We start from the raw sequence: 72089 nt of genomic DNA on the forward strand, positions 1-72089 counted from the left end.
ACTGGTTTTATCCCCAGTGGTGCTACAGTCCCTTTACTCCCAGAATTGGGCTCCAAGTTCCTCCCAGTCACATCCAGAGATTGTAAACATGGTGGCAGGACGGAGCTTGACCCCCCACTTTCTAAACCTATGCTTGCTCCACTGAGCTATCTAGCCAGCATGAAAATACTTCTTTTGAATGTAAGAATCTTACCAGCTTACTCGTATTCAATGATCCCTTTCCCAAATCAAACTTTGGCAGTGCCACATCCTATAGCTTGGTGTGGAGTTCTGAGATGAAACACAACCCACAAGGTAAGAATTAGTTGAATGCAAAGTAGCTGAATAGGCAGAGCAGGTGGAATATCTATTTACACGATCACCATGAGGTTCTTGGAAATCACACACTAGCTTTCCTGGCTTTTGTTTTTATTTTTCTAATTTTATTATTTTTTTTGCTTTTTGGGTCACACCCCGAGTTGCACAGGGGTTACTGCTGCATCATGTCTTCAGAAATTACTCCTGCTTTTGCTCGAGGGACCATATGGGATGCTGGGAATCGAACCCGGGTCAGCCGCGTGCAAGGAAAATGCCCTACCTGCTGTGCTATCGCTCCAGCCACGGCCTTTATTTTTAGACCAGACCCAGGAATGCTAGGGAACCATATGGGATGCTCGTTATTGAAACCAGGTCACTGAGCGTAAGACAAGTGCCCTCCCCACTGTCCAAAAGACCTAACCCAGTCTGACTTTCTTATGGTGTCGTTGATTCACAATTTGAACATAAAAGCAAAAAACTTTTCTTAGTGGGATGGAGAGGAAAAATCAGGTCTGACATTTGCCTTCTGTGAGGCTGATCCCTGTGCACTGTCAAAAGTAACCCGAGGGTTACTGGAGCGATATTACCGTGGGTAGGGCATTTGCCTTGCACACGGCTCACCCTGGTTTGATCTGAAACATCCCATATGGTGTCCTGAACACCACTAAGTGTAACTCCTGACTGCAGAATATCAATAAAACAAAGGGAAAAAAAGTAACCTGAGATTCACCAGGAAAAGCTCTGAGTATCACTAAACCCCCACAAAAAAAACAAGGAATTCTGCCGCAGCTGCACAAGCGTGAATCCAGACCCAGAAAAACCTCTTTCGGCATGAGCAACTCCTCGCAGAATGTCTCCAGCCTGAGAACTAAGCCTCGGCCCCGTGCCCGCCCAGGAGGGGAAAGGTATTTCTCTCTCTCACCTCTTTCTCTCCGGGGATGAAGGGCGCGGTGGCCACCATATTAAGACGACCACAGATTGGGTTTTCAAGCCTGCAATTATCTAATATCTGGAAGAAATCTCCCTGGACTTCTTTTTAAAGTACAGAAATTCAAAACCATGCGGCTTCTACTGCGGCCGCTCGACCTTATTTGTCTTCACAGTAGGTCTGAATCTAGTGGGGTACTCCTAACAACAATAGTGAGGTTTGTGTTGAAATATTGAATGTAACCAAAGTAAACAGAATGTAAAATGAAACTTATCAGTTACAAGGTAGGGGGTGGAGGTGCGGGATGGGAGGTGTACTGTGTGGGTTTTTTTTTTTTTTGGTGGTATATGGGCACTGGTGAAGGGATGGTTGTTTCAGCATTGTATAACTGAGACCTAAGCCCGAAAGCATTGTAATCTTCCACACGGTGATTTAATAAAATAAATTTAAAAAAAAAAGTTTATGAACCAAGGAAAAAAAAACAAGGAATTCAGGAATTCTTACTGTATCTGACGACTAGTGTACTGATCTGAGGCCAAGGATATGTAGGACAGGGAAGACAAAGGGTCACCCAGCTCATCGTGGAAAGGGCACCCGAGGCTGTACATTGGAGGCTGTCCAGCCAGGCTGGTGAGGCACAGACGGGGATCAAAAGGGCTTTGAATCCCCTGGACATCTCTACATGCATGAAAGATGAAGGAAAACAATAAAGACAGAAATCAAAGCACTTGGTCATTCTGTGAATGATAGCCCAAGAGCAGCGTGAGCACAACATAGATGCCTGGATGCAGGAGCCCAAACTGCCAGACAGAGCCACATGTCTGACACATGCTCAGGACACCCACACACTGCCAAGCAGCTAGCCAGGGAGGATCCTTGATACCCACCTGCACACACACCTCTCCTCCCTCGCCTCAGGGCTCTTCCTTCCAGCCAGGAAATCACCACAGGCTTCACCTCAGAATGTCCTGCTCCCACAGACACTGATCAGTCACAAGAAAAAGGCGACAGGTTAGTCCTATGTGTCCGTACAAAATTGGGCAAATTCCTCAAAAGGCATAAAACAGTATCTCCATTTTCGATATGCTGCAGATGGCTGGTTATCAGTGACACAGAATCCAGGTTCCCATTAAAGAGTGAAATAGGAGAGACCAGAAAAATACCACAAACAGTATAGCTCTGGTATCATGCATAGTTTACATGCCTTTGACCCCAGCACTATATTTAATTTTGTCATAGTTATACCAGAGATGATCAGGGGTCACTCCTGACTCTATACTCAGCAGTCACCCAGGAAGTGCTTGGTGACCATATGGGATGCCCTCCCCTCTGTAGATATCTCTCTGTCCTGGCTCCATACTGAGCTTCCTGAGTCCCTCTAAAAGTGGTTACTGAGTGCAGTCAACCCAAGAGCAAAAGAAACCCCAAAACAGACAGATAATGGCATGACCCTAAATTTTTTTAAAAAAATGTTTAAAAATCAACAAGTATGAACAGGGCCCAGAAGGTGGATATTTGCTTCGGTCAAGGTCAGTATCAGTTGGATAATTAACATCCTATATGGTCCCCTGAGGCAGCCAGGAGTGATCGCTTAGTGCAGAGTCCAGGAGCAACCCTGAGTCATGCTGAAATATAATTATCCCAAGAAATACTACAAGTGACCCCAAACACTGAAATAGATCAGGATCTGATGGCTGAATCCCGAAGAAATAAATAAAGTTGTGCTGGGGAAGATATTACAGCGGGTAGGACACCTGTGCTGTGAACAAATATGGGTTTGATCCCCTTTAGCCCACATGCTCCCAGAGCACAGCAAGGAGTAATCCATCAGTGTTCTCAGTGAAACCCCCAAACCAAATCAACACAAAACAAAATTCTTGAACTTGACGGCATGGTGCGATTGTACTGGACGTAATTTTCCGACCATTGGAACTGATAACCGGGTAAAATCGTCAGCAGCCCCCAGGTCCCTGAGCACCCCAAGAAATTATCATTTATACAGCCAGGTAGAATGTGTACTTGGCCAGAAAAGAAAACCAAAACCACACCAAACACACTGAAGTTGTCTGTAATAAAAGAAGCAAATTATTTAGGACTGGAAAGAACTACTCAGATCACAGACCCTGTTGAACACACAGAACTGAACACACCCTAGGAGTGCAAGGAGGTCTGTGCCCCAGGGTGCACCCCACACGGGTCTTACCGACGGCCTGCAGGTGCTGGTAGGTCTCCAGCATCACGTCCCTGTACAGCTTTCACTGAGAGGCATCCAGACATGTCCACTCTTCTGGGGTGAAGTTCACAGACACATCGGAGAAGGTCACTGTGTCCTGAACAGACACACACAGGGGTGGGGAGTCAGGGCCTGTCCCCACCCTGTTTTCTGGGCCCTGAGGACGGCTCTATCGGGGCTCAGGACATCTTCCCTGTTCCCTTGGGAGGAACCAGCCTCCATGCACATTCCTAACTTACTGGCACAAGAAATCAAAATAAGACAGCCACGTCTGCAGCAATGTCAAGGTGCTATACTTGAAGGTTCATGGGGGCACTGGCCTTACACAGACACCCCATGGCGAAGCCCAGCACCACTGGTCCTTTGAGTGCTGCAGAGAGTAAGAGCTGAGCACACCCCCAGAAGGACCAAATAGAAACAACACTAGGTTGGACCAATTCGCTAGACACACCCTCCCCCATGATACATCTCATATTCCTGCTCTAGGGATGAGAAGGGATACTCAATGTCCATTCAGAAAGTCAAAGCTCTGGGTGGACACAAGGGCTGGTTGGACTCTGGAATCACGGTTTAGGGCTAGGCCAAATCTCTCTAGGAGATAAAAGTTACTTGGCACCCAATCACTCAGGCGGTCCCAGAGATCTTCTGACCTGTCTCCATGGGAACAGCACATAGTCAGAGAGACACACAGCATCTTTTGCACCCGAGACTGTGGCGGAGCAGCTGAGGCTCTCCAGAGTGAAAAGAATAAAATAAGGGAATCACAATTTATGGGGTCTGAGTCATTAGAGGGGCCAGCACAACCTGGGGTCTCTGATGCCCATCAGGTGGGAATGCCAAGCTCTCCCTCATAGAAGCCCTGAGCACCACCACTGTGGGAAGATGAGAGATAAGAAAGGAAACAAAGCAGAACGCTGGACTAACAGTATAGTGAGAAAGGGAACAGCGGGTAGGTCTGTTGATAACCTGTCCCCAAGCACTGCAGGCGCAATGCCAGAGTGGGTCACTGCAAGAGTCACAAGGTGTGGACCCGCCCTCTAACCACTCACATCCCTAACAAAAAGAGCTAAACCCCCAAGAAGTCAGCCTTGTCTGTCGTCTGTAAACCCTGGAGACCTGTCTTGTTTGACAACTGACCACTAAACTGGGAGCCCTCCTTGAGAGCCACTGGGTGTCACCCCAAAGCCAAACATACAAAAAGAACGTGGACAAAAGTGGCCTCAGACAGCAGAATCAGGAACTCCCACCAGAGACACATCCCACATCTCCTTTCTGAAGTGACTCCCAGACAGTCCACACTGGACACCTGTGTGCTCCTGTCCCTATAGAGCCTCCTTGCGTCACTCTCCTCCTACCTGGGGACAGCGTGTCACACGGCGCAACACCATCTTCTCCAGCCTGTTATTCTTTTTTTTTAAATTTTATTGAATCACCATATGGAGGGTTACATAGTTCTCAGGATTATGTCAGTTATACAATACAAAAACACCCTTCACTTCACCAGTGCCCATATTCCATCACCAACCCCCCCAGTATACCTGCCGCCCCCTCCCACCTCCCCAGTCCCCACCCTTGTAAGTGATAAGTTTCACTTCGTTTACGCCTTATCTCGATTACATTCCATGTTTCAACACACAACTCACTACCGTTGTTGGGGTTTCCCCCAAAAAAGAAAAAGACAGTCCTATTGCCAAGGAGGCATTTGATAGTTCTCCACTGCTAAGAATATAGAGATATTAAGTCCCGCTGTTTGTTACATAACTTTTCTTTTTCCCCCTTGCCCCGCGCCACCGAGTTCACGCCTGTTTAGTAATCGCCATGCTGCCTGACAAGGGAAAAAAACCCGAAAAGGATGGTTATTTCCCGTCATCAGCAGGCGTGGGGCACGGGCTTAATTGATAGACTAGTAGAGTGTCTGCAAGCAGTTTCTGGAACCAAAGGTCTTGCGCTGGTATCGGCTCCGACTCGAGATTTCACCAGCGTCCCACTGTTCCATGTGCATAATTTTCCCCCTTATATCCCATTCCCACGCCACCAGGTCTGTTTGCTTAATGGACATCACACTATAGTTGACGCCACGCCGCGTTTCTTCCCGAGAAAGAAGAAAATTTCTTCTCAGCCGGCGTGAGGATATAGCTTAGTTCAGTCTAGAGAGATGGCTACCACTTTGATTGCCTTCAATATTTCAGCAACAGACTTACTATTCTTGTTAGGATCTCCCACAAAAGTCCGACCCATTAAAAAGGAACCATTACATATTGCTGATGCTAAGATGACATTAGGTTTTGGGTTTCTGTATAAAGTCCAGGGAAAGTACAACCAGAAATAACATCACTACAAACTTTTACCCTTTTATGGTGCTCATAAGATGGAGAAACCTAGAGAGAGGCTCGGTGTCTCCATTTTGCGCTCAGAAAGCCGCGGACCCTGCGCTGTGCTCGGGAGGAAGGAGTTGAGAGAGAGAGGTTAAAAGAAAATTGGGGGATGCCCGGTTCCCACTGTTTCAGCCCGCCTGGGTTCTCCGATCCCGTGCCGGAATTAGTTCAGTGGGCTGCTTGGAGTCCAAGGGCGCTTCCTTGGGCTCTTCCATCATGCTTGCTCCACAGCAGGGTCCAAAGGTCCAGCCTGTTATTCTTGAGGTCCCCACCGAGGCTTTGACAGAGACCTGGAAAAGTCAGAGTCATGAGCACCAGAGAGGAGCACAATCTGTATGATCCTGACTCTAAGTCCTTCATTGGATTCGTAAAGGTCTGACTGGGAGGGAGCACCCTTGGGCAGCAGCTCACAGAAACACTCAGGGAGAGTCTACCAGATGCTCCTTCCTCTTTAGGGGATGCAGAAGCGGGTTGGAATCTGGGCTGCCCATTGCTCTCAGGGAAGGCAAGGCAAAAGAGGACCTGTGGTGCTGTCTCTCAGAACCCTTGGGTCCACTCTAACAGAAAATGTTATAACATCTAAACAGAAATCTAGTGAAACAGATAAAAATTAGGTTCTGGGGCTTGAGTGAAAGCACATCAGACATGGCACTTGCTTTGCATACACCTGACTCTGGTTTGATCCCCTCATCCCATAGGCCCCCCCAAGTCTACAAGCCCCCAAGTAATTCCTCAGCACACAGTGAGAAGTAAGCTAGGAACACTGCTGGCTGAGATCAAAAAAGAAATCTAATTTTAAAATGTTCTGTTACTATGTACTAACAATGCAAAATAAATTTTAAAATAAAGTTTTATCTTAGGAGAAACAAGGACATCTAATTTCACAACTTTCTGGACATTAACCAGTGTAAAAGGTTTTTAATGATACCCACAGACACAGAACAGAGCAGGGGGTGCTAGCTTGGGACATGCCTGACCTAGTTTCAATTGCCACCACCCCACAGGGTCTTCAAGCAGTGCATAGAAGGATGAATGAGCACAGGGCTTGGAGTGACTGTCTGGGAGTCACTTCAGGAAGGAGATGTGGGATGTGTCTCCGGTGGGAGTTCCTGATTCTGCTGTCTGAGGCCACTTCACCAGGCATGGCTTCTAGCCAAAAATTAGTCACTAAATTAAAAGGCTGGACCTATTGTCTGCTAGCGTATTTGCCTTGCAATGGCTGACCAGGGTTCTGTCCTTGGCACCTCACTATATACCGGAAGGAGCAACTACAAGGTATGACTCAAAACCAACAGAAAAAGAATAACTCACACGTCAATTCCTCCGAGTCATTTTTACAGGACACAGGTTTGGGTTTTGGAGCCACAATTGGCAGAACTTTGGGTCTATTCCTGGCAGTCCATGAAGACACTGTGTTATGCTGAAGACTGTACTGTAACAGGCTGCTTGCAAGGCGAGGGGCTGCACTCCTGCACTATCTCTGACCCCAGGAATTCTAATTCTATATAAATCCTGTGAACCTTGTGAGAAGGACACAGACAGGCATGAAGGGGGTGAGGGGCAGGGATGAGGATCAGCTGGTAGAGGTCAGAGCAGGGCTGCTGACACCTAGAAACCCCCGATGTGACCCTGAGCTGCATGCACAGTGGTTAAAAGGTCTGAATTGCCAGCAGAGGTCAGAAAGAGAGACCAGTGCAATTACTATGCATGCAACAGACTCATTTACACACCCTGAATCCCCAAGGAGTGATCCCTGAGCACTGCTGGTGTGGCAGGCCCAGTTAAAGCAAAGAGGAAGTAAAAATAAATAAAAATATAAAAATAAAAAAAGAAGGGGCTGGAACGATAGCACAGTGTGTAGGGCGTTTGCCTTGCACGTGGCCGACTGGGTTCAATTCCTAGCATCCCATAAGGTCACCTGAGCACCGCCAGGAGTAAATCCTGAGTACATGAGCAATGAGTGACCCCTGTGCATCACGAGGTGTAACCCAGAAAAAGAAAAAAAGAAAAAAGAGAAAAAAAAGAAAAAAAAGAAAAAAATGAAAAGGGGAAGTTACCTTCCAACAGATGAAGTATGAAATTCACTGATATATTATCAAGGTTGAGTTCAGAGGGTTTTTTTAATATCGTAAGAGTATTGCTATTTGATCCAGTTCAGATATTTGATTTTGCTTTGAGGGCAAACCCAGCAGAGCTCTGAGCTTACAAGCCAAATTTTCACAGATTATACAATTTTACTCAGTTTTCGGTAAGTGACTTTGCATAAGAAAAAGGAGAGGAAAATTACACTTGATCTAAAACCTTCATGGTGATAGCACAGAATTTTGCTTAGAGACTACACCTCCTTCTTTTCCTCCAGACAGATTCTGGTTGATTATACTCCAGATTGTTTACATTACCAACTTCCAAGGAAGGCAGGAATGAAAGAGTACACCACGATGGATCAGATGCTAGCCAGCTGGAAGCCCTGGGACATTCCCTGGTATGCATTGTTCACTGGTAGCTCAAACACAAAGCAGCAAGCTGGCCCCCAAGCACTGTCAGGTGTGGCCCAAACCCCAGCCCATCTGCTCCCTGAGTATTGAGATAGACTCAGGGAGAGGAACCCAGTAGGCAGAGACACTGTTTTACCATTGGGGGTACAACGTGGCTGCCTTGCATCCAGAGACACGTGGACAGAGGGGCAGAGTAACTGACCATCTCAAGTCTGTAGCAAAAAGGGCAAAACCACCACCACCAACAACAAAAATAGTCGTGATAACCCCAACCCCCCAAAAAGAAGTCCAAAGAATGCTCAAGTGTCAAGACAAATCTAGAATCCGGGAGTGAGACCTTTTCATTGAGGAGCTCTGTGGTTTGGGCCACACGTGCGCAGAGCAAACTATAAAATGCGGGTCAACAAAATACAATACCATACAAATACAAAATAAAAAAATACAAAATACCATACATCCACTCCAAATACTCCAGCTCCTTATAATTTTTGGATAAGCTTTTTTATTTCTGTTCCGCTTCTGGCAAGGTTCAGAGGACCCTATGGGGTGCAGGGATTGAACCCAGTTCTGCCAAATGGAAATCAAATGTCCTAACTGTTGTACTATGACTCCAGCCTTTTATTTATTTTCAGTTTTCTTATTTGAGGGACACAGATGGAGAGGACAAGTCAGGGGACCCTATGCGCTGGCGGGATTGAACCCTGGTCAGCCTTGAACAAGACAAAGGGCCTCCTGGCTGTACCACTGCACAGACCCGTGGAGTGAGACTGTCAAAACCTTTGGCAGTTGGTGCCTGGAAACCCCCTTTCTGCAAGTACTCACCAGAATACCAGGGGGCGCCCAGGTCTGGGAGAGATGGACAGTGGGGATAGGATGGTGCTCAAAGAGTTGGCAGGTGAAGCAGCAATTTTTTTTCTGGGACAAAATAAAATGATAGAGGATTAGCAGGGATAGGATAGTTGATACGGTGCTTTTTATTTAATCAGCTAAGTTGGATTCAATTTTTAAAAGCCCAAAGGCTTCCCCTGCACTTCCAGGAATGATGCCTGAGCTTGGATCCAAGAGTGAGCCCTAAGAACTGTGTGCTGTGGCCCCCAAATTGCTATTGAAATAACTCAAATTTCCTGCAAAAAGGGGCTGGAATACACTAAGTGGTGAGGTGCTTCTCTTGCAAGGTCTGACTCACGTTTCATTACCGGCATCCCAAAAGATTCCTGTGCACTGCGAGGAGTGATGCCTGAGTGCAGAGGCAAAGGAATGAACCCACCCTTATGCGTTCCCCACCTCCACTCTGTGCTGTGCATCTCCCTGGGACCCCCACAATGTACTGAATGTGTTAAACCATGTAAAAATCAAAACGCACCCTCATATTCTTTTGAGCCCCAAGGACGTGAAGTCCGGCCCCTTCCGCACCATCTGAGGGTGGAGGCCAGTACACCGAGTGCAGATTCCAGGGTGACCCCAGAACAGTACTGCATGTGGCGCAGAAATAAAAGATTTCTTTTTAAAAAAGGAAATACGTGCCCCCAGCTGCCCTTGATGAGAATAACTGACCAGATTCTTGAGTGGGCTCAGGAATGGTGGGGGGAAGGTTGGCGGGGAGGGTGCCGGCCCCAAAGCCCGACACCCCCGAGGGGCCCGAACTCTGGCTGTTCCCTTTTCCCCTAAGTTCAGAAATGCAATCCTCCGTTCAAACTCCGTCTCCCAGAGACCAGGCGCCCCCTGGGTCCAGCCGGTCCCCTAAGGGGTGGGGTGGGGAAGGGCTCGGTGCGCACCCTGACGGCCACCCGGGAAGGCGCCCGCCCCGCCAGACCCCGCCCACGCAACTTTCCAAGAGTCTCTGCGGGAAACCCCAGTTCCCTAAACATCAATTCATAACCAAGACCCACCGCTCGGCAGGACGCCTGGAAAACCTGGGTGGGTGCTGCCCCTGGCCACATCACGGAGTGACCCGCCAGCACCACCTTCCCACTCCGACTGAGCTCCTTGCACTCCAACAATGGCGGCCGACCGGAAATGCCGCCCACACGAGACCCCACAAAAAGACCGGGACTCCGTGACGTCACCTGAACTTCCGGCCAGAGTTGTAAAGGGCCAGGCTCCAAATGTTCCTATCCAGGTACTTTCTGGTCTGCGTTTAAAACATGAATTAATCTTGTCAGGGGAAAGGGGCTTGGGCCACACGAGGATTTGCTAAAGGGTCACTCCTGTCAGGGCTCTGGAAGTCATAGAGACTGGGATTGAACCAGGCTTTGTCACATGTAAGGAAAGTCCCTTACCCTCCGTGTTCTCACGCCCCCTTCTCTCCCCAATAAAATACTACTTATTTACTATTTAATAGCCCTTTAACCAGATCACTGCTATCACTGTGATCCATTTGCTCATCCATTTGCTCGAGTGGGCACCAGTAACATCTCCATTGTGAGACTCATTGTTACTGTTTATGGCATATCAAATACACCACGGATAAGACCTAGGCTGCAAGATGGAGTGTGGAGAGACTAGAATGGGGGGCAGGAGGAGATGGAAGTGAGGGCCAGGGTGAGACTGGAATGGGGAGCTTCTTGACACTGGAACAGGCGAGTGGGGAGAATGGAATGAAGGGCAACTGATCACCAACCCGCCTTGTGACCATTTTCCTTCATTCATGTGTCTGTTGGCGGCGGCTGTAGGCCAGGGTTTGGGAGGCAGCTCATGGCCACCGAAAGCATGTGGTGGGTGAGAGTCCACGATATTGCCACCCCAGCTCACCCTTTTATTTTGTGAACTTACACAATTCACCAGCACACACGCCTTTGTTCCCTGCCGTTAGGGCTCCTCCTTCCAGCCTGAACAGTGCAGCTTTCACTCTGGAATGCCCTAATCCCCACAAACACATCTGGATGGGCCTGAATCCAGCAATCACTCCTGTTGTGCAGGAATATATTTGAAAACCACACAAACATTTTGTGGGTAAGAAAAATATCCCAATATCCAGGTGTTTACTATATACCAGGATGTGAACTGTGTCTCACAGCTGGAGCATCTAGAGTGAGTCTTCTTTTTAAAGATGAATATTATACTTGGGTACAAGGTGGTGATACAGTAGAGAAGGTGCTTGACTTGCTCTTGGCTAACAGAGGTTTAATACCGAAGCCCCCGATATTGGCTCCTGACCCTTGGGAGAAATGATCCCTGCGCTTAGAGCCAGGAGTTAGCTATGAACACTGCAGGGTATGGCTCCCAAATACTGCATCAGAAAAGGTAACGAACAAAGAAAAGAAACCCAAAAATAAATTCATGTGCAAAGACAATTTCTACAGTAAAACACTTAAAGAACTGAACAGTGGATCCTTAAAACCACTGTGCTTGGACTTATATTATGCTGCAGAAGCCCATGTTTTATCCTGAAACTACCTGGATATCGGGGACAAGTGAAAAACAAGCGTGAAAGCACCCTCCAAGCTGGTACAGCCCTGCCACTCACAGTGTAGAGATTGGGAGGCACAGGCTCTCATTGAGGTCTTATGTCCTGCCACAAAATTGGCCTTCACAGTCAGTTTTTCAGGAAGAGACCCTACTTTGTCCTTTATCCACGTGAACAATAATTGCTGGACACTGTGTCGAGGATACCAGCAACTGGATGGTCCTGAGTTCACTCAGATGTAGAGTCAGGAGTAAACACAAGCACCCAAGCAAGGACAAAGACGGCAAAGCCCGAAAAATATATTAAACTACAAACAAAGGGGAAGATGGGAGGTTAGGGAGATTGTACAGCAGGTGGGGCAATGGTCTTGCCTATGTCAGTCCAGGTTTGTTCCCAGACAACCTCACACTGTCCTCCACCAGCCAGGTGCGATTCCTCAGAGGAGAGCCCAGGAGCAAACTCCGAGTCCTGCTGGTTTGGCCCAAAACAAATTTTAAAACTCTGTAAAAGAGTCCAATGGAGGCAGGGCGACAATGCATAGGATTTGGGAACATGCTTCGCACGTGGGAACCTTGGGTTGATGCCAGGCGTCACATGCTCTCCCAAAATCAGTTGAAGTGACCCCAAGCACTGAGCAAAGCAGTGGCTAAGGGGGTGAGACTATAAGACATTAATCATCTTAGAGGTTGGAATGACAGCATAGTGGGCAGGCCATTTGCCTTGCACACAAAACACTGGGGTCCAAATTCAAGCATTCCTTATGGTCTCTGAGCACTGGCAGGAGAAATTCCCAAGAGCAGGGACAGGAGTAATCCCTGAACACCACAGAGTGTGACCCAAAAGTCAAAATTAAATGAATGGAATTTAAAAATTACAAATAAAACGAAAATGCTGAGTGTGTCCCCAAAACAATACCAAGAGCAGAAGCAAAGCACTCAAGTGAAGTGTGGAAGGAGAAGTAAATGTATTTGGTTCGTTTTGTATCACACACAGAAATGTATAGGGCTTATTCATGTTTATGGGCTGAAGAAATACTCCTGGCTGTACCTGGGGACCATATTGGATGCCGGAGATCGAACCAGCTATGATTCCTGAGTGTATGTCTAGGAGTCACCCATGTGCATTGCCAGCTGGGCACAAAATGAAACACACAAAGCAAAAAAAAATAAGTTGGACTCAGAATACATAAAGCCAGGGACTGGGGAGATACTCCAGCAGGTTGGGGCTCGCCTATATCCTGCACACACTTAGTGTTCTGACCCCTGTTCATTCCTCCGGGGTCAAACTCACAGCCATATCGGGGAAGGTCACCGTGTCCTGAACTGACAGACACAGGGGAACGGAGTGATGACATCCCACCCCATACTATGGGGCGTGAGGATCAGACACCCCAGTGCCCTAGAGGAGCTCAGGTCCTCTCTCCCTTACCCACTCCAATCGGGAAGAACCAGGCTCTACCCACATTTCGGGCTGAAGAGCCCAGGAATCCCTCACAAGAAGCCAGATCTACTACAATGACACTAGACCAGAAGGTTCCTGCAGTATCTGGACTTGCCTGCAGCCACCCAAGGGATAAATCTTATGAGCAATGCAGAGGGTAATACATGAGCACAGACCCAGCAGGACCAAAAATAGCAATACTGGGTTGGACCAAATCACTAGATATCATGCCCCACCAATGCCATATCCCACAGTCCCTGTTCTATGTTCAAGGGATGAGAAGGGACACACAATGTACAGCAAGTGACTCAAAGCTATGTGAGAACACACGTGACTATAGGACTCAGAACTCCTGTTTCAGGGCGACCCCAAATCCTTCCTGAGGCATGTAAAAGTGACTTGACCCCAATACCTTGCCGGCCCCAGAGATCCTTTGCTCCCTGGGACAGGCACATCCTCAGAATTGAGCACACTGCAGCAAGTGAACGAGAAACTGTGTGACTGAGCAGGCGACACTCTCCAGAGTGCAAAGGAAAAAACGGGGGAAACATATGTCCTGGAGCAAGTGTCACTGCAGTAGCCGGGTTGCATACAGGGCCCGCACAGCCTGGATTCTGATGACACTCAGAGGTGAATCTGGAGCACAGAGCAAAGATTAAAAGATAGCATACCCATTTTGGCACAAAAAATATGAAAGAAAACAAAGCATCAGGATGGAGAAACAGGACAGTGGGTCCAGGAAACACGGGCAGGCTGGCGATCCCTACTGTCCACATGATCCCAAGAACCCTAAGGTGCAATGCTGGAGTGCAGAGCCAGGAATAATCCCAGGAGTCACTGGGTATGTCCCCCCATCACCTCCTAAAATAAAACAAAATACCCCAAGAAGTTAATATTGAAGAAGAGTGGTGAGAGTGGGCATCCTTGTCTTGTGCCTGATCTCAGAGGAAAGGCCCTTAGTTTTTCCCCGTTGAGGATAATGCTTGCCGTAGGCTTATGATAGATGGCTTCGACTATCTTGAGGAAAGTTCCTCCAAACCCCATTTTGGAAGTACTTGCGATAGCTATTAGACAAGAAAAAGAGATTAAGGGCATCCAGATAGGAAAGGAAGAAATCAAACTCTCATTATTTGCAGACAATATGATACTATATCTAGAGAAGCCTAAAGCCTCTACTAAGAAACTCTTAGAAACAATAGACTTATACAGTAAAGTTGCAGGCTACAAAAACAATACCAAAAAATCCATGGCCTTCATATATGAAACAATGAGGCAGAGGAAAGGGACATAAAAAAAGCAATCCCATTCACAATCGTGCCCCAGAAAATCAAGTACCTCGGAATCAGCTTAACCAAGGAAGTAAAAGACCTCTACAAAGAAAACTACAAAACGCTACTCCATGAAATCAAAGAGGACATGAGGAAATGGAAACATATACCCTGCTCGTGGATAGGGAGAATCAATGTTGTTAAAATGGCAATACTCCCCAAAGCATTATACAGATTCAACGCGATCCCTATAAGGATACCCATGACATTCTTCAAAGAAATGGATCAAGCAATCTTAAAATTCATATGGAACAACAAACGTCCAAGGATAGCTAAAACAATTCTTGGGAAAAAGATGATGGGAGACATCACCCTCCCCAACCTCAAACTTTACTACAAAGCAGTAACAATTAAAACAGTATGGTACTGGAACAAAGGCAGAGCCGTAGACCAATGGAACAGGGTGGAATATCCTTACACACAACCCCAAATGTATGATCATCTAATCTTTGATAAGGGAGCAAGAGATGTGAAGTGGAGCAAGGAAAGCCTCTTTAACAAATGGTGCTGGCACAACTGGACAACCACATGCAAAAAAATGGGCTTAAACCTTGACCTGACACCATGCACAAAAGTCAGATCAAAATGGATTAAAGACCTCAACATTAGACCAAAAACCATAAGGTACATTGAAGACAAGGTAGGCAAAACCCTCCACGATATTGAAGATAAAGGTATCTTCAAAGGTGACACAGAACTAAGCAATCTAGTAAAAACAGAGATCAACAAATGGGACTACATTAAACTAAAAAGCTTCTGCACCGCAAAAGATACAGTGACCAGAATCCAAAGACTATCCACAGAATGGGAAAGGATATTTACACAATACCCATCAGATAAGGGGTTGATATCAATGGTATATAAAGCACTGGTTGAACTCTACAAGAAGAAAACATCCAACCCCATCAAAAAATGGGGTGAAGAAATGAACAGAAACTTTACCAAGGAAGAAATACGAATGGCCAAAAGGCACATGAAAAAATGCTCTACATCACTAATCATCAGAGAGATGCAGATCAAAACAACCACAAGATACCACCTCACACCACAGAGACTAGCGCACATCCAAAAGAACAAAAGCAACTGCTGTTGGAGAGGATGTGGGGAGAAAGGGACCCTTCTACACTGCTGGTGGGTATGCCAACTGGTTCGGCCCTTCTGGAAAACAATATGGACGATTCTAAAAAAATTAGAAATTGAGCTCCCATTTGACCCAGCAATACCACTGCTGGGAATATATCCCAAAGAGGCGAAAAAGTATAATCGAAATGGCATCTGCACATGTATGTTCATCGCAGCACTGTTTACAATAGCCAGAATCTTGAAAAAACCCGAATGCCCTAGAACGGATGACTGGTTGAGGAAACATTGGTACATCTATACAATGGAATACTATGCAGCTGTTAGAAAAAAGGAGGTCATGAATTTTTTATTTAAGTGGATCGGCATGAAAAGTTTCATGCGATTTTGGGGCCGGAGCGATAGCACAGCGGGTAGGGCGTTTGCCTTGCATGCGGCCGACCTGGGTTCGATCCCCGGCATCCCATATGGTCCCCCAAGCACTGCCAGGAGCAATTCCTGAGTGCAAAGCCAGGAGTAACCCCTGAGCATCGCTGGGTGTGACCCAAAAAGCAAAAAAAAAAAAAAAAAAAAAAAAAAAGAAAAGTTTCATGCGATTTTAAGCACAGAGCCATGCGGGGACGCTCCTTTCCGGCCCTGCGCGAGATCGACCCCGGAGGCAACTGAACCACTTTGGACACGAGTGGCGCCCCCAAAATGCCTCCAAACTGTGTGCTCGGAGATTCTGGCCCAGGCGCTGCCAGCGAGTGATGCAATTACCAAAAGAATTTTCCCTGGACTTCATATAGAAATCCAAAACCGCGCGGCTGCGATCGCAGCCACGCGAGCTAATATCTTTTGATTGTTTGATTGTCAGCAACGTGTAAATGTTCCTTTTTGGCAGGGCTTACCGTGGGGGGAAACTCCAAACAACAGTAGTGAGTTTTTTGTTGAAGGGTAAAATATTGTAACGATAGAATTTTAGGCAGAATTTTCCCTGGACTTTATATAGTGTTGGATATCATTGGTTCGTCCTTTCTCCCCTTGCCACTAGGAGCTTAGGTATGGCCACGCCCATCAAAGTTATGTTCATACAGACAAAAGAGTAGAAATAAGCCTGGTATGGCAATTTAAAGATAATCAGCGTATGGATGCAATAGATTTTTTTCTTACTGCATCACTTTAATTTGGATTTTTAACCTGATGTATTTTAATGGAAATTTAACTCTTTCTGTTTTAGCTTGTGCACCCTTTTGATTTCCTGTAGATTAGAATTATGTTTTATTTTGTATAACACTTATGCTGTAAAATTTGACTGAATTTTTATGGGATAATGTTAAGTAAGAATCAGTTGTTAGCGTATAATATATATATATATATATATATATATATATATATGAGCAGTTAGAATAATGGATTTGTAAATTCATAGTACCTGTAATAACTATCCTTCTGGTATTGGGTTTTCAGTTATATGGCAAAGTATTTTTGATGAGTTAAATCTATGATTTTATATGTATGAGTGATATATTGTCTTTCTCCTCTCTTCCTGTCTTTTGAATAGTTTAGTTTATAGCCATTTCTTTTTGTATGGACAGAGGAAGACATTTAATATTATACCTTTGCAATTGGGATTTAATTGGCTTTGAATATTATTGATTCCCGGGCATCTGCTTTCTTGACTGTAGCCTTGGTTGCCCTCAGTTCCTAGCCCTCTAAAAGGCAAGGTCCCAACGTGGGACAAAGAAGGACCCAGGGCAAGCGGTAAGTTGTGTGCTACCCTGGCATCGAGATGGGCCTGGCCAAAGCGCCTAATGCTTAACTATATGTTAAGAGCTTGGTCATGGGGTGTCATGTCATGATGCAAAAGCAACGACGAGACAGGGCCCTGCTAGGGCTAGGAAAGACTAATCTGGCCTGAGCGCTGTAGTCTGAGATCGAGGTGACTCCCGGAGAGCAATTCTAAAAGTTTAATGCATCTCTTGCTATGCCCATACAAAATAATTAATATTGTGAATGCTTATATATTTACTGGACAAGGAGAGGAGAAACACAACCATGGGATTTCATCCTTGGATGGGTCCTGCTGAAAGCGTATCTGTCCTAGAGAATAGGTGTTCTGCTAGTGTTATTGAACTTTTTGTGCCTAGCATTTTATTTTATGGTTAAAATCTGTTCTAAACAAAAAGCGGGGAGATGTTGGAATATTTCCCCTTTTCCAGCTGCCTTCTGGAATTTTGTCACAGAAACCTAGCTGATCTTTGACCCACAGATCTAAGGTGCTAGCCAGGCATGATTTGACTTTGTAGATTCCAGGCTCTGGCCCAGCCTAGTCTTTGGGATGTAAATTTCAGGTGCTATCTAGTTTGTAATTGACATGTAGATTTCTTGCTGCAGCCCAGCCTGGTCTTTGGGATGTAAATCCGAGTGCTTTCAGCCCAAAGAAGGCTTTGGTTTTGTTTTTGTATCTTCTTTCTGGGGGCCTAGATTAAGGGCCTGCAGATTCAAGAGAATTATGTTGCCTCAATGTTCTTCCAGTAAGATCTTTTGGTGGTTTTGGTGACGTCAATGTATTGCGCCCTTTGGAAGGGCCATGATCAATAAAAGGGGTTCGGAGAGAAGGTGAGGGGGGTGGAAAGTGTAAAGAGGGGTGGAAAGTGTAAAGAGGGGCGGAAAGGTGTAGAGAGGACGGAGAGTGTATAGAGGGAAGACTGGAATAAACTGCAAGTGAGACCAACCATCATGGCTCCATTCCTTCCTTCGCCTGCCACATCTTCGCCATCAACCTCCCCGGGGTGGGGGAAGCAGCCGGAGGCTACCGAGCTCGGGTGGCGGGAGAGACAGCTGCTGCCCTAGGCCCTGTGCCTGGCTCGGTGTGGTGAGGCATCCCTTCCCTCGCCCGCGCCTTTTCTTTTTATTTTTATACAATATAGAAACCCAAAACCGCGCGGCCTCAGCAGCCTAATGTCATCTAATCATCAGCAATATGAAATGGCTCCTTTGTAATGGGTTGGACTTTGGGGGGACCATAATAGGGTTAAAGTTTGTAGCGACGTGTAATTTCTGGCTGTACTTTCCCTGGACTTTATACAGAAATTCAAAGCCGCTAGGCCGCTGCCATGGCCGCACAACCTATTGTCATTTAATCATCACCAATATGAAATGGTTCCTTCTTAACGGGTCGGACTTTGGTGGGAAATCCTAACAAGAATAGTAAGTCTTTTGCTGAAATACTGAAGGCTACCAAAGTGGTAGCCATCTCTATAGACTGAACTAAGCCATATCCCCATGCCGTCTGAGAAGAAATACCCTTCTTTCTCGGGAAGAAACGCAGCGTGGCGTTAACCATAGTATGATGTCCATTAAGCTGACACGGACCTGGTGGCGTGGGAATGGGATACAAGGGAATAAATTATTATGTACTTGGAACAGCGGGACGCTGGTGGAATCTCGAGCCGGGGCCGATACCAGCATATTACCTTTGATTCCAGAAACTGCTTGCAGACATTCTACCAGGCTATCAACTAAGCCAGAGCCCCACGCCGGCTGATGACGGGAAATAACCATCTTTTTTGGTTTGTTTTCCCTTTGTCAGGCAGCGTGGTGATTACTAAACAGGCGTGATCTCGGTGGCGCGGGACGAGGGGGGAAAAAAATAGAAAACTTATGTAACAAACAGCGGGACTTAATATCTCTACATTCTCAGCAATGGAGAGCCATCAAATGCTTCCTTGACAGTGGGACTGTCTTTTCTTTTTTGGGGGAAACCCTAGCAACAATAGTGAGTTATGTGTTGAAACATGGACTGTAACCAAGATAAAGCGTAAACGAAGTGAAACTTATCTCTTACAAGGGCGGGGACTGGGGGGGCGGGAGGGGGCGGGAGGTTTAATGGGGTGGTTGGTGATGGAATATGGGCACGGGTGAAGGGAAGGATGTTTGAGTATTGTATAACTGACATAATCCTGAGAACTATGTAACCCTCCACATGGTGATTCAATAAAATTTAAATTAAAAAAATAATAATAAAAAAAATAAAAAAAGAGCAGCATCAGGAAAAAAAAAAAGAAAAGTTTCATGCTAAGTGAAATGAGTCAGAAAGAGAGAGACAGGGGAGGGGAGGTGTTCCCGGCGCGCCTTCCGCCCAGAGATGAACCAAGAGCTGCGGCACGAGAAGCAGAGCCTCCCGCCTACTGACTGTGATCCTGAGGTCTCCTAACCCATTTTGGCACCAGAGCAGACTCTTGCAGCCATGCATTTTGACTGCGAACTGAACTACAACCTCGTGCAGCCCGGGAAGGGATTTATTTTCCCTCTCCACCCCATTTTTCTGAGCGAAAATGGCGGCAGCGGCAGCAGCCACGCGGTGAGAGCCACCCTCTAAGACCCCTCCACCAGGAGGTAGGACTTTCTTTAGTGACGTAGCCTGTAGGTGATCCTGGGAGGGGAGGTGTTCCCGGCGCGCCTTCCGCCCAGAGATGAACCAAGAGCCGCGGCACGAGAAGCAGAGCCTCCCGCCTACTGACTGTGATCCTGAGGTCTCCTAACCCATTTTGGCACCAGAGCAGACTCTTGCAGCCATGCATTTTGACTGCGAACTGAACTACAACCTCGTGCAGCCCGGGAAGGGATTTTTTTCCCTCTCCACCCCATTTTTCTGAGCGAAAATGGCGGCAGCGGCAGCAGCCACGCGGTGAGAGCCACCCTCTAAGACCCCTCCACCAGGAGGTAGGACTTTCTTTAGTGACGTAGCCTGTAGGTGATCCTGGGAGGGGAGGTGTTCCCGGCGCGCCTTCCGCCCAGAGATGAACCAAGAGCTGCGGCACGAGAAGCAGAGCCTCCCGCCTACTGACTGTGATCCTGAGGTCTCCTAACCCATTTTGGCACCAGAGCAGACTCTTGCAGCCATGCATTTTGACTGCGAACTGAACTACAACCTCGTGCAGCCCGGGAAGGGATTTTTTTTCCCTCTCCACCCCATTTTTCTGAGCGAAAATGGCGGCAGCGGCAGCAGCCACGCGGTGAGAGCCACCCTCTAAGACCCCTCCACCAGGAGGTAGGACTTTCTTTAGTGACGTAGCCTGTAGGTGATCCTGGGAGGGGAGGTGTTCCCGGCGCGCCTTCCGCCCAGAGATGAACCAAGAGCCGCGGCACGAGAAGCAGAGCCTCCCGCCTACTGACTGTGATCCTGAGGTCTCCTAACCCATTTTGGCACCAGAGCAGACTCTTGCAGCCATGCATTTTGACTGCGAACTGAACTACAACCTCGTGCAGCCCGGGAAGGGATTTATTTTCCCTCTCCACCCCATTTTTCTGAGCGAAAATGGCGGCAGCGGCAGCAGCCACGCGGTGAGAGCCACCCTCTAAGACCCCTCCACCAGGAGGTAGGACTTTCTTTAGTGACGTAGCCTGTAGGTGATCCTGGGAGGGGAGGTGTTCCCGGCGCGCCTTCCGCCCAGAGATGAACCAAGAGCCGCGGCACGAGAAGCAGAGCCTCCCGCCTACTGACTGTGATCCTGAGGTCTCCTAACCCATTTTGGCACCAGAGCAGACTCTTGCAGCCATCCATTTTGACTGTGAACTGAGCTAAAATATTAGAAACCCAAAACCGCGCGGCCGCTATCGCTGCCGCGCGGACTCAAAGTCTTCACCTTTGCCAAGGAAGAGAAATTATTAGTTGATGCTTATTCAGCAGGCCTGATTGTTGGGGAAAATTTCCAATCAACAATAGTGAGTTCTGTATGGAAATATGAAATGTACTCAATATATAGAGAGAATAATGGGAATATCATCAGCTACTTAGATGGGGGGAGGGGTGGGAGGGGGGTGTATTGGGGTTCTTGGTGGTGGAACGGGTGCACTGGTGAAGGGATGGTGGTTTAATCAGTATTTGACTGTGACTTAAACCTGAAAGCCTTGTATTTTTTTTGTTTTCACGGTGGTTCAATAAAATATTTCTTTAAAAAAAAAAATAAAAAAATAAAAAAAAAAAAAAAAAAAAAAAAAAAAAAAAAAAAAAGAAAGAGAGAGACAGACATAGAAAGATTGCACTCATCTATGGCATATAGAATAACAGAGTGGGAGACTAACACCCAAGAATTGTAGAAACAAGTACCAGGATGTTGACTCCATGGCTTGGAGGCTGGCCTCACATTCTGGGGAAAGGGCATCTCAGAGAAGGGATCACCAACTATAATGTAGTCGAAGGCCATGCAGGAGAAGGGAGTTGCGGGCTGAATGAGGGCTAGAGACTGAGCACAGTGGCCACTCAACACCTTTATTGCAAACCACAACAGCTAATTAGAGGGAGAGAACAGAAGGGAATGCCCTGCCACAGTGACAGGGTGGGGTGGGGGGAGATGGGATTGGGGAGGATGGGAGGGATGCTGGGTTTACTGGTGGTGGAGTATGGGCACTGGTGAAGGGATGGGTTCCCGAACTTTGTATGGGGGAAGCAGAAGCACAGATGTGTATAAATCCGTAACTGTACCCTCATGGTGATTCATAAATTAAAAATAAATAAATTAAAAAAAAGAAGTTAATATTGGAACACTAGCACACTATATGATCACTGATTATGGACAGGAGTGAATCTTGAGCACTGCGTTGGCAGTACTTCTTAAGCGGATCAAAATTAAATAGAACAGGAAGAATAGGGACAAAAGTGGCCTCAGACAGCAGTCAGTCACACCTGCCAGGAGCCCAGGTGCTTAAGTGCATCAGCACCCCGTGAACCCCCCTCCAAGGCTGACTCTCTGAGTAAAGCTCCCCATCTACACAAAACACTATCTTCCTTCAAAAATTGCCTTCTCTTGTGGCACTGTTCTGAATTGGGAATAGTTATTAGGGATCAATTCATGCAATGTGCTTCTTAGGATGTCTAAAAGGCTTGCGAGGTATGCAAAGGCCTCCCCACATTGAAAAATAAGATTTCTCTCCAGTATACAATTTCATACGGTTAGAAAGGGTCACAGGTTGAATGAAGGCCTTGCACATTCCTTACATAGATAAGACTTCTCTCCACTATGACTTTTCAAATGCATAGTAAGACTGGAAAGCACAGTAAAGGTCTTCCCACATGTCAATCATTTATGAGATTTCTAACCAGTATGATTTTATTTTCTGTGCTTAATAAGACACCAAGTCTTGGTGAAGGCCTTCCCACAGTCCTTACATATGTAGAGTCTGTCTCCAAGATCAATTGTCCTGTGATTCTAAGGCTTGAGGGCATAATGTAGACCTTCTCACATTGTGTGAATATGCAAGTTTTCGTTCAGTTATGAATATTACTATGAATAATAAGTAGGAGATTGTGAACATAATCCCACTGTCCTTACAAACATAAGGGCTGCCCCTTATTCATCTCAAAGCAGGTAAAATGACTTGACCCTGAAGTTCTTTGCTCCAACTCCCTGGGACAGGCACATTCCCAGAACTGCACACACAGCACATGTGAATGTGAGATTGTGTGACCGAGTAGGTGAGGCTCTCAGAGCGGGAAGGACAAAATAGGGCAAATGCAAGTTCAGGGGCCGGAGACATTTGTAGCCATCAGAATATACACATAACTTGCACACCTGGGTCCCCGGATTCCTGTCAGTAGTGAATCCGGAGCACAGAGCCAGAAACCCTGAGCATCGCCAAAAATAAACATGAAAGTAAACAAATCAGCAGGTGGAGTAACAGGACAGTGGGTTTGTGGGCAGCAGGTAGGGTGGAGATCCACCATCCTATACGGTCCTTTAGCACTGCCAGATGGAAAATCTGCGTATAGAGTCAAAAGTAACCTCCAAGAATCGCTGGCTATGGCCCCACCCCTTCAGCACCTTCCAAAAAGCAAACAAACAAACAAACAAAGTCTAATCAGCATTAGGCCCATGGCCCCACAAGATGTCCCCAGTCCTGACAAGAGTGATCATTGAGCACCAGTACTGTGGCCCATACAGATCAACAAAATAAAAAAGGGGCGCAAACAGAGAAATGGTCACTCAGCCAGCGGCCACATCCCACATTTCCTTCCTGAAACCACCTGAGACTGTCAGCCCAGGAAGCCTATGTGACCTGTCAGTGCACTGTGTCATCTTGTCACTCTCCTGCCTGAGGATGATGTGGCAGAGATGCGTCACCATCTCCTGCCTCTTTTTCCTTCGGATCAGCAGGTGATTCCATGCAAAAACTTGAGCCGTGAGCACCAGGGGGGAGCACAGCCAGCCCCTCCCCACCTAATCAGAAATCCGTGAATTAGAGCCAGAAATGTAGAGACTTGCCGGACACTTGGACACTGGCCCACAGAGCGATCTGTAAAGACACTGCCAGATGCTCCTTCTCTCCAGGGGACAGAGAAGTGGGTTGTGACCCGTTTGTCTGTCAGGACAGGAGGGCTTGTCTCAGCCTACAGGGGAGGAAACCACAGCCCTGCTCAAGCCCCAGAAATCCACTCTGGTCCCCCCAGGAAGGTCCCTAAGGCCAGGGACTAACTCTGAGGCCAAAAGCTCCCACGCAGAGGCAGCCCCTGTGGGCCCCATTGACCACAGCCCCACTAGTGGCTCTGTCGTGGGGGCAGCCACAGGGACTCAGGGTGGACAAACCTTCAGCTGCCCTCTTGCAGAGTGGACGGGGACATAGGCCTGGGGGATCTCTTCCAGGGACCAAGGTCACATCTAGGCACAGGTGAGCCCCAGGCAGTCCCATCTCTGACCTGCTGGACCTGGACCCATCCTGGTCGTGATTTCCTGTAATCCCGAATCAGCAGGAAGAGCTCGGAAAACCATGTAAAGATTGTGTTGGATCACAAAATTATCCAAATATCCAGGGTGTTTACTATCAACCATGATGTTTCGTGTGTCTGACAACTGGAATTTCAGGAGTGAGTCTACTTTTAAACCATGAATATTGTATCTTGGGGATTAGGGTGGTAATACAGCAGGTTAAGACATTCACCTTGCACTTGGCTAACCCAGGTTCAATACCTGAGCACAGATATTGGCCCCTAACCCCTGCCAGACTGATCTCTGCGCTCAGAGGCAGGAATAAGCCACGGACAATGTAGGACGTTTACCAAAAATACTGTAACTTCAAAAGGTAACTCTAATGAAACAAAGCAACAACAATATCAACAAAAAATACTTAAGTGTGAATTCTGAGGCCGCCTCCCCGAGTTGACAGTTGTGAAGATATGTGAGGAAGTTAGGTCCCATGGTAGGAATGTTTGATGTTCTGTCTCGCCAGAGAAACAAAACAAAGACAGGAGGACAAAAGCAACTGATGGCCAATGGGCAGTGCATAGTGAGCCTTAATTCCGAGCCAAATAGCATACATATAGAACATCTGAGGGGTCTTGAGGTATAGGCATGAATGTATTGTGATTTACCATTTACAATGGTCAAGCGTTTCAACAGAGGCAACTCTTTTGGAGGAATTAACTCAAGGAAACGTTCTGTCTGAGACTAGACTGAGAAATTCGCTTAGTGGCTACAAGCATCTGTGTTACCTACTTGTACATATTTAACAATTAAGTTTACTTCTTATTAATATTTATATTTATCTGGATATACACAGTAAGAAACATTCCAAAACTTACTTCTCTGGGATCCAGGACTTAAGGTTAAAAGCTGGCTGTGCATTTACCATAAATTCTACATGGAGTACTCAGGCTAGTATAGCTTCCCCTACCCAATAGGGTCTGTCTTTTAAGTCATGACAGCTTGGAAACAAAACCATGCTTTATGATTTCTAGACTGTCCCATATGGAAGCCAAAATAGCTTTGCTGCTTGCCCCAGGTCCATCCAGAGATTCTGGGTGGGATCCAGTTCTCTGGGGTTAGGAACTATGGCTGATGGATTCCCAGGTTAAATCTATTCTAAAGTCAAATAACCCTCAAAGTTGCTTAACATTAAAAAGTGCTTATCATTAACTTTTTTCTTTTAAAACAAATAATATTGCTCTATATTAATATATTATAGATAATATCAGTTATAGGAGAAAGAGAAATACAAATAAATGACTATAGATGCAAAGTCTGGAGTCACCACAATGTTTGAATTTACCAGTTAAAGATAAACTCAGAGGATTAGGAGAGCCATAAGAGCACCTTCTATGGGGGAAGAAAATTGGCAATTCATGGATAAAGCCTAAAGCCCCTAGGGTTAATATCCAACACTCATGTGTAAAGAGAAATTCTGGAGTTACATATTTAAAGTGGGTCCTTAAGCCCTCTTTTCTCTTTTTTTCTACACTACAGAAATCCATATTTTATCTTGAATTCTACTACTCTCTTTCATTGCTCTCACATCCTCTGTGTATGTATGTGTGTGTGCATGTGTTTTGATTTTGGAGGGCAACAGGCAGTGCTCAGGGGTTATTGCAGCTCTGGAAACAGGGCTCAGCCCTAGTGCAGCTCAAGGACTATATGGAATACCAGAAGTAAATTGAACCTGGGTTGGCCAATTGCAAGGCAAGCACTCTACTTGCTATACTTGCTCTGGAAATTTCTAAGTGATTTATTTCCATCATATCAGGAGTGACCCTGAGCAAAGCTTCCCCAACACCAACAACAACCCTGGAGATCAACTATTTCTCTTTGAAGAAACCCCAAAACTTTAGCTCCATTACTCACCACAACAGCTGAGGGCAGTCTGGTCAGGGAAGGAATACACGTGTGGGGCGCTTTGCAACTAAACCTTAGAAAGCAGAAATTCTTGACCTAAGGGAAAAAAACACAAAAATTGGGAGGAGAGACTGAAAAGCGGGTAGGGAATTTGCCTTGCATGCAGTCAGCCGAGAGCAATCCCCAGCATCCCATGTAGACCCCGAGTGCCATCAGCAGAATTCCCGAGTGCAGAGCCGAATGTAAACCCTGAGCATCTCCTGATATGGTACACAAGCCCAACAAAAACAATAATAAAAGTTTCACTTGAAAACTCCACCCCGTTCAGGGACCAAGACAGAGGTGGCCCCGCACCACCACAGCAGTCAATCAAAGGACAGAGAACAACTGGGTCTCCTGCTGCAGACAGCCCTGACCGTGGAAGTGAGTCTGAAGATTCTACTCTTGCTGGCAGGTTCGGGAGGGCTAAACCCGCCCTCTGCAGGCCCCACTGCCCCGCACCCACCCGCCTCGGACCTATTCCAGAGCTGGAGCCGATCCTGGCCAAGGGGAGCCCCAATTCGCTCACACCAGTGACCCCTGCACCCCGGCACAGCCCCCACTACACCGCCAAAAAACTCTGGATCCCCGAAAGCCTTTGCCATTCCTCAGAAACCACCTAGATATCCTGAACCAGTGAAAAACAAGCTCAACTGCGCCCCCCCAAGCCGGCGGGGCCCCGCCGCTCACAGTGCAGAGATGGAGAGGTGCTGGCACTCGCGGGAGGCAGCTCCAGTCCTGCCACAGAATCTGCCTTCACAGCTGCCCTGCCGCCAGGGGCCAATTCCTCATCCACCCACGAGACCAATGGCGGGCCTGAGCCAGGCAACCACAGCTAGACTAGAAAGGATTCCTGAAGGGCCCTCTGTGACGTCACTTCCCCTTCTACCAGGGGCCTTAAAGGGCCATGGCTCAGATTTAGAGAACCCAGCTTCATGAACTGGTGGTGCAACGGGAACAAACTAAATAAAGGAGTGGAGAGGGTGCTGATGGGACGGTGGGCCACAGAATGGGGAGCTGGGGGGTTAGGAGAAGACCCCTGATCCTGTACTAGTCAGTCGAACATTGAACCAATGCTATCACAGTCCCTCAGGAAAAACGCGGGTAGGGTTGACTGAAGGTACAACAGGCAGGTAGGTACAAGGCACCTAACACTGGGGAATTAATCAAGATGGGGTGAGAGCAGTGACTCCGAAGCCAGCCCTGGAGATGCAGAGAGGAACTCGCCTAGCAGCAGTGTTTTAAGGTCAGATGATCAAATGAAGGCCTTTCTATATGCCTTACATTTCTAGGGTTACTTGACAGTGTGCATTCTGTTAAATCTAGTCAGGTCTGAGTATATGAGAAAGGTCTACCCACGCTCCTGACATACAAAAGGCTTCTCTCCCAAATGAGTTCTCCTATGTACAGTGAGCACTGAGGATGAGCTAAAGGTCTTCCCACATTCCTGACATTAATAAGGCATCTCTGCAGTATGACTTCTCATATGCTGAGTAAAGACAGACTACTGAGGGGGCTGGAGCGATGACATGGCGGGTAGGGTGTTTGCCTTAAAAGCGGCCAACCCAGGTTTGATTCCCAGCATCCCATATGGTCCCCTGAGTACTGCTGGGGTAATTCCTGAGTGCAGAGCCAGGAGTAACCCCTGTTCATCGCCAGGTGTGACCCAAAAAGAAAAAAAAAAGACAGACTGCTGAGTGAAGGCCCTTCCACAAATTTTACAATTATGAGGCTTCTCTCCAGTGTAAATTCTCCTATGTACTGTAAGATACGAGGACATGCTGAAGGCCTTCCCACACTCCTGGCATACATAAGGCTGGGATTTCTACTATGTACAGTAAGATACGTGGATCTCCTAAAGGTGTTCCCACACTCCTGACATACAAAGGGCTTCTCTCCAGTATGAGTATTCATATACCTATTACGGGCTGATAAATCAGTGAAGGCCTTTCCGCATGCCTTACATTTATAAGGTTTCTCCCAGTGTGAATTCTCCTATGTACAGTAAGCACTGCGGATCTGCTAAAATTCTTCCGCCACTCCTGACATATATAAGCCTTCTCTCCAGTATGAGTATCCATGTGCCCTTTAAGGACTGCCCATCAAGTGAAGGCCTTTCCACATGTCTTAGAGTCACTGTTTCTCTCCAGTGTGATTATCCTTGTGCACAGAAAGGCTTGAGTGATAAGCAAAGACCTTACCACAGTCCTGACATGAATATGGTTTCTCTACAGAATGACTCTTTTTGTGATGAAAAAGATCAGAGGAACAAGTTTAGACCTTCTCAGTTCTGACATGAGTAAGTTTTCATTCCTGTATGAATTTCCCTGAAGACACCAAGTTGTGAAGACAAGGTAATGGCCTCTCCACATTGCTCACATGCATGAGGTTTCTCTGCAGTGTGAACTCTCTGATGTATAATACGTTTTGAGGGGGAAGCAAAAGCTTTCCCACAGTCCATATACATAAACGGTTTCTCTCCAGTTTGGAATCTTTGCACTGACACCCTGCGATGATACCTGACTCAAAGTTTATTCTCCCTGGTAACAATCCTGGGTATATTGTCTACTGGGAGTTTCAAAGGGAACATTATTCTTGGACGGGGTCAGTCCATGGTGACTTTCCTTATGCGAATGTCAGCAGGTGGGACTCACTATAAACAGTGCTCCTCTCCCATAGTCCTGGGGCTGCTGCCTTGAAGGGTCTGTGTCCAGAAACTGAGGAAAACAGACTATGATGAGCTTTTCCCAGAGGAAGCTTCTTCACAGTAAAGCCGCTCTCTCCACTCTGATCACCTTCAGAAGACATTAGGCCTGTCTCAGCATCCCCATGGGGTGGGGGCGGGATTGCTGACTCTGAGACATTGTCACAGAGTGCAGGATCAGAGACATTTCACTGGGGCTGTCTGCTTCCCTGTACAAAGCAGAGGAGGATTCCAATGACCGCTCCATTCCTGCATAGTCTCCCTGTCAAATGAAACTGAGTCCAACATTTCCACCACTAGAAATGCAATTTCTGACAGGTGGATGGATATTCTATGGGATGACCCAATGTTTCGATGTAGTGACTGCACTTAATTGAAGGCTGCACCATCATTAATTTGTTTGAAATTTTTCAACTCAATAAACATAGACATAAAATGGACACAAGACTGTCTGCAGAATGCCAAAAAGTAGTTTCCAACAAAATTAAATACACCCGAGTCTGGGTTTGTTTGTAGCACAGTGTCTTGCCCCTGATCCATGTGCTAAGGCAAGGCTGCACCCCTACACAGCAAGATGGATCATGGGAGCCACTGAAAACATTGCACCAAAAACAAATACTCTCCAGGATCAATAAGGTTTTTGTTCTTTTTTGGTTTGTAGTTTGTATTTATTTCGAGGTGGACCACACCAAGCGGTGCCACGGATCACAGATGGTGGGTCCCAGGGAATAGTGCAGTGCTGGGGATAGAACCCAGGTTTCTATCCTGTGGAACGCAAGTCCGCCCCAATACTCTCACTTGTGGCAACAAACCAATTCTTTTAAACAATTAACTCTCGTGCCTACTTTCATCCAGTGAAAAATCACAATATTTCTTCAAAATTAAAAGTAGTAGGAATTGGGGTAAAAATGCTATAACAGTGGGGAGGGCATTTCCACTGCATATGGTGGACTTGGTTTGAATTCTGCCATCCCAGATGATGCCGTAAGCACTTTCCAGCATTATTCCTCAGTACTGAGCCTGAAGTAAATAATCAACATCACCGTGAGTGAATAAAAAAGCAAGAAATAATAATAATAATAATAATAATAATAATGATAATAATAATAATAACAGCAACAATAGTAATATCCTTAGATTTTAAAAGGACTGATTTTAGCACCCAGTAAGAATACGGACCCTCTACTCACAGCATTAGGCTACAAAGTTCCACCCTGAAGTGGCCAGACCTCCACTTTCAAGTCACATTCTTGTTCCAAGGAACTATCCTGCCAACATAATATTTATATTCAACATGCAAATCTTACCAACTAACTCGTTTTTGGTGACTTAATTCCCAAATCAAATTAATGCAGTGAAAAGATCTGAAGCTGCAATTTCCTTTCTGAAATCAAACATTAAACACAATGGAAGAGTTAGTAATGTTGGGGCTGGAGTGATAGCACTGTGGTTAGGGCATTTGCCTTGACAAGACCGACTCAGGTTCGATTCTCATAATCCCATATAGTTCCCCAAGCACTGCCAGCGGTAATTCCTGAAAGAATGATCCAGGAGTAAACCTTGAACATTGCTTGGTGTTACCCAACAAGAATTAAAAAAAATAATCAGTAATGGAAAGTATTTGAATGACATCCATTGTGGGGAATGCTGGGAGCAGCTTGTGAATCCACGAAGGAGCGCTTTGGGTTTGTTTTTTTAACCAGACCTGGTGATACCTCAGAACATATAAGATGTCAGGGTTTCAACCTATGACTGTCATGTACAAGACAACTACCCTTCCTGCTGTATCAGCTCTACATCTTAAATTAGCATTTTTTCATGCATTCACTATGTAAACAGAAAAGCAAAAGATACTTCTTTTTTACTTCTTTTTTTTTTGCTTTTTGGTTCAAATCTGGCGACTCACAGGAGTTACTCCAGACTCTGCACTTAGTGATTGGTCCTGGCAGTGTTCAGGGGACCATATGGGATGCTTGGAATTGAACCCGGCTTTCCCGAGTGCAAGGCAAGTGCCCTACCTGCTGTATTATCACTCCAACCCCACAAAAGATATTTCTTAGTGGATTAGATAGAATAGCAGGGAGGGCATTTCCCTCACATGAAGCTGACAGGGACAGATCCCTGAGTACCACCAAAAGTAACGTCTGAAAACTGCCATGAATAAACACTGAAAATACCAAGGCCCAAAGCCAAAAATAAATTTAATATACTGACAAAGTATGCTAATAATCTGAGGGCCAAAATAAGCATGAAAGAAAGAGTAGAGTGTTAACTAGATTCCCCTGAAAGGGCACACTATCAGTGCAGGCTGTACAACAGACCGGAGAAGCACAGACAGACGGCCAATGGCTGTGAATCCCATGAATATTCTAAATATTTGACAGATAAGGAAAAATGACAACAAAGCCAAGAAAGAAAGAACAGGATCTATCTATGACAAGCAGTTCGTGAAATTAAGGGCATTGTGAGCGTGGCACAGACACCCATATCCAGGAGCCTGAGGCCTCGAGGGTGAGCAGCGTGATTCACATAAAGTCAGTTATTCACACACTTCCCAGGGCCCGAGCCACGGAGGGTCCTCAGACACTTACCTGCAAACATGCCTCATCTCCCCAGCCTCAGGGCTCCTCCTTAAAGCCAGGAGATCACCGCAGGCTTCATCCCAGAATCCCCTGTCCCGATAGAGAAATACTGGTTACAAGCCAACCCCATGTGTCCTGAACAAAATCAAACTAATTCCAAAAAGAGCTTGAACAGAAACTCCACTTCCGATATACCCCACATTGGTATTTATCAGTCACAGAAGTCCCAAGTTTTAATTTCAGTCCGAAATTGTTATGTTGAAGCAGCCCAAAAAGCACAGGAATTGACTCCAAGCACTGAAATACAACAGCAACTGATGATGTGAGCCCCTAAAAACAAAATGAACTCATGCTCAGAGCAATAGTCCAGCAGGGCGGGCACCTGATGACACACAGAGAGAGGTTTGATCCCTAGCAACCATATGGGCCAGGAGCACTGCCACGAGAAATTCCTGAATATACAGCCAGTGTGATCCCTGAGCACTGCTGGGTGTAGGCCCCTAACATAATCAAAACTGAAAACAAATAATAACAAATGATGTTGCAGGCCAGGTACAATAAAACACCTGCCATATAGGTGCTGACCAGGTTTTGTCCACAGCACCCCCATGGGCCCCTGTGGTCGTACAAGAAGTAGATTATTTAGCAATGGAAGGAACTATTCACAGGAAGCTTATCGATAGTACAGCACGTGGAGGGCTTTCCCATGCTCTGGACTGGCTTGGGTAGATCCCCTGGATCCCTGCAGCAAGCCTGAAAATTGCCAAGTGTGGCCAAATAACAAAAACAGAAAAAGAGAAATGAACATGTGAAAGTTATCAGCATTGCTGTCAATAATCCTGGCCCATCAGAACCACTGTCCCTGGGGAACACAAAGCCAGCCCTGCTCCCAGGCTGGTCTCACCGAAGGCCTGCAAATGCTGGTAGGTCTTCAGTGGCCCTGAGCACATACACTGTGGGATAATAACAAATACAATAGAAAACAAAGTGGCAGATGGAGTTACACTACAGCGGGTCCAGAAACAGTGGGCAGGACTTTCAATCCCCACTGTCCCATCTGGTCCGGCAAGTTACAATATTGAGTGCAGAGCCAGAAGTAACCCAGGAGAATCACTTGTTGTGACCCTCCCATCACCTCACAAAACGAAAGGGAATACCATGCCACAGAGGCGGGGTGGGGTGTTGGAGTATGGAGTGGGGGGTTGGAGGGATACTGGGATCATCGGTGGTGGAGAATGGGTACTGGCAGAGGGATGGGTACTCGTGCATTGTATGACTGAAACACAAGCATAAAAATATGTAAATCTGTTAACTGTATCCTCACGGTGATTCACTAACTGAAAAAAAATTTTAAAAAAGAAAACTGTTACATAGATCAAAGTACAGTTACTTTGCAAAGACAAGTACTATAATTGAAACAGATATAAAGCACACAATCATTCCTGACTTAAAATATAATGATCACTAAATGTTGTTGAAAAGATGTTGAGAAGAAAAAAAAACTGAAGAGCCTTTTTTTTCTTTTTTGTGTCACACCCAGCAATGCTCAGGGGTCACTCCTGGCTTTGTAGGAATTACTCCTGGCAGTACTCCAGGGACCAAATGGGATGCTAGGAATCGAACACGGGTTGGACATGTGCAAGGCAAATGCCCTAACTGCTGTGCTATCTATCCAGCCCCAAAGACAGACTTGAATCCACACCACCCGATAGGGTCCCTGAGATCTGGTAGGAATAATTGAGCACTGAGTTAGAAGTACTCACTGAGCACTGCTGGTTGTGGCTAAATCCAAATAAAAGGAAACCAACAGACAAGGACAAAGTAGCCTCAAGTAGCAGAGAGTCAGAGCACTCAGGCCAGGAATTACATCCCAGAACTCCTTCCTGAAACACAAGAGACAGAGACCCTAGAAACCAGTACATGCGTGTTACTGCATCATGTCACCACATTGTTCTCCTCCCAGATGCGAACAGTGTATCAGATGTCGTGTCACCATTGCCTGCAGCTTCTGTAATTCCCAAGGATCAGCAGGTGGCTCCGTGGAATCACCTGAAAGAGAAGGCAGACCCATGAGCTCCCGAACGGAGCACAATAAATGGCCCTGACCGGAATTCCCCTTACTGCATCCAGAAAGGCCCTGACCAGCATCACCCTCAGGCACAGCTCAAAGACCCAACCAGAAAGACATTGCCAGATGTCCCTTCCTCTTCAGGGGACATGGAAGTGTGTTGTAATCCACGATGCCCTTCGCTCTCAGGGAAGGAAAAGCAAGCAGCTGACCTGCTGTTTTGTTCTTAGGGCTGTTAGGTCTACCCTAACTGAAAATTCTAAAATTTCTGAACAAACATATCTAGCTGAATAGGTAAAAATCAGGTCCCGGAGTCAGATCAATAAAACACAGGGAAAGGTGGGCACTGGCCTTGCACACAGCTCGCTGGGTTTGACCTCCCTCATCCCTACAGTCCACAAAGCCCACCAGGAGGTGATTCCTGAGTGCAGAGTCAGAAGGAAGCCCAGACTCTGATGGATGTGCTCCCAAAGCAAAAACACACACTCAAGAAATGTTGAGTTGTGTACTTAGTAGGAAAAAGTACACTTACTATCACAACTTCCTGGAATTTAACCAGAGTAAAAACATTTTTATGATGGCCTCAGTGATAGCACAGAGCATAGGGTGCCTGCCTGGTGTGCATTTCAATCAAGTTTCAATCTCTATCAGATGGAAAGTGTTCCTACATATTGCAGGGGTTGTTCAATGAGCAGAGCCAGAAGTGACGCATTAGCATTGCAGGCATGAACAACTGAAAATGAATCCATTATACTGTGGCAGGGTGCTTCCAAGGCCAGGGCATGCACTCCTGGCCTATCTTTTACCCCAGAATTCAAATTCTATATAAATCCTGTGAACCCTCTGATAAGAACAGACTGGCATGCCAGTGGAGCTAGGACAAGGCCCAACTGGTAGAGTGCATGGCAGAGCTGCGGACACCTGGCAGCTCCTGGTGTGACCCTGAGCTAAAAACAGGCTGTGATTTCCAAGATTTGCATCCCTCTGACTCAACTTTACACCCTGAAATCCTGAATACTGCTGGATTTGTGATCGCCACTCCCCTCTGAAAAAGGCACAGAGAAACTCATCTGCCAAGAGCGATGTGTGAAATCCAGCAATCAATCTCAAGGTTCAATTCTTTGGTTTGTTAATTCTTGGGCCACACCCTGGGATGCTCAGAACTTACAGGTAGAGTTTTCACAGATTATGCCATTTTACTCATTCAGTTATGTGATTCTGTGTAAGAAAAGTAGGCGGAACATGCATTTGGCCCAAAAGAAATCTAAATGATGAAAGTCTACAAATTTGCTTAGAGACTCCAACCCCTTCGTTTCCTTCTGACAGTCTCTTCTTGGAAGTTTTCCAGCATGTTCACATCTAAGAACTTCCAATGAAGGTATGAACAGAGGGGCAGGAGAGAGCACACCAGGCTGGAGAACATACTGGCCACATGGAAGTTTGGGGACCTTCTCCGGTACCCACTGGCACTGCTATTGTAACAGAGCAGGGCGCAGCCCTCAAGCACGGCCAGATGTGTCCTCAAATCCCAGCCCGTCTGCTCCCGGAGTAGTGAGATAGACCCAGGGAGAGGAGCTCCAAGGCTGAATACCTGCTTTACTGGTGGGGGACATGGCATGGTTCCCCTACATCCAGAGACACATGGACAGAGGGGAACAGTTCCTAATCAACTACAAGTTTGTAGCGAAAAGGGAGAAACTAAAAGAAAAGGTTGGATAGAAGCCCACAGCAGCCAAAAAGAAATTTGGGAGACGCCCGGCAGTGCTCAGGGAACCCTATGGAATACTAGGAAACAAACCCCTCAGCCACAAGACAGGCAAGTGCACTGTCTGCTCTACTATTGCTCGGCTTTTCTTTCTTTCTTTTTGCTTTTTGGGTCACACCTGGCGATGTACAGGGGATTTTCCTGGCTCTTCACTCAGGAATTAATCCTGGTGGTGCTCAGGGGACCATATGGGATGCAGGAGTTAAGTGCAGTTCAGCCGCATGCAAGGCAAATGCCCTACCAGCTGTGCTATCACTGCAGCCCCATCGGCTTTTCTTTCTTTTTGGTCTTTTAGGCCATATCTCTTGATGCTCAGACACTCCTATGGGGAATGAAAGGATTGAACCCAGGTCTGTCCTGAGCAAGACCAACACAGTCCTGGCTATACTAAGGCTCCTGCCCCTAGAGTGAAACATTTAAAACCTTGTGCAACAGGTCCCTGCAAAGCCCATTTCTTCGAGTACTCACCGGAACAGAAGGGGCAGCCTCTGGTCTGGGAGAAATACCTCCGTCAATGAGAGATTGATCTGAAACCTGACAGGTGAAGCAGAAATTATTTTTCTGGGGAAAATAAAATCAGAGTGTTAGCAGAGATAGTAAATGGATAGGATGCTTTTTGTTCAAGCAGCTGAGCCCAGGTTACTATGCAAGAGGAAATAGGTCTCTCCACCCCAGCACTGCCAGGAGATACACCAGAGCTAAGATAAAAGAGTGAGCCCTGAGAACTTGTCAGCTGTGGACCAAGAACTACAATTAATAATAATAAAAATATAGTGGGTGGGGTTCTTGTCTTGTACGTGTCTACCCAGGTTTGATTGTCGGCATCCTATGTTTCCCTGAGTACCACCAGGAGTGATCCCTGAGTGCAGATGTAGGAATAACATGTGAAAATTGCCATGTGTTCCTTCACTTAAAAAAATATAAAAATTATGTAAAACAAAGAAATAAATGCGTGGTGACCAATGGTCATCCTAGATTGCATTATGGTACATATAGGGGTACATCCTGGAAGTGGCCAGCCTATTACCTGGGACATTTGGTTGCACGAACCCCTCTGTTCCAACACAGCCCAGATGCTACACTGGCATCCACCAGGGTCTCTTACAGCTCTGCATCTCCCAGGATCCCAAAACCTACCGCAAGCACAGGGAACCTGGGAAAATTAAATGGTTAGTCACATATTTGAGTCCCCGGCCTGTGCAGAGGGCAGTGCGCTGGGAGAGCCCCTGCTGTGCACAGGACTGACAGGACTGAGCCTGACATTCACAGTACCCTGAGTCCTGCCAGGAGAGTCACCTGGCACAGAGCCAGGAGGGACCCTGAATTCTGTAGGATGTCGTTCATAAATTACGAAGCAAAACATAGATTTTAATTAAAAGACTCGCATCCCCCCTTTCCAGGAAAACCGACCCTTTAGCCCCGACTCCATAATCACCCCAATGACAGAAGGGGCCTACAAAGGACCGGCCCGGGAACATTCCCGGGTGACCCCCCGGCCCCAGCCCGTGACCACCGGGGGCTCCGAGTTTCCCTGCAGGAACCAATGCGGAGGCGGCCGCGCACGCCCCGCCGACCTGCAGGGAAACTGGGGAAACTGAGGCTCCCTCTTGTCTCTCTTTCTCTCTGGTTGATGCCTGAGCAACAGGGCAGCGGGGAGTGCGGGGCCTTGTCCGACACCCCGTGGGGTCCCCCGACCCTCGGAGCATCCTCAGCGCTGAGCCCGGAGTCTCCCCGAGCCCCACTTGGTGCGGCCAGGCCTCCCCGGGACTCGCGCCCGTGGGTAGCTCTGAGGTAAGTTCCCTCAGAAACCCCTCATCTCCCTGAAGGGCAGAAAGAAATGGACGAACCTCGGCAAGATGAGGGGGCCACACGGGTGGGGCCACCGCCCACTCCATGGCAAGGAGTGACCAAGCAGGGACCCCTTGTCGGCCCCGGGCTCCCCCTTCCTCTCCAACTCCGCTCCCCAAGCTCTGACAATGGCAGCCAACAAGAAATGCCAAAACCCTCAGACAGGGTCTCTGTGACGTCACCCACATTTCCGGCCGGAGATTTAAAGGGCCAGACTCCAACTATTCCTGACCGGGTACTTTCTGGTCAGGAAAGTTTATTTTTTTCCCGTTTCTCGTCTTGGATCCAGTCAGCAGGAAATCTGTGGGGTCGACAACTACCTGATAGAGTATGAAGCCAAAGTGCATATGTTTTCACAAAGGGAATAAAATCCACAAGGATTTCCTTGCAAATACCCACCAGTAAGCGCCCCAACCCTGACCCCCAACCAACACCACAAAAAACAATGCTCAGAAATCACTGGGCGTTAATATCCAGATATCATAATGTTTTCTGTTCACTGATCCGTTTTTGGGGGGCACGTTTTGTGGTGCCGAGCATTTTCCCTGACTGCTCAGGGATCACTCCACACTGGGCTCGGGAACCCTCTGGGGTTTTAACCATGGATCCTGGATCAGCACCTCCCAGCTGGACTGTCCTGACTTTTGTTGACATTGCACTGAACTTCCAATTGCTGCAGGAGCTCCAACTGTTCATGTATTCAGTTACAGGAGTGAGCTAGAAACTAAGTGAATCACATGCCCAGAATTAGTTAAACTAATTTTGTGGGTGACCCAGAATCAGGCTTAGGAATTGGTGAATGGAGAACTATTATATGTGTAATCAATATTCCTTTATATGGGTCTGTGTGCTCATAGCCATTGGTGTTATCAAGCTGCTCTTAGTTGTGCTCAGCAACTCTTCAAACAGTGCTCAAGTTCGACTATGCACTGAATTTAACTGGGATCTAAAATGGATCAGCCACATTAAAGGAGATCCCTTCCCTGCTCTGTAATGAGTAGTCATTTAGTAGTTTGGTAGTGGATGAATTGAACTGTAGCAGTCATTCAGTTTCTCACCAATTTGCTCAAGCGGGCACCAGTAATGTCTCCATTGTGAGACTTCTTGTTACTGTTTTTGGCATCTCAAATATGCCATGTAGAGCTTGCTGAACTGGCAGGACACTCATAGTAACCTGCCGGACTCTCCGAGAGAGAAGGAGGAATCGAACCCAGGTTGGCCGCATGCAATGGAAACGCTCTACCGGCTGTGCTGTTATGCAACAAAAATTAAATTCTTCAATATTTGAACTAGTAGTCAAGAAGAATTGTACAGTGTTTGTGCAGAGAAAGTCCCTCTTTTTCAGTTATGCTGACGTATTGTTCAGCTAAAATTTTATGTTTCTTATAGTAGCACTGTCATCAAGTTTTTCATCGATGTGTTCGAGTAGGCGCTAGTAATGTCTCCATTGTGAGACTTGTTGTTACTGTTTTGGGTATACCGAATACACCATAGGTAGCTTGCCAGGCTCTGCCGTGTGGGACAGAGGAATTGATCCCAGATCGGCTGCATGCAAGGCAAACACACTGCCTGCTGTGCTATCGCTCCAGCACTGTAATAACTTTGTGAGGGGACACATCAAGCAGTGCTCAGGGATGAGTTCTAGTAGGGCACTGGGGGCCTATGGGGTGTTGGGTATGGATCCAGCTTTCTACTTCATCTAAAGCAAGTGTCCTCCCCACTGTGCTATCACTACGACCCACAAACTGTTTCTTTGAAAAGTTAACACTTACAGGAAATTTGAACAAAGGCAAACACAGTATTCCATTAGTATGAAGAATAATATAATGTCTTTAGGTTTCAATTTGACTAACGTCAGTGCCCAGGGAGACTAAGGCCCTCCACTCCCAGCATTAGGCTCTGGATTCCCTCCTGAGCTGATGAGGAACCAGAGATATGGTGGCAGGGATGGAGCCTGGACAAACACCTTTCAAGTCACATACACGCTCCACTGATCTATCCTGCCAGCATAAAAATATGTCTATTCCACAGGTGAATCTTGCCGTTCACACCTATTTGGTGACCACATTCTCCAGTCAAATCGCAGCAACACCAAATCCTCATGCTGTGGTTTGAGTTCTAAAATCAATCACAGTAATCAAGGTAAGAATTAGGCGAATAATCCCTGGGTGGATAGGCCAGGCAGGTAGAGAGCATCTCTGTGGTTCTCACAGTCCAAACAGGCCCACAGCAGAGGGAAGATACTTCGGAAGGATCCAGGTGAGGAGCCTGACAATCCTTAAACTAATTTTTGGACTTTTGTATTAGACTAGAACCAGTGACATTTAGTGGAACATATAGGATAATGGGGATCAAACCCCAGTCAATCATGGGTAAGATCAACACCCTCCCCGCTGTACTGTCACTCCACCCAACTAGCTTTGTTATGGGCACAATCCTTCACTTTTAAACATAAATGTGGAAAAAAGTATCTTAGTGGGTCAGAGAGAGAACAGTATGTTGCTGTACAGGGTGCCGGGAATTATTCCCTGAGTATCTCACAAAGGAAGGCTTGAGGACCACCAGGAAAAACCTACAGCAACACAAGGCCCAACAAAAAAATAAAAGGCTCCTGGACAGGGTCCAGCACAGTCCTGTCGTGTCAGGGTCAGGAAGACCAAGCCCCGCCCCCCCTCACTGCAGAACCAGTGCTCAGCCCCGCACCCACCCAGTGGCCTGATCTCAGAGGAGGGGGCAATAGTGGCCAAAGGGGTCCCCCAGGATCACACACTCACACACACAATCCCTATGTATCAGTACAACCCTCCACATCCTGCAAAAAAATGCATCCCCCTTAAGTCTCTACCGAGCCTCCGGAACTGCCGGGATATCGGGGAACAAGTGAACAACAAGCATGAAAGTGCCCCCACACTAGCACGTCCCCACTACTCACAGTGTAGAGACGGGGACGAGCAAGGCTCTATTGGGGGTCTCGTGTGTCCTGCCACAAAATCGGCCTTCACAGTCAGTTTTCCAAGAGACCCTACATTCTTCTTTATCCACGTGTCCTTTATCATTTGTCCAGGATACCAGCCATTGGAAGCCCTAGGTTCACTCACCCTGGGTGCAGAGTCAGGAGTAAACCCAGGCACCCATGCAAGGACAAAGATCGCAAACCCACCAAATGTGTATTAAGATAAAAACAAAGGGGGGGGCTGGAGTGATAGCACAGTTGGTAAGGTTATGGCCATGCATGCGTTCGACCCGGGTTCAATGCCCAGCATTCCATATGGCCCCCAGGAGTAATTCTGAGTGCATGAGCCAGAAGTAACTCCTGTGCAACACCTGGTGTAATCCCCCCAAAAAAGGGAAGATGGGGGTAGGAAGATAGTAAGCAGGTGGGCAAAGGTCTTGCCCATCAATCCAAGTTCCATCCCTGACAACCCCATACGGTCCCCCACCAGCCAGGCATGATCCCTGAGTGCAGAGCCCAAGAAGAAACCCTGAGTCCTGCAGGTTTGTCCCAAACCAAATTTCAAAGACCAAAAAGAGTCCAATGGAGGCAGGCAACAACGCACAGGATTGGGGAACATGCTTTGCAAGTAGGGACCTCTGATTTGATGCTGGGCAACATCTGGTCTCTGAAGATCACTTGAAGTGACCCCAAGCACTGAGTCAAAAAGCAACTGAGGGGATGAGACTCTTCTAAATAAATGATCTCAGGGGCTGGAATGACAGCATAGTGGCAGGGCATTTGCTTTGCACGCAATCCACGGGGTTTGAAACCCAGCAGTCCATAGATCAGGGTTCCCCACTCCAGTCAGGTGGAACCAGCCTCCACCCACATTTCAGGCTGATGAGCCCAGAAATCCCTCACAGGAAGACAGATGTGCTACAACGACACTATACCAGAAAGTTCCTGCAGGTTCTGGACTTGCCTGCAGCCACCCCAGGAATAAATCCGATGAGCACTGCAGAGGGTAAAACCTGAGCACAGACCCAGCAGGACCCAAAAAAGCAACACTGACTTCGACCAACAAACGAGACACCACTACCCCGCTAACTAACAATAGAGGGGGAATAAAAGAAAAATTCACATGCAAAAACAAATTCTCACATGAACATTTAAACAGTCAAAGAGCATGTCCTTAAAAGCCTGTTTAATGGCTTTTCTATACTGCAGAAGCCTATGGTTTCTCCTGAATTCTCATTCTTCTCTGTCTCTGCTCTCACATATTTCGTGTGTGTGTGTGTGTGTGTGTGTGTGTGTGTGTGTTGGTCCAGAAGCGGCAGTGCTCAGGAGTGATCCCTAGCTCTGCACTCAGGGATCACTCTCGGCAGGTCCTAAAAATCCTGAGATGCAGGGCTCAGCCTTTGCTTGGCAGGTGCGAGGTATGCGCCCTTATCTCTGTACTACGACTCCTGGCATTGCTGAGTAAAATCTTCCCCAGCACACTAGAAGTGATCTCTGAGGAAAGCTCCCCTCTACACAAAACACTATCTGCCTCCAAACACACAACCTAGAGAAACAAAACTACTCACTGTACTCACCCAGTGGGCAGTCTCCGGGAGTCACCAGATCGGGGAGATTTGAAGTGAGGGAGGCTTCGCTTCTTGACGTGTGAGAATGGAAATTCCTGACCTAAACAAATCACCGATTTTGGGGAAAGACAGATAATCAGGTAGTATGCTTACCTTGCTGGCCCCAACCAATCTTCCGCATCCAATACGACCCCTTGAGCACCGAGGCAATAATTCCTGAGCCCAGAGACAGGAGTAAAACCTGAGCATCTCCGGGTGGAACGCCTTTGAAAAAATATAAACAGCAAACTAAAAATAGGGTAAAATATAAATTTTCATTGGCAAACCCCAGCCCCTTGTGAGAGCCACATCCTTGCAGTGCTCAGGGGACCATATGGGATGCTGGGAATCGAACCCAGGTTGGCTGCAAGGAAGGCAAATGCCATACCCGCTGTGCTATCGCTGCAGCCCCCAACCCATCTACCCAATTAAAGAACATTTCCAGGGCCATTCTCCTAAGATGATAGCTTTGGGAAATATATAGCCTTAATCCATATCAAAGTCTAAAATAATATCTTGAACACTATGTATGCAGAGAGATGATAAAGCAAGTAAGATGCTTGTAAATATGGGCGTACTGTATTCCAACCGCAGCATCCATGACGTGCGCAAACTCTCCCAGGGACGGAGCCCTGAGCTGAGAGCCAGGTGTAGGACTGACCACAGTCCCTCAGGCATTAAGCAGGGAGGCCTGAACAATGAAGGTTTGGCTCATTTTTGATTTATGATTCTCAGCAACACTGTAGTTGATGTCCACCATAAATCCCTTCAAAAGAGGGCCTCTGAGCCAAGAAAGAATCAGGGCAAAGATTAAGAGAATGGTGAACTTGGCAGTCCTGAGAGAGAGGTATTTATGCATGTATGTATTTAATTTACTAAAGACAAAATGGGCAAACTGTTGTTAAAATGTCTAGGAATTGGACTTCATATAGAAATCCAAAACCGCCTGGCTGCTATCGCAGCCGCGCGACCTAATATCTTTTGATTGGCAGCAATGTGTAAATGTTCCTTTTTGGCAGGGCTTACCGTGGGGGGAAACTCCAAACAATAGTACTGAGTTTTTTGTTGAAGGGTAAAAAATTGTAACGATAGAATTTTAGGCAGACTTTTCCCTGGACTTTATATAGAAACCCAAAACCGCGCGGCCTCGGCAGCCTAATGTCATCTAATCATCAGCAATATGAAATGGTTCCTTTGTAATGGGTTGGACTTTGGGGGGACCATAATAGGGTTAAAGTTTGTAGCGACGTGTAATTTCTGGCTGTACTTTCCCTGGACTTTATACAGAAATTCAAAGCCGCGAGGCCGCTGCCATGGCCGCACAACCTATTGTCATTTAATCATCACCAATATGAAATGGTTCCTTCTTAACGGGTCGGACTTTGGTGGGAAATCCTAACAAGAATAGTAAGTCTTTTGCTGAAATATTGAAGGCTACCAAAGTGGTAGCCATCTCTATAGACTGAACTAAGCCATATCCCCACGCCGGCTGAGAAGAAATACCCTTCTTTCTCGGGAAGAAACGCGGCGTGGCGTTAACCATAGTATGATGTCCATTAAGCTGACACGGACCTGGTGGCGTGGGAATGGGATACAAGGGAATAAATTATTATGTACTTGGAACAGCGGGACGCTGGTGGAATCTCGAGCCGGGGCCGATACCAGCATATTACCTTTGATTCCAGAAACTGCTTGCAGACATTCTACCAGGCTATCAACTAAGCCAGAGCCCCACGCCGGCTGATGACGGGAAATAACCATCTTTTTTGGTTTGTTTTCCCTTTGTCAGGCAGCGTGGTGATTACTAAACAGGCGTGATCTCGGTGGCTCGGGACGAGGGGGGAAAAAAATAGAAAAGTTATGTAACAAACAGCGGGACTTAATATCTCTACATTCTCAGCAATGGAGAGCCATCAAATGCTTCCTTGACAGTGGGGCTGTCTTTTCTTTTTTGGGGGAAACCCTAGCAACAATAGTGAGCTATGTGTTGAAACATGGACTGTAACCAAGATAAAGCATAAACGAAGTGAAACTTATCATTTACAAGGGCGGGGACTGGGGGGGCGGGAGGTTTAATGGGGTGGTTGGTGATGGAATATGGGCACGGGTGAAGGGAAGGGTGTTTGAGTATTGTATAACTGACATAATCCTGAGAACTATGTAACCCTCCACATGGTGATTCAATAAAATTTAAATTTTAAAAAATAAATAAATAAATAAATAAAATGTCTAGGATTAAAACTGATGAGAAAACAAACTTGCAATATAAAATATGTGGAAAATAAATTTATGTGAATATTGTTATATCTGATAGATAGTGCTGAGAGTATCTTGCCCACGAGGCAAAGCCTGGCAAACTACTCGTGGCGTATTCAATATGCCAAAACAGTAACATTGATGGGTCTCTTTCCCTTGACCCTGAAAGAGCCTCCAATGCAGCACCGTTGGGAATAACTGGTAAAGAGAGTTTGCTAAAATCTCAGGGTTAGGACTAATGGAGACGTTACTGGCGTCCACCCAAGCAAATCCATGAAAAATGGAATAGCAGTGATACAGTGATTGTTATATCTGATTACAGGATTTTTAAGATTCTCTAAGAAATTTTGAATCTTTTTGTTGCTTCAAGAGGTATTACCTATTTGTTTACTTCTTGGAGCAATAGCACAGCGGGTAGGGTGTTTGCTTTGCACGCAACCGAACGAGGTTTGATTCCTCCATCCCCCTCAGCAAGCCTGGCAAGTACCAAGAGTATGCAACCCACATGTCAGAGTTTGGCAAGCTACCCGTATCGTATTTGATATGCCAAAAACAGTAACCACACGTCTCACAATGGAGACATTCCTTGTGCAGCTCGAGCCAATCAATGAACAATGGGATGACAGTGTAGTACAGTGCAGTTTTATTTAGTCACGTTAATCCTGACTTCCATCACCAAGACCCATTATTTACACGTTAACATACACGTGAAATCCAAATGCTGTCACTGCTATGGACAATTCCCAGGTGATAATCATCAAGTACCCTTCCCGTATAATAATGTTATTGGAAGCTTGTCACACGCTACCTGGATTATTTGCTTCTTGGGTGCACTCTTTCAGACCCCTATCACTCCTGGTCCAAACAAAACTTCTTTCCCTAGGGGGGGCTGTTCTGAAGGGATCAACTCATGCAGTATGCGTTTTATGATGTCTAAAAGGCCTGAGAGGTAAATATGGGTCTTCCGACATTTACAAACACAAGATTTCTCTCCAGTATACGTTTTCATATGGCTAGTAGGGGTGACAGGTTGAGTGAAGGCCTTGCACATTCCTTACATATATTGGATTTCTCTCCACTATGATGTTTCAAATGCACAGTAAGGCTAGAGGGCAGAGTAAAGGACTTCCCAGAAGTCAATTATGTGGTTTCTTTTCGGTATGATTTTTTTCTGTGTTTTATAAGATGCCAAGTTTGAGTGAAGGCCTTCCCACAGTCCTTACATATGTAGAGAATGTCTCAAGATCAATTTTCCTGTGACTCTAAGGCTTGAGGGCATAATGTAAGCCTTCCCGCATTGCTCACATATATAAATTTTCTTTTCAGTATGAATATTGCTATGTGTAAAAAGGAGTGAGTGAATGTCTTCCCACAGTCCTTATAAATATAAAGGCCACCCCTAATTCATCTCAAAATAGGTAAAAATGACTCGACCCTGAGGCCCTTTGCACCAACTCCCTGGGACAGGCCTATGCCCAGAACTGCACACATAGCAGCTGGTGAACGTGAGACTGTGTGACTGAGCAGGTGAGTCTCTCAGAGCTGGAAGGACAAAATAGAGCAAACGCCAGTCACGGGGCCTGAGACTTTGTAGCCATCAGGGTACATACATACCCCACAACCTGGGGTCCCGGATGTCTCTAAGGGGTGAATCGGGAGTAGAAAGCCAAGAGGAAGCCCTGAGCAGCTCCACTGTGGCACAAAAATAAACATGACAGAAACCAGAGCAGCAGGATGGAGTAACATAACAGCGGGTCCATGGACAGTGGGTAGGGCTGGTGATACCGCCCTCCCATATGGCCCCTCTAGCACTGCCAGATGGAAACCTTCGTACTGAGCCAGAAATAAACTCTGAGAACCATGGGGTATGGCCCCTCCCCTTCAGCCACTTCCAAAATAAAGACACCCAAATTAGTGTAATCAGCGTTGGGCCCCTTGAACCCCATAGAGTCCCCTGTCCTGACAGGAGTGATCCTTGAGCACCACTACTGTGGCCCATTCAAATCAACAAAATAAACAACAAAAAAGTGGCCTGAAACAGAGAGCCGGTCACTCAGGCCAGGAGCCACATCCCATCTCTCCTTCCTGAAACCACTCGAGACTCTTGGCCCACTATGACCTGTCATTGCACAGCGTCCTCTTCTCACTCTCCTGCCTGCGGATGGTATGGCTGAGGGCACGTCACCATCTCTTGCCTTTGTTTTTCCTGTGGATCAGAGGAGCCTTAGTGGAAAAAGTGAGCTGTGAGCACCAGAGAGGAGCACAGCCAGCCCCGCCCCCACCTGACCAGAAGTCCCTGCACTGGAGCCAGAAATGTAGTGAGCAGACAGAGACTCAACACTGGCTCACAGACCAATCCTCGGGGAGACACGGACAGATGCTCCTGCCTGTCCAGGGGACAGAGAGGTGGGCTGTGACTCGGCAGCGTACTAGGACAGGAGCGCTCGGCTCAGCCAACAGGGGAGGAAACCACATCCCTGTCAAACCCCGGGACTCCACCCAGACCCACAGGAAGGTCCATAAGACCAGGGACTAACTCTGAGAACAGGAGCTTCCACGCAGATCCGGCCCCTGCAGGTCCAAGTGAATACAGACCCATTAGGGGCTCTGCCGTGGGGGCACCCACAGGGACTCTCCAGGGGACAGAGATGAGGGTTTGGATAAACCTTCAGCTGCCCTCTTGTAGAGTGGATGGGACATGGGCCTGGGCACATGAGAGGAACACAGTCTGGCACGATGGGGGTGGGGGTGCACAGAGACGAGGTCCAGCTGTTAGAGGCCATGGCAGGGCTGCTGGTGCCTGGGGCTCCCAGTATGATGCCAGTATGCAGCACAGACTGCAGTTTCAAAGCAGTTTCAAAGGTTTTCAGGTGTCAGAAAGAAAAAACAGTGGGCAGGGCACTTGTCATGCATGTGGCCGACAACTTCATACGCTGAATCCCCAAGGAGAGGTCCCGGAGCACTGCTGGGTCTGGCAGCAATCACAAATCCCCTCCCCTCCCAACACACATAAGTAAAGCAAAGAGGAAGTTGTCTGCCAACAGCATAGGTTTGGAATCAAGCCGTATATTCTCAAGAGTCAGTTCTTTACTTTGTCTTTGTTTGGGGGCCATACCTGATAGGACTCAGACCTTACAGGCCAGGCTTTAACAGACTATATGATTTTACTCCTTTGAAAAATAATTTGAGTAGCTTATGTAACCAGAACTATTACTGGAAACTTATGTTTAACTATTGCCTGGCCACTGTTAAACTATACACTTGCCAAAATACCTTTGTTTGATAGCTAGCTAAGATTTTTTCAGAAAGATTTAGACATGTACTGCTTCTATAATCAAACCCTACATAAACTGCTTGCTGCCTAAAGTCGGATTCACTATCAAGAAACCACTCTGTGGGTAAGATAGTTGACCTCAGTATACTGTAATAAAACCCTACTGCTTTCGCACTATCAAGTTAGTGCCTCTGTCTTTCTCGATGCTTGGGAACCTATAGTTCCAGGATTAAAAGTTCAGATTCCAGAATGTTCACATCCAAGAACTTACAACGAATGTATCAATAGATCAACAGAGGTCAGGGGAGAGCACACAAGGCTGGAGCTGTTGCTGGCCAGCTGGAAGCCAGAGGGATATGGGTAAGGGAATTCCCTGGTACCCACTGTCTATAGGTACTGTGAACAGAGAGCAGGAAGCAGCCTCAAGCACTGGCAGGTGTGGAGCCAAACCCCAGCTCTTCAGCTTCCCTAGTAGTGAGACAGAACCCAGAAAGAGGAGCTTAAAGAGCAGAGCATGTGCTTGAAGATGTGGGTAATGGAATCTTAGAGACACCTGGACAGAGGGGCAGCGTCCCTGACCCTCTCCAAGTCTGAATCAAAAAGAAAAAAACAGAAAAGAATAGGCAGGGTGCTGGAGCAATAGTACCGCAGGTAGGGAATTTGCCTTGCATGTGGCCGACCCAGGTTCAATTCCGAGTATCCATATATTCCCCAAGTACCAGCAGGAGTAATTCCTGAGTGTAGAGAAAAGAGTAACCCATGCATTGCCAGGTCTGATCCAAAATAAAATAAAAGCAAAGAAAAGAACACGTAGGAGAGATATTTACAAAGCCCAAAATAGATGTTCAAAGAATGCTCAGTGTCATGATAAATTCTGGAGTGAGACTTTTTTTCTGGGGGAGATTTGTTCCACACCTGGTAGTGTTCATTGGACCCGACAAAATGACGAGGATTAAATCCAGGCAAGCTGTGTGCAAGGCAAGTGCCCTACTAGCTGTACCATCATCTAGCGCGCCTGTTCTGGGAGAGAAGGACAGTGGGGAGGGCTGTGCAGAGACACTTGATAGATGAAGCAAAAAATTTTTTTTCTGTAGAAAAAATTATATAGGTTTAGCAGAGACATTACAGTTGATAGGTTGTTTTTCTTTCTAGCTGAGAAACCACATTCAATTCTCCAAAGCAGTTAGGGTCCCCGAGCAGTACCAGGAACAGTGTTGAGCTCAGATCCTAGAGTAAACAATGAGCACTGAGTGCTGTGAGCTAAAATCTACAATTCAAAAAAATAACAATAAATCAATTTTTTTTCTGTGCAAATAGCCTGGAGACATAGTACAGCAGGAAAAGAACTTGTCTTGCAAGTAGAAAAACCGGATTTGACTACTGGCATCTAATATGTTTCCTTGAGCACCATCAGGAGTAACGAAGTATCGCCAGGTGTGCCCCAAACCAAAAAAATAACTACTAAAAATGAATTAACGATAAAGGCTAGAGAGCCAATGGTGAATATGTATTGCGCTATGGGAGAGCTCAGGGCACCCACTTAATCGTGTATGTTACGCCTGCTAAGATTGCACACTAGGTTGCATGACCCCCTGAGGTCCAACACAGCCCTGATGCACCACCCCCTCTGCCACCAGGCTCTGCATCCTCTTACAGCTTCCTGTGAAACCCCAGAACCTACCAATGAGTGTGGAGCATGTGAAAGTCAAAAAGCTCCACCAAACACTATTGAGCCCCAAGCAAGTGAGGAATTGTACCCCCTACCCCCACAAGGCAGGCAGCTAGTACATTGAGAGGACATCTGCCTTGTATGCTGCTATGACTGCAGCCAGCAGCCCCTAGGATCCCCTGAGCACTCCCAGGACAGATCCCTGAGTGCAGAGCCAGGAGTTAGCCCTGAACAAATACTTTTTTTTTTTTTAACAAAGAAAACATTTTTTTTATTTTATTGAATCCCATGAGATAGTTACAAGCTTTCATGTTTGGGTTACAATCTCACAATGATCAAACACCCATCCCTCCACCATTGCACATTCCCCACCACCAATATCCCGGGTATAACCCCCTTTCTGAACAAATACTTTTTAAAGGAAAAGAAAAAAACGCCTCCACAGATACCTTTGAAAAGGGTGTCTGTGACCCTTAGGACAGACTCTGGATTCAGTCTCAGGAATGAAAGGCGGCCAGCAACTGGCTGTCCTGGGTCACTCCCCAAATGACCCCTGCCCAACCCTGTGACCATCCTTGTGAGGGCTAACACATGCCTAATGCGGCCGCACATGCCCCAGGGAAACTGGAGGCTCCTTCTGGCTCTGACACTCTCTCTTTGGATGGGGGCTTGAGCGACAGGTCAGCAGGGAGGGCGAGTCCCAACTCGCATCCCAGCAGGGATCCCCTTACCCCAGCAGGGGTCGCTGAGCAAAGCCAGGAGTCACCCCCAGCAACGTGAGTGTGGCCGGAAACACTGAACAATAATTTAAAGAGAAACGACTCCCTTGCTTGTTCCGTTATTTTGGTTGTTCTGGAACTTTCTGAGCGACCTCACTCACCTGAGCTCATGTTCCTCCCCGGCCCCACAGCCTCACACCCGGGTTTCTTTGGAGATTTCAAGGTGATCGCTCAGACCGTGCTGGGGGACCCTGTATGGTGGCGGGGACCGGGCCAGCGCCCTCCCCAAGACTGATGCCCCCTCCACGTCTCTCTAGTCTTCTCAGGAAAACTCCCGCTGCTCCCTGAAGTCAGTGAATAAAGGGGGGGCTTGGTGCCGGGCGAGGGGCCGCAGCCGCCGTCCCCATCACTGGGCGAACCACCGCCCACCCGGCAACACTCTGCTGGTGACACAAAAGGCCCTTGGGACGCCCCCTGTCCCCAGGCGCCCAACGCCAGCGCCTTCCCTGCTCCTCAGCAGGCAACACTGGCTGGACTGGAACTTCCTGGAAGCAAAGCAGCCAGGTTCTGTGATGTCACTGCATCTCCGCTCATGGCCTTAAAGTGCCAGGGTCCAAGGACTCCTGACCACCTAGTTTCTGGCAGGAATGTAATTTTTTCTTGTTTCATGACTTTAGTCAGGTGACCAGGATATCTAAAGGTGACCAGGTCCAGGACAAATGGAGAGTGAGGGACTGAACAGATGGCATATGCCAAAAAGTCTTTATATTTTCATGAAAAGAATAAGGGCTAGAGTGATAGCGCAGCGGGTAGGGTGTTTGCCTTGCACACGACGAACCTGAGTTTGATTCCTCCAACCCTCTCAGAGAGACCAGGAAGCTACCAAGAGTATCTCACCTGCACAGCAGAGCCTGGCAAGTTATCCGTGGCATAATCTATATGCCAAAAACAGTAACAAGTCTCACAATGGAGACGTTACTGGTGCCCGCTCGAGCAAATCGATGGGCAACAGGATGACAGTGACAGTGAAAAGAATAAAATGCACTATTATTACATGCAAACCACCTCCTGGACCATGCCTCACCACGGTCTTATCCTGCCTGTTATTCCCAAGAAGCAGCAATAGCCTCCAAAACAAAGACCTGGAGGAGAAATCAGAGTGGTGAGCAGAGAGAAGACAAACCTCTAGCCCTAACCTGGAAAGTTCCTGCTTGACACTGGAGATGTCCTGGTGGGAGGCACCTGGGGTACCTTGTCAAGTACCAACTCGGGGAGACACTGCCAGTAGCTCCTGCCTCTCCTGGGGATTTAAAGTAGACAGGAATTTGCACAGCCAGGAGACAGGAGACGGGTGATGGGCTTGGTGGACAGAGGAGGATATTGCAGTCCTGAGATCCAGGACTCCTCCCTGAATCCCAAGAAAGGTCCGTATGGGCCCAGCCAAGGGCTGCCTACTAGGCCAGGAGCCCCTTTGATTTTTCCCCATCTTGATGGATGACTTCCCGGAGAAACTCGTTGGGTCACCTGGTCAGGGCCAGGGAGCTGATGAAGAATTGAGAGATACTTCTCAATTTTAATTTCAATAAAGAAATTCTTTATCAGGAAAAAACATCAAAGTAGACTGGAGAGTCATTAAAGAGAATACAGTGCTGGGGCCGGAGCGATAGCACAGCGGGTAGGGCGTTTGCCTTGCACTCGGCCGACCCGGGTTCGATCCCCGGCTTCCCATATGGTCCCCCAAGCACCGCCAGGACTAATTCTTGAGTGCAAAGCCAGGAATAACCCCTGAGCATCGCTGGGTGTGATCCAAAAAGAAAAAAAAAAGAATACAGTGCTTCCCTTAGTGAAAACGACCAATCCTCGGTATCCCACATGAAACCAGAATCACTGATGGAAAAAATTTATGAAGGTAGAGCCTGGAGTAACCTCTGGAGAACCACAGGTGTAACTGACCCCCCCAAAAAAAAAACTAAAATAGAAGGTAAATATTAACTTACAGCCCCCAGCCACATGCTAGGACCAGGCCCCCAGGATTCTTTTTTTTCTTTTTTTTTTTTTTTTTGCTTTTTGGGTCACACCTGGCAATGCACAGGGGTTACTCCTGGCTCTGCACTCAGGAATTACCCCTGGCGGTGCTCAGGGGACCATATGGGATGCTGGGAATCGAACCCGGGTCAGCCGTGTGCAAGGCAAACGCCCTACCCGCTGTGCTATCACTGCAGCCCAGGCCCCCAGGATTCTTAATGGCGGCTGCCAATGTGAAAAGACGAACTTCAACGGGGTCCTTCGCTACTGGGGGCTGAGGACCTGCCCCTCAAAGAGATCTGACAGTTTATACATGCATGTCTACACCCAAAGCGTCAGGAGAGGTTCCATCTCAAACCCTGGTAGAGAGGGTTGGGATGATCAAGACTTCTGCCATCAGCAGGTCCGGCACCCTAAGACCCACAGCCCCCCATGCTTTGCTCTGCACCCAGGCCTCACTGCCACATCGCAGAACTGGAGGAGGAGATGCCCCCAAAGATCACACGCTCACACCCGAGACCCCTGTGCTGCGCAAATTTCCCTCCACTGCAACCACCAAAGCTCCACATCCTCCTAACGTCTCAGGAGCACAACGGACCCCAGGAACCAACTGGATATGGTTGAGCGGGAGTGAAAAACAACCACAAAGCCCCAAAGCTGGAGTGGCCCTCTGGGTCGTACAGAGACTGGAAGTGAGAGGCACTCACGTCCTGCCACTAATGGGCCTTCAGTGTCCCTCTTCGATGGTGAAGTATCACTTTGTCCATTAAACACATGTCCATAGGAAGCCTGATCCACTTGAATTCGTTAGGAAATAAATGTGAACATGGAAGACTCCCATCTGTGACGTCATCCATTCCACAAGGAGCCTTAAAGTGCCAGGTTCCAAGTGTAGACAGACCATTATGCCATCCCAGGTGAATCGGTGCCAGGGGGATGGGCTCGGATAAAGGACAGGAGAGGCGAGTGCTAGAGGGGCCATTCATAGAGTTCAGGGCAGTGAGTTAAGGCGGAGTCCCCTTATCCTGCACTGGTCAAACATAGAACCAGTGCTCCCACAAAAACCTCCATCATAAAAAAAGAAGCAGGCAATTCAAGGCAAAACAGACAAATGACTCATGGGTCAACGAGTTTCTCCAGGAAGTCATCCATCAAGATGGGGAAAAATCAGTGACTATGAAGCCAGCCCTGAAAATGCAGAGGAACTGGCCTAGCAGCAACCCTGAGAGCTGGAGAGACAATGAACAGGACTGAAGTCTGGCAAGAATATTACAGAGCACTGTACAGTGAGCACTCCTCCCCTTGAAAGCACGCAAGCAGAGAATTCTCACCTACAAGGAAACCCCAAGACACAGCTTTAGAAACATCTTTTCAACCAAGAGCCTGGGACCAGAAAATAGTACTTTGGCTGAATGCTTGAGTTGAACATGATTTCACTGAGTTCCATTCCAGCATCCAGAACAACGCCAAGACAAACTCCTAAGAACTGCCAAGTATGGCATAAATTACATAAAACGTACTTCAATAAATAAATCCCATGTATGAACCAACCCTAAGAACGGAGGTGCATAGGAGCTAATGAGCACCAAACCGTGCAGGATCATTTTGTAGACTTGGTCTTTTGGACAGACCCAAAATGGTTTTAATCAATTTGGTGGCTAGTAGGATTGAGATTATGCCAATTCCAAAAGCAACTTTTGTCATCTTTTCTCCTAATATAACTGAAATGAGGAGAGTGGAATCCAGGACCGTGACCGCCCTTTATTTTCAGTCATAACAGTTGATGCTACTGCATGTGGAGATGGGAGTTTGGGCAATCTTCCAGGTTGCCACCATCTGTAACACATTTTTCTCAAGAAGCCCTCTCCACCCTTTCATAGACCATCAGAAATCTTTCTATGCATAGTCATGTCCATTTCAACTATCTCCAATCCACCCTATCAAAGAATATTGACAGGGCCATTATCCTAAACTTTTCAGAAATATTCATCCTCAATACTTAGTTAATCTGATAAAAATCTGAATACAAGGAGTGCAGAGCTGATAGAGCGAGGAAGGTTCTTGATTACACAAGACAAATGCAAAGGAAGATTCCAATTATTGCTCCATTCCTTAAGAGTCTATCTGTCAAAAGAAACTGAGGCCTACAGGTTGGTTTCTAACATTTCTACCACGAGGAATGCAATTCCTGACATGTGGATGGATGTTCCATGGAACAACCCAATGTTTCTACACGGTGGATGCACAAAATTGAAGGCTGCGCAATCATTAATTTCTTTTAATTTTTCCAACTCAAGAAACATATACATAAAATGGACAGATGGCCATCTGAAGAATGTTAAATACAGGCAGTCTGGTGAGCAACGCGGCCGGAGAAATGCTCCGGACCCGAATCCGGGCCAACAACACCAGGGATCCAGACGGAGGAGGTACAGCTGGCACACCTTCTCCGGATGGAGCCCTGGCAACACTGAGAAGCAACTAACACGGCTCCGGGTTGCGGGACTGGAACACTTCCGAGCCGCGCGGCCGCTAATGCGGCCGCACGACCTTTTCTAAAAACTGAAAACATACAATCTTTTAATGACAAACCAATTATCAAATGCTTCCTTAGTAGGGCTGTCTTCCTTGGGGAGAAACTCCAACAACAATAGTGAGTATTGTTTTGCAATATGGAATGTAATCAAGGTAGAGAGAAAATGAAGTGAAATTCATCAGTTATACAGTTGGGGGGGCTGTGGCGGGGGGTATACTGGGGATTTTGGTGGTGGAATATGGGCACTGGTGAAGGGATGGTGTTTGAATATTGTATAACTGAGACATAAACCTGAAAACTTTGTAACTTTCCACATGGTGATATAATAAAAATTAAAAAAATAAAAAAATAAAAATAAAATAAAAAAGAACATTAAAGTAAAAAAAAAGAATGTTAAAGAAACAGTTTCCAGCAAAAAAAAAATACACGCAAGTCTGGGATTGATATAGCACAGGATGGAGCCCATAATGCATGTGTTAAGCTATAGCACAAGGGGAAGCCCATAATGTGTTAAGCCAAGTCTGCAACCCCATAAAGGAGGATGGACCATGAAGGCCACTGAAAACACTTCACCACAAACGAATCCTCTCCAGGATCAATGATTTGTTTTGTTGTTTTTTGATTTGTAGTTTGTATTTATTTTGAGGGGGGCCACACCAAGCGGTACCAGGGATCACGGATGGTGGTTCCCAGTGGACCAGCTGGAATACTGGGGATGGAGCCCACGTTTCCACCCTGGTGGATGGCAAGTCTACTCCCAAAGAACGTTTTTTTTGTCACTATTGGTGACAAAAAAACAGTTCTTTAAACAATGAGCTCTTGTGCTTATTTTTTTTTTATTTTGGGATTCACCCAGCGATGCACAGGTAATGGTACTCCTTGCTCTGCACTCAGGAATTACTCCTGGCGGTGCTCAGGGGACCATATGGGATGCGAGGATTCGAACTGGGTCAACCATGTGCAAGGCAAACACCCTACCCACTGTGCTATTGCCCCAGCCCATCTTGTGCTTACTTTTGACGTAATAAAGAAATCACAGTATTTCTTCAAACTTAAAGATATAGGAATTGGGGTTGGAATGCTAGCACAGTGGGGAGAGCACTTCCACTGCATGTGGCGGATGCAGTTTGACCCTTGGCATCGCACATGATACCCTGTGAACTTCCAGGAGTAATACCTGAGTGCTGAGCTTGAAGTACCTGATCAGCATCACTGTGTATGAATGAAAAAGAAAGAAATAATAAACATAATAACAATAGGAATATCTTCAGATTTTAAAATGACTGATTTTAGCACCTAGTGAAATACAGGCCCTCTAATCCAGCATTAGACTGCAAAATTCCTCCCTGAAGTTTCTCTTTTCAAGTCACATTCTTGTTCCAATGAACTATCCTGATGGCATCATATTTATATTCAATGTGCAATTCTTACTAGCTCACTCTTATTCAGTGACCCGGTTCCCAAATCAAACTGCTGCAATGAAAAACCCTGAAGCTGTGATTGAAGTTGTGAAAACAAACACAACACACAATGGAAGAATTAGCAATGGAATGTAGTCCACTGAGGTCAATTGTGGAGAATGCTGGGAGTAGCTTGGAATCCACAAAATAGCTTTTTGGGTTGTTGGTTTTTTTTTTAACCAGACCTGGTGATACCTGGTGAACCATATGCAATAAAAGGAATTCAACCTGGATGAGACGTATGAAAGGCAAGTATCCTCCCTGCTGTACTATCTCTCCAGCTCGAATTACCTTGGTTATGGGCTCAATCATTCACTTTTTAAATACAAAAGAAAATATATTCTTTCTGGGTTAGAGAGAAGTACAGGTAGGGCATTTCCCTTGTATGAAGCTGATGGGCTGATTCCTGAGTAACACCAAAAGTTACCTCTGAGAACTGCCAGGAATAAATATCGAAAATTCCCAGGCCCAAAAACCAAAATAAAAAATTGCAATATACTAACAGAACATGATAATTATCGGAGGGCAAAAATAAGCATGAAAGAGAGGGAAGACGGGACTCTAGCTGCTCCTGAAAGGGAACACCACCACTGGAGGCTAGATATACAGGATGGTGAAGCACAGATAGGTGGCCAAGGGCTGTGAATCCCACGACTATTGTACGTGGCTAACAGATAAGGAATAATGAAGACAAACCCGAGAGAGAAAACATCAGGATCATTCCATGACAGGCAATTCGTGCAGTGAAGTGCAGCATGAGCGCAGCACAGACACTGCATTCAGGAGCCCAAGCCCCCCAGGGTCAGCAGTGCATTTCGCACGTGCTCAGGGACCCACACACTGCCTAGGGCACAAGCCACGGAGGGCCCTCACACACTCACCTCCACACACGCCTCTTCTTCCTGGGCTCAGAGCTCCTCCTTCCAGCCAGGACATCACCACAGGCTTCACCCTGGAAAGCCCTGTCGCCACAGATTTAGGGTACTAAATAGTGATAAGGAAAACATGACAAGCCCACCCCAAGTGTCCCTAAAAATCAGGCAAATTCCTGAAAATGATTGAATATTATCTCCAATTCTGATATGCCCTAAACTGGTAATTGTTAGTGATATAAGTCCTAGGTATTAATTTCAGTCAGAAATTGAGTCATGCTGTAGCCCCCCAAAAAGCACTGGAAGTGACTCTAAGTTCTAAAATAGCATTTGATGGGGTGAGGCCCTAAAAAAGAAATGAATTCATGCTCATAGTGATACTCCAGCAGGGTGGGCACCTGGTGACAAACATATCAAGGTTTGATCCCTGGAAACTATATGGCATTTCCAGGAGAAATTCCTAAGCCTTATTGGTTGTAGTCCCTTAATCAAATCAACTGAACAAAAATTAATAATAAATGAAATTGCAGGCCTGATAAAGGAGTACAGCGGGTAAGGCACCAGAACTGTAGATGCTGACCTGGTTTAGTCCACAGAACCCCAATGGACTCCTAAGCACCGTCAGGAGTGATTTTTCAGCACAGATCTAAGAAGAGTGTGGACTGTGGCCCACAATCAAAACCGAAAGAAGGGACAGAGTGATAGTAAGCGGGTAGAGCATTTGCTTTGCACATGGTCAACCCGGGTTCGATCCCTGGCATCCTATATTGTTCCCCCATGCACTGCCAGGAGGAATTCCTGAGAACAAAGCCAGAAGCAACCCCTGATCATTGCTGGGTGTGACCCCAAAAGCTAAATAACCTGTTAAAAAAAAACAAAGGAAAACCAAAACAAACATACTGAAGTGAAGGGTAATACAAGAAGTAATTTGATTTAACAATGGAAGGAATTATTTAGAGGAACCTGAGTGCAGTAGTACATGGGGCACTTTACCAGGCACATGGCTGACCTGAAGATCCCCTGCATCTCAGGAGTAAGGCTTGACACTTGCCAAGTGTGGCCAATCAACAAAAACAACAGCACGAGAAACTGCGATTCGCATCACTGTCAATTATCCTGGCATGTCAGAATCACCAAGTCTGTAGAACACACAGCCCAGCACGGTCGCTGTGGGTTTGGCCAGGCAGTCAGCCCCACACTGCTCTCACTGACACCAGCAGGTGCTGGTAGGTCTCCAGCATCATGTCCCTGTAGAGCTTTCTCTGATCAGCATCCAGACATGCCCACTCCTCCAGGGAGAATCTCACGGCTACATTGGGGAAGGAAACTGCGCCCTGAGCCAACACACGGGGAGCGGGAGTCAGGGCCCATTTCCTCCCCATTCCCAGGCTGTGAGGATGAGACCCTTCAGAGCGCTAACGGGGCTCAGGGACTTTCTCTAGGGAGGGACCAGCTTCAATTTCTCTCCATGTGCCCTCCTGGCTAACATGGAGAAATCACTCTAGACATCACTCTAAGGCAGTCGGATCTATAAAATGTGAGGATGCTATACTAGACGGTTTCTGGAGGTATCAGTCTGGCACCTCACAGGATCCCGCGAGCCCCACCAACAGTGATCCCTGAGCACAGATCCAGGAGTCATCCGGAGTACTGCTGGATCTACCCCAAAACAAAAAATATATAATATTTATTATTATTATTTTAGGCATGCAAGGTGTTTTTCTCCTGATGTGCCCAGAGAGAAGATAATCAGTGACTCCCCAGTGAGGAACAGAGGACTTCTGAGAGCCAAGTCTAAGAGAACAGATGCATCAGCTTGGCTTACATCCTTGGCAACTGGGTAAATGTTTAAACAAAGCAAAGGCAAAGTGGTCCTTTGAAGAAACTATGCGGCTGTCCTCAGGGACCTGTTTCGCTGGGGTCCACCATCAAATCACACATGAGGGTCATGATCAAAGGAGACATTCAGACATCGACAAATAAAATATGGAGGATGTATTCACACCAGCTGGTGGGCTGTCCTGCTAGGCAAGAGCAGCAGCCTCCCAGAAGAAGCACAGACTTTTTTGGGGGGGGTCACACCTGGCAATGCTCAAGGGTTACTCCTGGCTCTACACTCAGCAATTACTCCTGGCAGTATTCAGGGCACCATGTGAGATGCTGGGAATCGAACCCGGGTGGCCCTACCCACTGTGCTATCGCTCAAGCCCCTACAGGCTTTTGATTAGGAAAAACCTCATCATGACACACTTGTCATTTTCATAAGCACCCACAAAATTAGTTTTACTCACTGGGCCTTGTTCTGGCACCCGGTTAATTTATATAGGTATAGTGAAGCAAGCATTGATATAGAAGAGAGAAAAAGTGATTACACAGAGCAATCAACTATTGTTCATTTACCATGTCACTCTTGTGGACCCAAAGCCATTGTTCCTATTCTACTTCATGACTGGCAGGCGCCCTTGTGGAGGGGTTTCAAGAAATTAATTATATTGGTACAGTTTTCAAATAACTCTGCTAACTGAAAAGCAAACTTCTAACCTAACTAAATTTCATATTTTACTATAGCAAAAAAAAATCATAGCTGAACATGTCTGAAAAAGAGACTTTCTCTTACACACCCACTGTACAATTCTTGACCACTGGTTCAAATTTTGAAGAATTTAATTTTTGCTGCATAATTCGTCCACTACTAAACTACTAAATGACTACTCAGCTACAAAGCAGGGAAGGGACTTTCTGTTCATGTAACTGATCCATTTTAGATCCCAGTTGAATTCATGACATTGTCGAGCTTGAGCACTCTTTGAAGAGTTGCCAAGCACAGATCTAAGGAGTAGCTTGAGAACACCAATGGCTCTGAACACACAAAAAACACAGGATTACACATATAATACTTTTCCATCTGGGTCACCCCAGAGCCCTATTATGGGCATGTGATTCACTTAGTTTCTAGCTCATTTCTGTAACAGAATACATGAATAGTTGGAGCTACTCCAGCAGTTGGAAGTTCAGTGCAATGTAAATAAAAATCAGGCTAGGACAGTCCAGATGGGAGGATGACCCAGGATCCATGGTTAGAACACCAGAGGGTTCCCCGAGCCCAGTGTGGAATGACCCCTGAGCAGTCAGGCATAAGTACTCAGCACTACAGAACGTGCCTCCCCAAAAATGGATCAAACAATACAAAACATTATGATATCTGCATATTAATGCCCAGTGATTTCTGAGTGTTGGTTGGGGGGCTGAGGGTTGGGGCGCTATACTGGTAGTTGCCTGCAAGGCAATCTTTGTGAATTTTATTCCCTTAATGAAAAAAATCCCTCTCGGAGTGTCCGGCAAGCTACCCAGAGTATTCCGCCCACACACCAGTACCCGTGGCGTATTTGATATGCCAAAAAAAGTAATAACAAGTCTCACAATGGAGACGTTATTGTTGCCCACTCCAGCTAATTGATAAACAACGAGACAACAGTGGTACAGGGCTAGTGACAAAAACAAAACAAACCAAAAAAACTTTGGGCCCATATGCCATGTGTTCACTCTCCATTTATCTGGTACCTGGCGACCCACCAGATGTCCTGCTGACCTGATCCAAGATCAGAAGAAGGAAAAAAATTAACTTTCCTGAGCAGAAAGTACCTGGTCAGAAATATTTAGAGTCTGGCAATTTAAAACTCTGGCCGGAAGTGTGGGTGACGTCACAGAGTCCAGGTCTTTGAGGTTGGCTGCATTTCCCTTCAGCCACCATCGTGAGAGAAGCAAGTCTAGTGGGAAGGGTGTGCCCAGTGCAGACAGTGGGTCCCCGGGTGGTCGCTCTGTGCTGTGGCCGGGGGCGGCGGCCCCACCCGGGTGGCCCAAGCATCCTGTCGAGGTTCCTCTCCTTTGTTCCTGCCCTTTAGGGAGATGAGGGGTTTTCTGAGGGAACTTACCTCAGGGCTGCCTGTGGGGAGAGAGTCCCGGGGAAGCCTGGCCATGCCCAGCGGGGTTAGGGGTGACTCCGGGCTCAGCGCTCAGGATCCTCCGGGGGTCTGGGGACTCCGTGGGGTTTCGGACAAGGCTCTGCCCTCCCCACTCACCTATCGGTCAGGCTCACAACCAAAGAGAAAGTGTCAGCGCCAGAAGGAGCCTCAGTTTCCAGGGGCTTGTGCAGCCACATTAGGCGTGTGTTAGCACCTTTGCCAGGACGGTCACAGGGTGGGGGCAGGGGTCTTGTGGGGAGTGTCCCCAGGCCAGTTGTTGCTCGCCGCATTTCATTCCTGAGACTGAATCCAGAGTCTGGCCTAAGGGTCAAATACACCCTTTTCAAAAGGGTGAGTGGAGGCGTTTTTTTCTTTTCTCAATCTGTGGAGACTTTTTCACTTTTCCTTTAAAAAATATTTCTTCTGGGCTAACTCCTCGCTCTGCACTCAGGGATCTGTCCTGGGGGTACTCAGGGAATCCTAGGGGCTTCTGGCTGCAGTCACAGCAGCATACAAGGCAGATGTCCTCTCAGTGTACTAGCCCCCTGTCCTGCTCCCAGACCTAATTTTCATCCTAGCACGGGATTCCTGTTTAGATTTTATAATATTTTCAGAGAGAATGAACCCAAGTTGCCTGAGAGATAGGACATCAGCACACTGCTTGCCTGGTGTTCATCATGGGTAGCCCTGATGTCAACCCACATCTGCATGCCCTGGAGAGGAAGGAGCACATGACAGTCTCCCCTGGGTGGGTCTGTGAGCATGTGCCGAAGAGTGAGGCCAGTCAGGATGTTTCTGGTGCCAGAGCAGGGATTTCCGCTCAGGGCCCTATGGCAGTTCTCCTCTCTGATGCTCACAGCTCTTATTTGTCGACCTCACCCTGAAGAAATCATCCCCTGAGAAAAGCTCCTCACAGACTGCTGTCCTCAGTTTTTGGACAGACCCCCCTCCTCCAACAGTGGGGCATTTCCTGAAATGTGGGAGAGGAACACTGATTATAATGAATCCCTCATGCCTGTGGTTCCCAAAGTAAGCTCATGATGGACTGAACCCATCCAAATGTATCCATTGTGGGGGAGCCTCGCATGTTCTAAGCACCGTGATGTTCCCTACGAAATCCACTGTGGACAGAATACCCAGGATTCTCTGCAGCTAGGAAAGTGAGTCAGGAGTCATCTCACTGTGACAGTCCAAACAACCACACCGGAGAGAAGCTTATATATGTATGAACTTTGAGAAGGCTGTCACTTCCTCCTCAGCCCTTACTATACACAGGAGAGTTCATATAGCAGAGAAAACCTCATGCGTGTGAGAAATGTGAACTGGCCTTTACTCTGCGCAATTTAGTGTCCTCAGGTAACTTCATACGGGAATGAAAACTTACTGTTGTCGGTACTATGAGAAGGCCTTCACTTGCTACTCAAACCTTTCTTGTTGTGGGAAAAGTTATTCTGGAAAGAAACTATTCATGACAGGAATGTGGGATGGTCTTTGCTTATCTCTCCAGCTTTTCTAAGCACAAGAAAAATCACAGGAGAGAAACCATGTATCTGTAACGAATGTGGGAAGGCCTTTGATTATCCCTGAAGCCTTTTGAATCATAGGAGTACTCAGACTAGAGAGAAGCCTTATGTATGTCAGAAGTGTGGGACGGTCTTTAGCACAATCTCAAGACTTACTATATATAGAACTCACACTTGAGAAACGCCCCATAAACGTAAGGTTTCTGGAAAGGCCTTCACTCTTTGGTCAGACATTACTGAGCATTTGAAAACTAACACTGGAGAGAAGAAGCATCTATGTCAGTAATGTGGAAAGGCCTTTCGTGTATCCTCAAGTGTTAAGTTTCTAGGAGAATTCACACTGGATAGAAACCATAGATATGTAAGGAATGTGGGAAGGTGTTTGTTAGCACCTGCAGCCTTGTCACCATAGTAGATTACATACTGGAGTGAAACCTTTTGTATTTGAGGAATGTGGGAAGGCATATTATGATCCCCCAAGTCTTTGTATTCATTGGAGAATTCATACTGGAGAGAGAGACTGTATATCAGTAAAGAATGTGGGAAGGCCTTCTCTCAATCTGGGTACCTTACTACGCACAGGAAAAGTCATAGTGGAGAGAAACCTCATCCATAGCAGACATGTGGGAAGGCCTTCACTCTGCTCTCACACCTCACTAGGCATCTGAAATTTCATATTGGAGAGAAGGCTTACATAGGTAAGGAATGTGGGAAGGTCTTTATTGATTCTTCAGGACTTAGGAGGTATACTAGAATGCATAGCGGAGGGAAATCTTATGTATGTAATGAATGTGAACAGGGCTTCATGTTCCCTTCAAGCCTTAGTAAACATTGTAAAAACTCATTCTGGATGAGTTGATCCCATAATAACCATCTGTAAGGTCAGAACAGGCCCCCTCAGTAAAGCAAGTTTGCTTTGGACAAGGGGGTGAGAGGTGGTACAAAACTGCAGCCAAAAAGAAAATAATCCTGGTAGCATATTATGACCTTCCTATGATGTCACTTCTATAAGGAAAGTTTCTTGCTGATTATCCCCAGGACCGCAGCCATGGCCGTGTCCTGACATTTGTCCGCCACATGTAGGTTATCTTGTAAATAATGGATGTTGGTGATGGAGGCCAGGAGGAAGGTGACTAAATAAAAACAGGTACAAAAACAGGGCCTCTGTGAGACTATCTCGGCTCATCACTGTGTCATTGTTCACTCTCACTCTGGCTTGGCCCAGAGGCCCTGGTTTGAAGGAATCATTGTGGCAGAGATGAACCACAATGCTGCAGTGAATCCTTGAAAGTGGAAAAGCAGCAATTCCTTTATTCTTAAGGCCTTTCTGTGTTAGGTTTTGGGAGCCACACCGCACACTCAGGCCATACTATTGGCTCGTAGCTCAGGGATCTATAACCAGGAGTTAAACATATCCGTATGGGGGCTTGGAATCTGGGTCAGCCGTGTGCGAGCAAGCACTTTGTCTTCTTTATCATTTCTATACTACTTGTATATTTATTTTGTTAATTTGTATGTGCACTAAAGATTAATATTCACAAAAGGTTTCATCTTGTGAAAATGTCCTGGCAAGGCTCTTTATAGGGTGGATTGGAGACTGATGAAATGGACTTTACTGTGCATAGGAAGACGTTTGCTGCTTCTTTGAAACTATGGAAGGGGCCCCTTGAGTCCAATGTTTTCCAGGTGGTGGGAACGGAGGAGAGCCTACTGTTCCCCCATCTCAGCACACAATTACATTCAGTTGTGATGACTCACAATAAAGGTCGATCACATTCCTGGATCCCACCCCCCTCACCAGTAGTATTAGGAGAAAACAAAACTTACGCATTTGGAAGCAGTTAAATCCCATCCATCTAATAGTCACCAGGATGATAATGATTTAGATCATCCAAAAGGCCACATAAGGCTACTAAGTGACCAGTATGGTTTCCTGCCCTTTTGCTAGATGTATGCCCCCATTCTTAGGGTTGGTCCATACTCTGGGATTGATTTATTGAACTATATATTTGGAGCCAGGGGCATGCCTGGCAGTTCTTCGGTGTTTCTCCTGGTGCTGCTCCAGCCACCATTTGGCATAACAAGGATGGACTCTGGGTGACCAAGCCCAATGCAAGTCTCAACCTTCTGGACATCCCTCCTGCTTCATACTCTGGATTTCAAATTGTGTTTCTGACCTGCCTCCAGGTTTTATTTGTAGGCGAGAGTCCTCTAGTTGCCTGTTGTCGAGGGGTACTGCATTGGCCGGACAGTGATCTCTGATGTTCTTCCCAGACTTTGTTCCTGTTCCAGTGTCTCTCCAGCTCTCTGGGCTGTTGCTAGGCCAGTTCCTCTCTGCATTTCCAGGGCTGGCTGCACAGTCACTGCTTTCACCCCATCTAAACTGATGACTTCCGGGAAACTCATTGTCCCGTAACCCACCTGCTCCCTATCTGCCTGTTTTACTTTGAATGAAGCCCCTTGCATTTTCCCTGATGGTCTTGTGTGTGAGAGCATTGGTCAATGTCTGACTGACCAGTACAAGATCAGGGGACTTCTTTACCTAGACCCCACTATGAGAACAGCCACTCCAGCAGCTGCCTCTCCACTCCTTAGGGGAGCAAGCCCTTTCCCCCAGCGCGCAGACTCACTTAGTTGGGAAAAAAGATTATCTGCACCTGTAGCCTAGCACTTTAAGGCTCTTGAGGACATGCAATGAACTTCACACCCCTGGGCTTTAGGATGTATTTTCCATCCAGGTCACAATCAGTTCGGTCAGGTCTCCGTTGGTTATGTGGATAATGGATGAAGTGGTGGTCATGGGCAGAAAGGGGATGCTGAAGGCTCTTTCAGATGCCAGCGAACTCCAGTGAGTGAACCTCGCTTCTAGGTCTCTGCACTGTGAGTTCTTTGTCGACATCAATCTGTGGGGAACATCTGTGCTTGTTATTCACTTGTTTCCGGATATACCTATGTTCCTGGAGACCGAGGTGCAGCAGACAATTTGGGGGAAGGCCTTCATTCACACCTCCAGCCTTCTTCAGGATGGGACATTTCAGACTGGAGAGAAACCTTTTGTATAGCAGGAATATGGGACGGTGTTTGATCTTTCCTCAAGTCTTTGTAGTCATAGGAAAATAAATAGTGGAGAGAAACCTTATGTTTGTACAGAATACGGGAAGGCCTTCTCTCAACCCGGGGACCTTAGTAAACAGTGGGGAAAAACCTCATCAATGTCTGCCATGTGGGAAGACCTTCACTCTGCCCTCAGGCCTTACGATGCCAATGAGAATTTGTACTGGAAAGAAGCTTATATATGTAGGATATGTGGGAAGGCCTTCATTCATTCCTCAGCCTTCACTGGGTATCTGAAAATGCATATTGGAGAGAAACCTTTTGTTTTTAAAAATGTGGAAAGGACTTTTCCTAGTCTCTATAGGTTCCTACACAGAGGAAAATTCATAGTGAAGAGAATCCTCATCAATGTCAGACATGTGGCAAGGCCTTCACTCTACTCAGACTTTACTGTGCATCTGAGACTTCAATCTGAAGAGAAGCCTTATATGTGTAAGGAACGTGGAAGGGCTTTATTGAATCTTCATACCTTACTAGTCATTATAATGCATACCAGTGTGAAATCTTATGAATGTCAGGAATGTGGGAAGGCCTTTGTGTTCTACTCAGGCCTTGGGAGACAATGTTGAATTCATACTGGATGACTGATGCCCTAACCCCAAGTAAGAACAGGCCACTTCAGTAATACATAGTTGGTTTGTATAAGAAGGTGGGGGTGCCCCAATGTGGAGGTGAACAGGAAATAATCCTGGTAGTGTGGGACATGCTTCCCATGACTTCAGCACATAAGGGAAAGGTACTTCTTTGTTATCACTCAGATGCAGCCATGTCACAGTCCCAGCATTTGGACTTGATGTGTCTGTTAGCTTGTAAATAATGGGTCTTGGTGATAGAAGCCAGGAAGGTGATTAAATGAGAACTAAGTAAACTGAAACCAAATCCTCCCCTCACTTCAGGCTGTCAAGACTCACCACTGTCTCATTCTTTGCTCAATTCTGGCTTTGTTCACAGGCCCTTGTTTGGTTTGTGGGGATTAATGACAGAGATTAACCATGATGCTGAAGCAAATCCTTTGAAATTAGAAAAACAGAAAAAAAAACTCCATTCTTCACGCCCTCCTGTACTATGTTCTTGGGAAACACACAGAGCTGTGCTCAGGCCGTAATCCTGCTTCTGAAGTCAGCAGTCCAAGATTGGGGGGACTCAGGGAAACTTTACAGTGTCCTGGGGTTGGTGTCACGTTAGCTGTGTGCACGGAAGCACCTTACCTGCTGCAGTATCTCTGCACTGTCTATATTCAGGTTTCCATTAGATTTATAGAAGCATTAAGGAAAAACATTCCAGAAAAAATCAAGTTAGGAAAATGGCCTTGGCAAGTTTCTTTAATAGGGTGGATAGAGATACTTTACATGGAATTTACTGTGCATAGAAAGACTTTTGCCAGTTCTTTGAGATGACCTAGGGACCCCATAAATCAAATGTTTCACAAATGATGGGGACATGAGAGATTCTCCAACACCCGCCCCCATCTCAATAGGCAATTCCACTAAGCTGTGATTACTAGTAATAACGGATGTTTACATACCTGGGTACCACTGACCTCAATTTAGCAGTAGTAAGGGGGAGAAAAAGAGAGGTAACAGTTTTGCTTGCAAGCAGCAAAATTCCAATAAACTGGGGATTGAGTGACAGCATAGTGGGTAGGGTGTTTGCCTTGCATGTGGCCAACCTAGGTTCGATTCTAAGCATCCCATATGGTCCCCCAAGCTCCGCCAGCAGTGATTCCTGAGTGCAGAGCCAGGAGTAACCCCTGATCTCCTCACCCAAAGAGGAAAAAAATTCCAACAATCTAATATTCACCAGAATGGTAAACACCATTGAGATCTATCCAAAATGCCAAACAACGCCACAAAATGACCAGTATGGTTTACTACCTTTTAGCTTCTTATATGCCTCCATTCTGGGATTGATCCAAATGCTGTATTTTATTTGATTATGTATTTTTGTTTGGGCATATACCTTGCATTTCTAAAGGTTCACTCCTGGTACTGCGCGGGCCCCATTTGGGATGCCAGGGATGGAACTCAGGTTGACCGAGTTCATGATAGGTGCCAACCCACTGTACTATCTCTCTGTGTTTAAAATTTTATTCTGAAACTGCCTCCTGGGTTTTCCTTGTAGGCAAGAGTCAGCTCATTGTGTGTTGTCCAGACAGTGCCCTCTGATGTCTTACCAGCTTTGCTCCCTTCCCAGCGTCTCTCCAACCCTCTGGGCTGCTGCTAGGCCAGTTCCTCTCTGCATCTCCAGGCCTGGCTTGGAAGTCACTGCTCTCAGCCCATCTTGATTGACTTCCCCGAGAAACTCATTGTCCCGTGCCCCACCTGCTCCCTACCTGCCTGTTTTCCTTTGAATGAGCCTCCTTTGCATTTCTCCTGATGGGCTGTGTGAGAGCATTGGTTCATTGTTTGCCCAGCACAAGACCAGGGGTCTTCTCCTTATTCCCCGCTAGCCCCCACTGTGTGACAGGCCACTTCAGCAGCTGCCTCTCCACCCCTTTACGTGAGCCCATCCACCTTGCATCACAGATTGACTGTGTGGGCATAACGGTTCTCTGCACATCTGGAGTCTGCCCCTTTAAGGCTGCTTGTGGAAGGAAGTGACATCACAGTGGGGGGCCTTCTGGTGTGTCTATTCCTGGAAACGGGGACAGAGTCACTGTCCGCGTGGGTCAAGGACCGAGTGGGGCCTCTGGGAGAAGCGGAGCTCTGAAAGCCGATGTTGGGGCAGGACGGGGGCTGCCCCTCCTGGCGCCCGGCGCCTCCCGGTCTCCTCACCTTTCCCCGTGGTGCCACGGTAGTCTGGGGGCACTTTCACGCTTGTTTCCCCTTCCTGCCTGATAGCCAAGCCGTTCCGCGGCGGAGCTTTGGGGGTGTGGCGGGGGCTGTTCCAGGGCGCAGGGGTCACGGGTGCACGTGATGACCCTGGGGGCCCTGGGCCACGATCGCCTCCAGCTCAGCAATGGGGCCGCAGCTGGTGGGCACGGGGCTGCTGGGGGGCTACCAGGGCGCGGCCTTGGCCGTCCCTACCCTCGACACGTGTTGCGCAGGTCCTCTTCTGGCCCCTTTGGCCCGACATGGGTGACCTGAGATCCTCCAGACTCTCTCTGAGGGGCCCCGCTCAGCCCCCCGGGCCAGAGGCCAGGTTTTCTGTGTGTGTTCATTGGTCGCTGGAGAATACGGGGCGCCAAGGGCGTGGCTCTCACAGGGCTGAGGGTTGCCCAGGAAACTTACATATCACCGTATGTTTGCTTGGGTTTGTTTTGTTTTTCGGAGGTGTTCCACCCGGAGATGCTCGGTTTTACTCCTGCCTCTGGGCTCAGGAATTATTCTCTCAGTGCTCAGGGGACATATTGGATACAGAAGACTGGTTGGGGTCAGTAAGGCGAGCACCCTGCCTGCTTATCTGTCTTACCCCAACTGTGTGTCTGTTTTCAGGTCAGGAATTTCTACTCCCACACATCAAGAGGCGAACTTCACCTCTCCCTGACCAGGGGCCCCAGAGACTGGCCACTGGGTGTGTACAGTGGGTCGTTTTGTTTCTCTGGGTTGTGTGTTTGGAGGCAGATAGGGTTTTGTGGAGAGGGGAGCTTTACTCTGGGATCACTTCTAGTATGCTGGGGAAGATTTTCCTCAGCAATGTCCAGAGCCGTATTCCTGCCTGTGTATTTAGGAATTACTCCTGTTTGTGCTCTGGCACCATCTGGGCTGATTGGAATCAACTCTTATGTGTTGCCTGTGCATTTGTCTTCCCTGCTGTAATATTTCTCCCACCACAGTTTGATTCTTTTGGCTCACCCCTTCAGACACTGCACTATTTCAGTGCTCAGGGTCACTTGAATGGTTCTTGGGAGGCTTCTTCAGGACTCAGGGTCTGCTTCTGGACTCTGCACTCCAGCATCATTCCTGGCTGGCTTGGGGAACCCTAGGGAATGTTGGGAATTGAACCTGGATTAGCCGTGAGCAAGGCAAGTGCTGCATTTCTGTGCTGTCTGTCTGGATACGTTTTTTTCAATTGGGATATCTTGCCATCTTTGGCCAGTTTTGGACTTATTAAGCTCTTGGATTATCTGCCCTTAGTGTGGTAAGACCAAGACTGCCTTCGACTCCTTGGCCTAGGAGGGAAAATAGAATATTTTGCCTTATCTGACATGCATGTTCCCCCTTTGGAATTGCTGACGCTGGTCTTAGTCTCTATAATCTCTGTAATTAAGGGCTTATAAATCACTGAAGGCCTTTCCACATGCCTTACATTAATATGGTTTCTCACCAGTGTGAATTCTCCTATGTACAGTAAGCACTGAGGATCTGCTAAAGTTCTGTCCCCACTCCTGACATATATAAGCCTTCTCTCCAGTATGAGTATCCATGTGCCCTTTAAGGACTGCCCATCAAGTGAAGGCCTTTCCACAGTCACTGTTTCTCTCCAGTGTGATTATTCTTGTGCACAGAAAGGCTGAGTGATAAGCAATGACGTTTCCACAGTCCTGACATGAATATGGTTTCTCTCCAGAATGACTCTTTCTGTGATGAAAAAGATCAGAGGAGCAAGTTTACACTTTCCCATCCTGTATGAATTTCCCTGAAGACACCAAGTTGTGAGCACAAGGTAATGGCCTCTCCACATTGCTCACATGCATGAGTTTGTCTGCAGTGTGATCTCTTTGATGTATAATAAGATTTGAGGGGGAAGTGAAAGCTTCCCCACAGTCCATATACATAAACGGTTTTTCTGCAGTTTGCAATCTTTGCACTGAAACACTGCGATGACACCTGAATCAAAGTTTGTTCACCCTGGTAACAATTCTGGAAATTCTGTCTATTGGGGGCTTCAAAGGGAACATTATTCTTAGATGGGGTCAGTCCATGGTGACTTTACTTATGCGAATGTCAGCATGTGGGACTCACTATAAACGGTGCTCCTCTCCCACAGTCCTGGGGCTGCTGCCTTGAGGGGTTTGTGTCCAGAAACTGAGGAGAACAGACTATGAGGAGTTTTTCCCATGGGAAAGCTTCTTCACTGTGAGGTCGCTCTCTCCACTCTGATCACCCTCAGAAGACATTAGGCCTGTCTCAGCATCCCCATGGGGCAGAGGGCGGGATTGCTGACTCTGAGACATTGTCACAGTGCAGGATCAGAGACATTCCACTAGGGCTGGCTGCTTCCCTGTACAAAGCAGAAGAGGATTCCAATGACTGCTCCATTCCTTCATAGTCTCCCTGTCAAAAGAAACTGAGACTAACATTACCACCACTCAGAATGCAATTTCTGACAGGTGCATGGATGTTCTATGTGACGACCCAATGTTTCCACATAGTGACTGCACTAAATTGAAGGCTGTAGCATCATTAATTTGTTTAAATTATTTCAACTCGATGCAGGCATAAAATGGAAATAAGACTGTCTGCAGAAATTCAAAGCAGTAGTTTCCAACAAAATTAAATACACCGGAGTCTGGGTTGGATTGTCGCACAGTGTGGAGCCCCTGATGCGTGTGTTAAGGCAAGGCTGAAACCCTACACTTCCAGATGGACCATGGGGGCTTCTGTAAACATTTCACCACAAATAAATCCTCTCCAGGATCAATGAGGTTTTTTGTACTTTTTTGGTTTGTAGTTTGTATTTATTTTGAGGTAGACCACACCAAGCGGTGCCACGGATCACTGATGGTGGGTCCCAGGGAACAGTGCTGGGAATAGAGCTACCAATTTGGGGCATATCAAAAGTGGAGTTTTTGTTCAAGCTCTTTTAGGAATTAGTTTAATATTGTTTGGGACACATGGGGTTGGCTTGTCACCAATATCATTTCTCTATCGGGACAGGGGTTCCTGGGGTGAAGCCTGTGGTGATCTCCTGGATTTAAGGAGGAGCCTTGAGAGCAGGGAGAAGAGGCATGTGTGCAGGTAAGTGTCTGAGGACCCTACGTAGCTTGGGCCCTGGGAAGTGTGTGTATGCCTGAGTTCATGAGTCACGCTGTTGACCTTAGAGGCCTCGGGCTCCTGGATACAGGTGTCTGTGCCATGCTCACTGTGCCCTTAATTTCACGAACTGCTTGTCATGGAAAGATCCTGTTCTTTCCTTTCTTGTCTTTGTTCTCATTTTCCCTTACCTGTCAGGTATGTAGAATATTCATGGGATTCACAGCCATTGGCCAACTGTCTGTGCTTCACTGTTCTGTTGTTCAGCCTGCACTGATGGTGTGCCCTTTCAGGGGAATCTAGTTACCACTCTACTCTTTCTTTCATGCTAATTTTTGCCCTCAGATCATTAGCATGTTTGTCAGTATATTAAATTTATTTTTGGCTTTGAGCCTCGGAATTTTCAGTGTTTATTCCTGGAAATTTCAGGTTACTTTTGGTGGTACTCAGGGATCAGACCCTGTCAGCTACATGTGAGGGAATTGTAGTTTGCTATTCTATCTAATCCACTAAGAAATATCTTTTGTGGGGCTGGAGCCATAATACAGCAGGTAGGGCGCTTGCCTTGCACGTAGCCAACCCGGGTTCAATTGCCAGCATCCCATATGGTCCCCTAAGCACCACCAGGAGCACTTCCTAAGTGCAGAGCCTGGAGTAACACCTGTGAGTCGCCAGGTGTAAACCAAAAAGCAAAAAATAAGAAGTAAAAAGAAGTGTCTTTTACTTTTCTGTTTACACAGTGAATGCATGAGCCTATGAAAAATTGCTGATTTGAGACAGAGAGCTGATACAGCCGGGAGTGTAGTTGTCTTGTACATGGCACACATAGGTTAAAACCCTGACATCTTATATGTTCCTAGGTATCACCAGGCCTGTTTAAAAAACAAAACCCAAAACACTCCTTCGTGGATTCGCAAGCTTCTCACAGATTTCCCCACAATGGATGTCCTTCAAATAGTTTCCATTACTGATTCTTTTTTTAATTCTTGTTGGGTAACACCAAGCAATATTCATTTGAGGGAATGGATCA

Source organism: Sorex araneus, chromosome X, assembly GCF_027595985.1.
Source record: "Sorex araneus isolate mSorAra2 chromosome X, mSorAra2.pri, whole genome shotgun sequence".
Classification (NCBI taxonomy): domain Eukaryota; kingdom Metazoa; phylum Chordata; class Mammalia; order Eulipotyphla; family Soricidae; genus Sorex; species Sorex araneus.